Source organism: Brassica napus, chromosome C5, assembly GCF_020379485.1.
Source record: "Brassica napus cultivar Da-Ae chromosome C5, Da-Ae, whole genome shotgun sequence".
NCBI lineage: Eukaryota > Viridiplantae > Streptophyta > Magnoliopsida > Brassicales > Brassicaceae > Brassica > Brassica napus.
The window spans coordinates 13,467,003-13,518,834 of record NC_063448.1 but is presented as its reverse complement, the minus strand read 5'-3'; the positions used below and the strand labels follow the sequence as shown (position 1 = coordinate 13,518,834).

Sequence of the window (51,832 nt, the reverse complement as noted above, 5' to 3'; positions counted from 1 at the left end):
AGGGGAAGTCTCAAGTTTATTACTACAGAGCTTTCGTAAAACTTTAAATTTGGCTAAGTATAAAAATTAGACAAATGGCACACAGAGGATATTTGGGTTTGATTGTTTGGTTTAGGGTATGTGTTCACTACTGACTTATTCATATAATTTTTATTGATGATTATTTTTGTTTGTAAAACATAAATGCAAACCCAAATTAAAAAGAATATATTTATGTTTGATTTGGTCAAATAAATATATATTTTTTATTGTTAAGTCATTAAAAATCAAGTCAAAGGGATCAAATACCTAATGACAACATTGATTTTTGACTTAAAGGACTCCATTGTTCTCAACGTTTGGTTTTTAAAACCATAACGTAATGTCATCTCTTCTATATATATAAAGTTGGTTTTTTCCCTTCTTATGACATGTGGAAGGGTTGTGTTGTTGCCATGTGTCCTCATATTTTTTTTTGTATTTTAAATCCTTTTACTTTTAAATTATTGCAATTTGTTCCATCAATCTCTAATTATGTACTATCATATCTTCCTTCTCACACTTATTAGTCCCTAAAATTCAAGAAATAAATAAATAATATAAATATATTTTAAATATTTAATTTATTTACAATTAAAAATAGCACAACTTTCACCATTTTTATATTTTTACTAATTTTTATTATTTTATTTACAAATTATCACTACAAGAAAACATGAAATAAATCAGTCGCAAAATATTACGACTGGATTGCGACTGTTTTACGACTTATTTGAGACTAAACTAATCAGTCGCAAATCAGTCGCTAAATAACAACTGATTGGCGACTAAATACTCCATATATGATATATATTAAGTAGTCGCAAAACAGTCATTAATTACCGACTGTTTTGCGACTACATTGCCGATCAAAATATGTAGTCGTAAAACAGTTGCTAATTTAGTGACTGTTTTGCGACTACATACTCTATACCCTAAACTCTTTTCTTAACATCTATACCCTAAACCCCAAATTTAAACCTATATATAACATTATAAAATTTAATTTTTTGAATCTTATCATTCAAATTAAACTTAAACTTTAAATATTTTTTAAAAATGATATAATAAAATATAAACCTCATATATACTATATACATTAAATTTTAAACTAAACTCCAAAAAATATAAATTAATCTTAGGCTTTAAATTTTGTTTTATAATTTACTACCTTATACCCAAATCTAAACCAAACACTCTAACATCTTCAAAATGAACACCAAATCTTAAACATACATTTTACAATGTTGAATTTGATGTCTAATACTTTAAATTAGACCATTATAAACAAACTATATATAAATAGAAAAGAAATTTTATTATTTTCAACTATAATATTCCAAACTTTAAGTTTAACCCTCAAACCCTATATCATAACTTTTAATCTAAACTCCAAACATAAAATCACAAACTTAAAAAAAAAAACTAACCAAAACTTCAAACTTAACATCAAACCCTACACAAATTAATCATATTTCTTCTCTATATAAATTAGGATAAAAATAAAAATAAAACTAAATATAATCTATAATCTCTTCTCTTAATAAACAGCTTCTTTTTTTGTATATATTGGTCAATACTCTAGCTAAAGGATACTATCTCAATCGCTGATTATCTTAAATTGGCTTAAATCTAATGGTCTAGATTCATTTTCTTTTGTGTGTGTTTCTTCTCTTCGGAAACAAAGAGCAATCCATCCTTTTATTTTCTATTGGTTGAGTACCAATTGGCGAGGATAACCAATCTTTTAATCTCCGCCTTTGATTATTCTTAATCCAAAGGTTTACATCTCTCTCATATCTCTCTTCCTTTCCACGAGTAATCAATCTTCTTCCTCTTTCATCTTCAACTTAGAAATCATTGTTCTATCTCTTTCGTCTTCTCTTCTCTGTCTCTCCATCTCAGCTCTATCTCTCCTGTTCTTTCTTTCTGCACTGAAACGGTGTTCGTCTTCAAGCTCAAGCTCTTCATTTCCACCTCACTTATGCTCAATCCTTCTCGTCACTTCTGCTCAAGCTATTAATAGACGACGACGGAAGGTACATAGAGACAATGAAATCTACACAGAGACAACGGAAGCTACACAGATGCAGTGGAGGCGGAAGCTACATAAAGACGACGACCACCACCATTGTGTCTACGGTAAAGCTCTTCCCGCCTCTCCTCACCTCTTCACAAGCTCACCGTCTGTCTTCTCGTATCGGGCTCAGGCTCATCACCGTTCAAGATTGCCTCCTCTGTTCAAGCTCCGAAGACCCGCCGTCAATGGCTGTGAAAAAGCCCCACCGTAAATGGCGTGAAGAACCCTAGATCTAGTTTTTTTAGTTAGATATAATTATTTTACTGCTATGTTTATATTAAACCGATTTCAATTGTAAATCATTTCAATTGTAAATCAATTCAATTACAAACGATATTTTGTGTTTTAATTGATTAATCAAAAAAACTTAATTGATTAAATAATAAAAAAAAATTAATTAATTAAAAATTTATAATTCTTTTAAAAAATATTTTAATTAATTTTACGACTGAAAAACGACTACAACATCAACCATATAACAACTTAAGAGCAGTCGTAGAATAGTACGCTGTTTTGCTACTAATAACAGTAATCACAAATCAGTCGCTAATCAGTCGTAAAATTGCGACTGATTAGCGACCAATTATTTTAGCGACACAAAATAGTCGTAAACACATGTTTTGCGACTGATTAGCGACTGTTTTTGCAGTCGGTAATAACATGTTTTCTTGTAATGTATATATTTATTTCACTATCAATATCATAAAATAATCAAACTAATAATAAAAAACTAGAGCACCAACGCAATAACCAAGAAAACGGGTCAGAAGGAGAATAATAATCGAAAAGCCAAAGCCACCAAGAAGCAGGAACATATATATATGCCTAAAGCACCAGAATCACAATCAGTAGCTAAAAGGTAAGAAACACCTCACTAACTAAACAAGAATATACAACACGGTCATGCAAGTGAAAAACCACAAAGCTTTGGATAGAAGGGACCAAAGCTCCAAGAGATTAATTCCGCACACCTATACCAAAGGAAACATGGAAAGAAAAGAAACAACTTGAGGGAGGGAGAATGGAAGACAATCACCACGAAATTAGAGACTAAACTTGAGACCAAAAATAACCTTCCAAGCCCATATAACATACACGAACGAAAACATTATCCAAACCTCGAGTGGCAAACATGGTGAAATGAAGAGCCACTAGAGATGCGATGAAAGCTGTAAAGAGATGCGAGAATAGAGAGGGAAAGGGAGACGAAACGAAATTAGAAAACTATGAAGCCGTCCTCGAGCTATGAAAGAGAGCATAGAAGTCAGAACACCAAAAATTAGATCTTGAAAATCAAGACGAGCAGTGACTATTGACGGTAAGCCAACGTTGAGGAATACAACATCAAAAACGACTAAACTCTGACCCAACCAAGAAGATGCAGTTCCTAACATCAGCTGAAATCTAAGAAAAAGATGAGCAGTCAATAACCTACAATGCCGTGAGAATCAACCGAAAAACTGAAAACTCATAAATCCGATCTACAACAAATACCATATAATCTCACAGGTGAAGAAGACAAGGAAGAACAAGAGAAAGATGTAAGTATTTTTCCGGTGATGGTGAGAAGCACCGCACACCAGAAAGGTAAGAAAATACATAGACGGTGATGGCTCAAGGTCAAAATATAGGGAGAGGGCAAAAAACATCTTAAAAGTTATAATTTTTAAAAATATGAAAAAAATATAATACAATTTTGACACTGAAACCGTTAATCTTAGAATCAACAAAGTTATTGAAATTCAATATTATTTTACGTTAGATGCTCATTTCACTACTAACAAGTACTATACACAAAACAACACATTATTCGAAAAAAACAAACACAAATATATTAACCTATCATCTATTACTACATAACACACTAAAAACACCAAATAATGATCTTAACAAATAAAAACGACAACATAATTACATTATCCAAAAAATCATGTTCTAGCAATAATAAAAACAATATTCCGCGCGTAGCGCGGACACCCCGTAGTTTCATATAAATAAGGCTTGTTAGCCATAAGGAAAGTGACTAACATGAACATGAAACAACAAAAGATTCTCCCATCATGAAATAGTTATTTTATTTTTATTTTTTCTGAGAATACATCACAAAATTAGGTTCGATAGATTCTGTTTTTGGGTGAGGGTAAACAGAAACAATGCTGCAGTTGTATCCTGGAATCTGAGCGCTATGAAACCGTCACACTACGTGACGTTTAAAGATTTAAGAAAAGATATTAACCATCTCGACTCTGCAATTCGTCTTTATTCTTATATTTCGGTATTGTAATTTTAATTTATGTTCTTATTATTTTTTACAAATATCAGTAAAATAAGGTTCTTACACTCTTAAATTTTTTAATACTGTTTATTCTTTTGCACTAACAATACTGATATTTGCTAAAAGTTTTGTTTTTAAGAAGAGGTTAATCGACAGTCTCGAAACAAAATCTGGATGTGTGCTTTCGCCAGCCAGTTTTGATATTGTGTAAAGCTTGTGTTCTTGCGCTAACATTTTTTTTTGCAGGATCGATTGAATTATTTAAAATAATTCTCCTGCACTTACGTGTTTCATTTGTGATTTGCATGATTTATTGGTTATTAGCTTTATCCGTGTCAGTCAATAGTAGTGATCGATCTTGTTTTCAGCACTAAGAGCATCTTTATCGCATATACGTTTCTTATTATTTTTTTCTGATTTAAAAAAAAAAAATTAAAATCAAATCAATCGCGGGCCGCCACGTGTAAGTGGAGCCCGCGAACAGTTCAACAGACGTCTCCTATTCGCGATTTCTGGAGACATTTTCTCTGGTTTCAGTGGGCCCACACTCACTTTTTCCTAAAAACCCACCATAGAAACGTAGGATAAATGTGCTCTTATACTAACATTAGTTTAAGTTTTATGAAACTAGTCAACAGGTGCTGATCGTGGGTCCTAGCAATCTAACGGGAAAAGAAATTGCAGGTTGTGTTGTTTGATTATTGATTATATTAAACCAATACAAGATTGGTAGAAAAATATTGATTTAATTTATTATTCATTTCAATTTTATCAGAAAATTTAAATATCCATAAATTTTTGGATCAACTCAAATATTAAAAATTAATATTTACGAAAAATAAATTAAATCACAAATACTAAAATATTGAAATAGACATATCCGCTCCGCTCTTATTGGATACAAATAAACATTTATCTACAACTAAATATAGAGTTTTAAATGTATAATTATATATAATTATTATTTTATCATATTGTTTTAGTAATTGTACTTATAAAATTACTTATAAAAATATTAAATTTAAAATAAATATAAAATCTTTGTAAAAACTACAATTTCCTGATAATTTGGAATTTTTAAGAATTAATTAATATAAAAATTTATGAAACATATAATTTTACTAATTCTTACCTTTTATTTTATATTATATAAAAGATACATTTTATAACAAACTCATATAGTTTTTTTTAGATATGCTAGTATTAAATAAATGGATAATGTATTCGTAAACATCCATAATTTTTTTGTATATCCGTAAATTACGAATCAAATCACAAATACTAAAAATTTTAGTATTATTCTCTCCGTACCTAACCCTATATACGGTGCACAGAAATGAATACAAAAGTCCAGTAAATATAATATTTTTTCTGTAACTGAAAATCAAAATGTTCCAACAATTCTGGTAACTAAATTTTATTTTGATTGTGCATCTATACAGATAAGACAAATATTTGTGACTAAAGTGTACAGATGCTGCAAAAATGAGAATCACACACGTTACTCATTGTAATGAATACATTTGTATGAAGTAATATAAGAAAAATCTTATATGAAATTCACAAAGCGAACACATCTCACGTCACTACGTCTAAAGTGACTGTGAAGGACCGTTTCATTTTAAAAACGCAAATCTCCTAGGAACGACCGAACCAGTGGTCTTGGCGGATCGCGAGATCGAAACGATCAAGGCCACGGTAAAGAGTTTCTTGTATACAGAATTTCAGTCCTGCCTTATAAAGACTACGAGTTCTCTAAAAACTCTGATGGGGATCCATGGCAGGGACGTCGATCCAAGAGAACGCTCCATCTTCCGAGTTTGAGTTAGATATGCTGATTTTCCGTAAGAAAATATTAGAAGTGATCGGGGAAGATTTTGACTCAATTCTTGCCGAACTGAAATCTGACTGCATGCTCTCTCCCTTTTATTGTCGATTTTGACGTACATATCTCGGAAGAAGATGCTTCAGGATGTTACTGAGGGCAGCAGGACCTGCAAGTCACCTAGCACGACACTGGAATGGATGAATCTGTATTTATGTCTTCATAAGAAGATTTTCACCGTAATTTCTTTTAAAGGTTTTAGATCTTTATCTTGATGTTTGTGTTTGCTCCGGTCAAGAAATGGCCAGTAGCCATGAGTGTTGGAACTCGTTTTTGACGAAATGGTTTTAGACCATTTTCCGGTAAGTTTCCGGCCGAAGACGTTCGTCGGAATAACCTAATGTTTGAAAAACACTATGAAGTAGTATAACCTCTGGTCAAAACCGAAGTTGTTGTGAATGAAAAATGGAAATCTGAAGTTAGTGACTTACAGAGCTTGTAAATCTTTAAAATTTGGCTAAGTATAAAATTTAGCAAATGTCACACATTGGATATTTGGGTTTGGATTTGAATTTGTTAGATGGATATTGTGTTCACTACTTATTCATATAATTTTTATTGATGATTATCTTTATGTTTGTAAAACATAAAATGCAAACCCAAATTAAAAAGAATATTATTTATGTTTGATTTGGTCAAATAAATAATATATTTTTTATTGTTAAGTCATTAAAAATCAGGTCAAAGGGAATCAAATACCATAATGACAACATTGATTTTTGACTTGACTCCATTGTTCTCAACGTTTGGTTTTAAAAACCATAACGTAATGTCATCTCATCTATAGATATAAAGTTGGCTTTTTCCTTTTCTTATGACATGTGGAATGGTGGTTTGTTGACATGTGTCCTCATATTTTTTTTTTGTATTTTAAATCCTTTTACTTTTAAATTATTGCAATTTGTTCCATCAATCTCTAATTATGTACTATCTAATCCTTCTCGCACTTATTAGTCCCTAAAATTCAAGAAATAAATAAAATAATATAAATATATTTTAAATATTTAAATTATTTACAATTAAAATAGCATAAACTTTTACCATTTTATTATTTTTACTAATTTTTATTATTTCATTTATAAATTATATATATGTTTATTTCACTATCAATATCATAAGATAATCAAACTAATAATAAGAAACTAGAGCACAAACGCAAATAACCAAGAAAGCGGGTTAGAAGGAGAATAATAATCGAAAGGCCAAAGCCACCTAGAAGCAGGAACATATATATATATGCCTAAAGCACCAGAATCACAATCAGTAGCTAAAAGGTAAGAAACACCTCACTAACTAAACAAGAATATACAACACGGTCATGCAAGTGAAAAACCACAAAGCTTTGGATAGAAGGAACCAAAGCTCCAAGAGACTAATTCCGCACACCTATACCAAAGGAAACATGGAAAGAAAAGAAACAACTTGAGGGAGGGAGAATGGAAGACAATCACCACAAAATTAGAGACTAAACTTGAGACCAAAAATAACCTTCCAAGCCCATATAACATGCACGAACGAAAACATTATCCAAACCTAAAGTGGCAAACATGGTGAAATGGAGAGCCACTAGAGATGCGATGAAAGCTGCAAAGAGATGCAAGAATATAGAGGGAAAGGGAGACGAAACAAAATTAGAAAACTATGAAGCCGTCCTCGAGCTATGAAAGAGAGAATAGAAGTCAGAACACCAAAAATTAGATCTTGAAAATCAAGACGAGCAGTGACTATTGACGGTAAGCCAACGTTGAGGAATACAACATCAAAAACGACTAAACTCTGACCCAACCAAAAGATGCAGTTTCTAACATCAGCTGAAATGTAAGAAAAAAGAGGAGCAGTCAATAACCTACAATGCCGTGAGAATCAACCGAAAAACTGAAAACTCATAAACCCGATCTACAACAAATACCATATAATCTCACAGGTGAAGAAGACAAGGAAGAACAAGAGAAAGATTTAAGTCTTTTTCCGGTGATGGTGAGAAGCACCGCACACCAGAAAGGTAAGGAAATACATAGACGGTGATGGCTCAAGGTCAAAATATAGGGAGAGGGCAAAAAACATCTTAAAAGTTATAATTTTTAAAAATATGAAAAAAATATAATACAATTTTGACACTGAAACCGTTAATCTTAGAATCAACAAAGTTATTGAAATTCAATATTATTTTACATTAGATGCTCATTTCACTACTAACAAGTACTATACACACAACAACACATTATTCGAAAAAAACAAACACAAAATATATTAACCTATCATCTATTACTACATAACACACTAAAAACACCAAATAATGATCTTAACAAATAAAAACGGCAACATAAATTACATTATCCAAAAAATCATGTTCTAGCAATAATAAAAACAATATTCTGCGCGTAACGCGGACACCCCGTAGTTTCATATAAATAAGGCTTGTTAGCCATAAGGAAAGTGACTAACATGAACGTGAAACAACAAAAGATTCTCCCATCATGAAATAGTTATTTTATTTTTATTTTTTCTGAGAATACATCACAAAATTAGGTTCGATAGATTCTGTTTTCGGGTGATGGTAAACAGAAACAATGCTGCAATTGTATCCTGGAATCTGAGCGCTATGAAACCGTCACACTACGGGACGTTTAAAGATTTAAGAAAAGATATTAACCATCTCGACTCTGCAATTCGTCTTTATTCTTATATTTCGGTATTGTAATTTTAATTTATGTTCTTATTATTTTTTACAAATATCAGTAAAATAAGGTTCTTACACTCTTAAATTTTTTTAATATTGTTTATGCTTTTGCACTAACAATACTGATATTTGCTAAAAGTTTTGTTTTTAAGAAGAGGTTAATCGACAGTCTCGAAACAAAATCTGGATGTGTGCTTTCTCCGGCCAGTTTTGATATTGTGTAAAGCTTGTGTTCTTGCGCTAACATTTTTTTTTTGCAGGATCGGTTGAATTATTTAAAATAATTCTCCTGCACTTACGTGTTTCATTTGTGATTTGCATGATTTATTGGTTATTAGCTTTATTCGTGTCAGTCAATAGTAGTGATCGATCTTGTTTTCAGCACTAAGAGCATCTTTATCGCATATACGTTTCTTATTATTATTTTTTTTTCTGATTTAAAAAAAGAAAAAAAAATTAAAATCAAACCAATCGCGGACAGTCACGTGTAAGTGGGGCCCGCGAATAGTTCAACAGACGTCTCCTATTCGCGATTTCTGGAGACGTTTTCTCTTGTTTCAGTGGGACCCACATCTAGTTTTTCCTAAAAACCCACCATAGAAACGTGGGATAAAGGTGCTCTTATACTAACATTAGTTTAAGTTTTATGAAACTAGTCAACAGGTGCTGATCGTGGGTCCTAGCAATCGAACGGGAAAAGAAATTGCAGGTTGTGTTGTTTGATTATTGATTATATTAAACCAATACATGATTGGTAGAAAAATATGGATGGACAATAAGATAAAACCCAAAATAAGAAATTCACTCATATAAAATTTTAGCATCAAAATGTACGGTTGGTCAATACGATAAAATCAACTTCACTCACCATATAATAATTATATCTAAAAACAAAACTAAATCCTAATTAAAATTTTCAGATCCAAAACCATAAATATATTATTTAAAAATATTATGAAAATTAGACTACTAGAAATTAATTTTATTGATCAAAATTTAAGATAAATAATTTTATAATCCACATTATTTTATAGTATTTAGATTTCATATGAAATTTTTAGTGGATACTAGAAATATAAATTTATATACTATCTCATACTCACTCTCTATTTTGCATGTTTACTTTAATTCAATCGATACAAATAAAACTATCAAATTGTGTATAATCTTATATATTAAAACAGAAGTCACAACCTCTATTCATGTGTGATTTTTTAAAAAATGGACCTAATGGACATATTCTAGAAAATCATGTTACATTTAATCTCTAATCTTATCATTTAAATTTTGGGTCTACCAGAAATTTTTATTAGATTATCAATAATTGGATTTAAACAATAGATGATCCATTGGATTTATAGATAATATAAATTAAATAGATATAATTAAAATTTTGTAATACTATACTTCCATATGTTAATTATTTAAATATTTGTCGATGTTAACTTTTAAAATTATAAATATTTTTTTTAAAATAACAAAAATTATATTATCTAACAATGATTAATCTTTACTACCTTAAACCAATGAAAAGAAATTTTAAACTATATAGTTTATTTTAAAAAATTAAACAAAAACTAAATGTTTAATTATTTACTCGATAATATAAATATGTGAAGCGAAAAGTTTATTTTTAAAAAATATTTCTAAATTTGTGAAATGTTACAATATCTTTGAATATGACAATAAAACAATATTTTACTAATCTTTATATATATAATTATGATTTTAATAATGGAATAATAATCCAAAAATATATATATAGAAGAAGATACAAATACATGTGAAAATTTGAAACAATCTATTCAATGAAAAAAACATGCCGTAAACTTATTATGTTTTAAAAATTGATAGACACATATATATTATAATATATACCAATTTAGAATTGAAAACAAAATGTTTATATAAAAATAAATGAAAACAAAAATTCGCGCAGTTGCGCGGGTCGAGATCTAGTATTTCTTAAAACGCAAATCTGAGGAAATTGTAAGAAATATTATCTTTAGAGTACTACATTTTAAATAAAGGTAAAACCAAATAGTCCTTCTATAATTGAAAGATTGATGTTTTTGCTATTTCACAAATATTAAACATGATAATTACTTAATTTTACTAAACAATTTATTAGAAAAACTCTTTGACAAATAAGTATGCCCTTACATATAATATGGTATACATTGCAACATTACATTCTTTTTATTGGTACGATAGTTTATGATTCGTTATCAATATAACAATACACTTTGGCACAAACATTCTACGTTAGATATCTTTGAGCCATCGTAATTATCAACATATTTATTCCAATAACAGTGCAACATTATTCTCATACGCAAGTCTTCACAACCAATAGTCCAATAATTAAATTAAAGTATATATGAATATCTAACCAGATAAACTTACAATCGATCTAAGCCGGTTTTGATTATATATAACAAGACTATAGTTAGCCACACATAATGGATACTAATTTGATAACAATTAAGAATCTGTAACTAAAAGCGATGCCTAAATAACCAATGGCTGTACATATGCACTCCTCTATTGCCTTTCGTGTCAGCTTGTGTCAGCCTAATTAGGCTATATAAGCAAGTAATCTCTTCTAGCATAATCGTACAGTCATAACTAAGTACACTATTAATACATCAAATACAATAAAAAAAAAAAGAGAAACACAGAGAGAGAAAGAGAGATAAATGGAGAGTGAGAAAATGTGGGGAAGCTTAATGAACAGAGTGAAACCATACTTAGCAATGATATCTATGCAATTTGGTTATGCCGGTATGTACATAATCACCATGGTGTCTCTTAAGCATGGCATGAACCATTACATTCTAGCTGTTTATCGCCATGCAATCGCCACCGTTGTCATCGCTCCGTTGCTCTTTTTCATGAAAGGTATGGTTATTTGATCTCTATATATAAGTTTGTTTCTTATTTTGTGTGTAAACGTGTCATAGATTTTCAACATAAAACTCACCAGAAATAAGGTTAATGAGTGGCCGTATCTAGGTTATACATACAAGTTTAAGTTAATACATAACTTAACTTACGCAAGTATGCAATTTGTGCTATTGTTATGATTATGCAGGAAAATAAGGCCGAAGATGACGTTCCGAATATTCCTACAAATCGCGCTTCTCGGATTTATTGAGTAAGTACTCGTCTAGTAGTCTCATACTTCATTCACACAAAAACTATAAGAATAATCTCCGTAAAATTTTCTTTTTGTTTTGATGTTCTTATATATGGCTAAGAAAATTAAACAAACGTTAAATAAATGTGTTAAAAATGACAGGCCGGTGCTGGATCAGAATCTCTACTACGTCGGGATGACTTACACATCAGCAACTTTCGCCTCTGCTACCGCTAATGTCCTACCCGCCATCACCTTTGTCTTGGCCATCATTTTCAGGTTTACATTTATTTTATTTACTATTGTAAATAAATTAATTAAGCATTTCATGATTAGATTCATATTGATTCCATCATAAAATTAATTTTTTTCTTATCAGCATACTAATGCAATTTTTTTGAACTTTGATTATGTTTTTATTCTGAGAATTAATTAACCTTTTTGACTTTTAATTCCCATGCCGTGGGAACACGATTACCGAATCATACGAAAACACAGTTAGTATGTTCGTGGAACACGATACCACTTGAATAATTAATTAATAAGCACCGAAAGAAATATAATGGGATCACTTCTACTTACGTAAGATGTCATTATTAATTTATAAGTCTATAGGGGCAATATATATATATATATATATATGTATGTATTTTTTTTTGTCAGATTATATTAAACACAAAAACAACATTTCTTACTAACCAGAGCCAGCAAGGAATACATTCCTTCCAGAGCCATAAGCCGGCGAGGTAACATGTACCACCCGGAGCCAAAAGATGGATACAACACAAACCCATAAAAAACTAACAAAGACACGAAGAAAAAAAATGTCGAGAGGCAGGAGAGTAAAACAGAACTTCAGGAGAGGAGTGCTCCACCTTGCGCTCAAAGACGAGCTTACCGAAATAGAACTCATCAACAATTAACACAAAATGAGAGGAGCAGCGAGATAGACTAGACGCACACGAACATCACCAAACATATAAACTGAATCGAGAGAGGTTAGAATCTTTAACTGTCGCTGTAAACACCCTTCAATCCCAACTAAGTCTCTCCATTGGACCTTGAGTGTGCTCTCCCCGTGCCTCATACGCACCATCACCCCACGGCGAAGCCTATAAAGGTTTCCCGGAAACGTCTTATTCACACAGCCGGTAACTGGATAATAACCACTCCAAATCCATGACAATCACGATCAAGACGGCGACAATCGACCTACAATGAAGCAATCGCTCCGATATACATCTATCTCCTTCCGAGCCAAACACGCACCTCCTCTGAGAACCAGAAGAGGTTTCTACCTCCACCGAAGACTTGAGCCACCACTGGTCTACGACAACCAGCAAACTCCACCGCATACCAGAAAACAGATAGGAGCCGATACTAGCCACCAAACCAAACAGAGGACAACAAAAGAATCACAGGCCAAGACCAGAAACAACATCTGAAACTCCCTACTAGTTAAGCATAAGGCTAAGAAACGAACAAGCAAGGCTGACAGAGACCAATAAGAACGCTGACCCTTGGAGAGGACGGAGGAATCAAAATTAAGATCAATCACAACAGGACTCCAAACCCAAGATTTTAGAGCTCACTAAAGCAACAAGACCCGCAAACCCTAGATATTCAACCCTCCCCAGATCTGCGAAAACAGAGAGACTCAGAGACAAACCGAGGCTTGTCATCCCCAACCCACCACTGAGAACAGAAAGAAGAGCTGGGAAAAGATCACATCTTGTCGAGCACAAACTTCAATCGCATCTTCTCACAGGACCCAAAGCCTATCAGAAAAAACACAAGCCAACAAAAACACAAGCTAAAGAAGAAGACAGAGAACATGAAAACATAAAGCTCGATCGATCATTAAATAGATTTGTTTATATAAATTTCAGATTAGAGAGCGTTAACTTTAAGAAGGTACGAAGCATAGCCAAAGTTGTCGGAACAGTCATTACAGTCTCCGGAGCACTTCTCATGACTCTCTACAAAGGTCCAATCATTGATTTTATAAAATTCGGCAGTGGCGGAGGCGGAGATGACGGTGCAGGAGGAGGATCCCACGGTGGTGCAGCATCGGCGGATTTAGACAAACACTGGATCCCGGGAACACTTATGTTGTTGGGAAGAACTTTTGGTTGGGCCGGTTTCTTCATTCTACAAGTAAGTACCAACTAGTTACAACTTCCGGTATATTCATGAACCGTAGAGAAAACATCTAACGATGGTCTTGTCACGTTTTAAAAACGCAGTCGTTTACGCTGAAGAAGTACCCAGCTGAACTGTCATTAACGGCGTTAATATGTTTAATGGGAACATTAGAAGGAACCGCCGTCTCATTGGTAACGGTACGTGATCTGAGCGCTTGGAAAATCGGCTTCGACTCCAATCTCTTCGCCGCCGCTTACTCCGTAAGTATATAGTATAAATTAACTTTAATTTTGTAAGCATATATACTGACATTTTATGTTAATTAATCAACAAGATTAAATGGTGATTAGGGGGTGATATGTTCGGGAGTGGCGTATTACGTGCAAGGAGTAGTGATGAGAGAAAGAGGACCAGTTTTCGTTGCGACATTTAATCCTCTTTGTGTCGTTATAACTGCAGCTCTTGGTGTTGTTGTCTTGTCTGAAAGTATTCATCTCGGAAGGTGCTTTTCTCATTTATTTTTCTCTCTATAATATCAACAACAATATTCATAAATTTTCAAACGCAATTAATAATTTGTTATCTACTAAAAACTTTCAGTGTGATTGGGACGATATTTATAATCGCGGGCCTATACACTGTTGTCTGGGGTAAAGGCAAAGACAAGAGAATGACTGATGATGACAAAATTAGCAAAAGGCTTCCGGTTAAGAGTCCGGTTAAACCGGTGGTAGCTGGTAAGGGATTAGCTGGAGAACCGGAGATGAAAACAAAGCAAGGCCAGGAGACCAATAAGGCTACTGAACTTGAAATTTGAAGACACTTGCAAAGAGACATAATCTGTGCGTTTTTTCTCAATAATATATAGTTTTATGTTTTGTTTCCTTTTCTTTTTAATTTGCATTCCGCTGATTACAAAAAGATTGTGGGAGATAAGATGTAACTGATGAGATGAACTAAATCATCATATAGGTTTTAACTTGAACGTTTTTGTGAGATACTCAACTTCAAAATAATCAATAGTCTTTCGGTTTAGCTCATCCAGAGTTTTTAAATGCGCGGAAAAATAAAACAAAATGTTGTTGAATGAATCAATCAAGAAGAGAAAACAAAGGAGAATGAAGAAATGGAGATGAGAAATGTGACAAAGAAGTGGCTAACGGAGGAGGCAGTGGCCATTGAGATGCTTCCAGCTGGACCATTAGCGGGGTTACCTGGGAAGGAACCACCCCCTGGAGGAATTATAGATGATCGTGGCGACGATGCTATGGATCCTGGTCCATCAAAATCCGGTGAAGGCGCTGGTGCATACATTATATCCTTAGGAAGAGTATCCGGTGGAGCTAGAAGCGGTGCAAATTGTTGTGGTCCTGCGTTACATTGCAGTTACATTAGACCAGTGCCAACTAGCAGCTGGTTCTTCTATGAAAGAGATAAGAGTTTAGTGAGAACTTACCGGGACATCGTGGTTGAAGAGACTTAGTTAGCCTGTAAACGAAAGAGAACACAAATGATAATAAGTGTGTAGTCAAGTTGATGAGGGAGAAGCCAATGTGAATGTAAATTTACTTACGTGGTCAAGATAGTGCCGTTAGCGAAACCATTATAATCACAGCTTGTAACATTACAGCCAGCGCTACTCTGCTGCACCGTGATGTTACCGAGCATGAGGTTGCTGCCCCTACACTGCATAGTCGAGCAAGAGACTGCTAACGAAGCAGGCTCACAATACAAACTGCATCACATCACACACACAATTCAATAAACAAACTGATTAGTCACATCAAAAATAACACATCTTAAGAGAAAAGGAGCGAATCTTTGATAATATTATTACCTGCGGCTCCCTAGAGCACAGCTACATTGCACGCAATGACCTGCAGCTAGAGCGTAGGTACCATTTGGAACAATCAATCCAAAATCCGAAGCATACTTGGGAAAGTTTGAAGCACAAGCTGAGAGGCAAAGACCCAGAATCCCAATTAGGAAACTGGTAAAACTAATAATAGAAACCCCTCAAATATCAGTAAAGGTGAGCCTCACCTGACAAAGGAACAGCGAGGATATCACCGGAGCTAACATCAGGAGCTCCCATAGCATTCACGTTCATCAAATCCGTAACCGTAGTCGAGTACCTCCTCGCGATTCCCGCCAAAGTATCAACATCCCTCACGACGTACGACAGATAAACCGCCGGGAGAGAGTTATCAGTCCCGTTGAAGCAAGCGCAGTGGAGAGGGACAACAAGACTCGTCCCGACATCGAGCACCGATGGGTCGTTAACCGAGTTAGCCTCCTGGATCTGCTCTGCGGAGACGAGACCGCCGTAGACAGAGTCTGCGATGGACCCCAGCGTGTCGGAAGGTCGGGTTTTGTAACGGGTGGAGACAGATTTTCTGATGCCGTCGACGCAAGAGCAGGTGAGTGGGATCTTGAGGAAGAGCTTTGATGGGAGGATGTGGTTCTCGACGTCGGGGTAAGAGATGTCGATGGTGTTGGCGAGGAGGATTGAGATTGGGTCTACTTGGAAGAGGGAGGCGACTTCCGAGACTTTGAGGTCGGTGTAGAGAGTGTAGCCGAGTAAGGAGTTGCAGGTGTCGTTGCTTGAGCATGGCTCGATGGTTGATTTGGCTGTTGCTGTGAAGAAGAGTGAGCTCGAAGCCAGTATCAGAAACAATAAGAAGATGGGTTTTTCTGGGTTTCTCATACTTTCTTCTAGGGTTTTAGACTCTCTCTCTCTCTCTCTCTCTCTCTCTCTCTCTCTCTCTCTCTCTCTCTCTCTCTCTCTCTCTCTCTCTTTTACTGGAAACTCCTCACTGTACAAATGGACAAGGTTCAGACAATCTGAAGACTGGTCTGGAGATTTCAGGTTTGATAGAGGAAGAATCTCTCTTTTATCACTGGCTTTCTTCTTCTTCAGGAGAGAGTGAGAGAAGAATTTTAAAATAGTGGAGAGAGAGTGAGAGAGGGAGAAACAGACAAATGTGTTGTACAGAGCGAACACAGAACGGTAGCTTCGCGATGTCCGAGACAGACATTTGTTTATATTTGTGACTGATTTGCCCTTTCTTCATAAACTCGTTTGACCGGTTTAATACAACCGCTGGGCGTGGCATTTGTGAAGTTCGCGATGTCCGGAAGAAGGGTATGGCGGTAAATTTACTTGACATGAACTGAGGCCCACTCAGAAAGGCCCATTTTACTTTTTAGAGACGCTAAAGCAAAGAATTTTTTTAATAGCCTGTTACTTTAATTGCTAAAAGAGCCGCGTTGAATATTCTTTCCCTCAAACAGAGTTTTTAAGCTTTTCGTGTCCACCGTATTTATCATATGATCCTTTCTTGTTATAAACCATATTTATGGATCTCGATAACCGGCTTGTCCATAACCAGCCCAAGCGCTAGAGAGAGACGGTAGAGAGAGAGAGTCGGCCGCTTTTCTTTTCTTCATAGGCGACTACTTTCTTATTTACATTAGACTTATGATTTGTAGTATTTCTTTTTCTAGTTTTTCCATTATTTTATGACGGTTTATCTATCTTGTAATTTCCTATATATAAAGGGCTCCTTATGTTTATGATTAATTAGAATAAGAAACTATTCTCCTAAGTTTCACAACACGTTATCAGCACAAATACTCTAAAACCCTGAGCTAAAAGTCCCGAGCTCAAACCCTAAACCCTAACGGCGATAACCCTAGCCGGCGTGATCCTCCATCCCGGCTTGAACCTAATCCGATCGAGAACCTTTCATCCTATATCCAAGGCGTTCCCGATCCCAGCTAGTTCGCGACCCATCTCAGCTTGCGATAGACGATCCCGATACCGTTCGCGACCCGTCTCAGCTCGTTCCAGCTCGCGACGATCAGCAAGCAATTCGTTCGCGACTCGATCTCAAAATTCAGTTCGCAGCTCTTCTCTAGTTGGTGGTCCATTCAACCCGACTTGAGGTTAAGGTTGATAGTAATGAACACCATGATGCTTGCTTGATTGTTTGATTGCGGTTACATGTTTCCATTCGTATGAACACTTAGAAACAGTTTGCTAGGATTGCACCATACATGTATAACCGAATGGATTGTTTGCATCATTACCATATAAACTGATTGCATAATATAACATATAGAAACCGAATGCTAAGCTTGAACATATCTTGTTTAGCCATGAGGCTTGTTTGAACATTACATATCTGATTGTTTTGCTTACATCATCTAAGTATAATCACATGAACATTATAAGTTTTAAAGATCTAAAGAATGAAATATATGATTTCAGATGTCGAAAATCAACAACTTGGATTTTGCTGCCCTAAATCTCTCGGGAGATAATTACTTACAATGGGCATTGGATGCTAAGATCATCCTGAAATCAAAGGGACTCGGTGAATGTATCACAGAGGACAATAATGCTAGAATATAGATATAGAGCTATCTTGATTATTCGCCATCATCTAACTGTGAGTCTCAAAGATCAGTATTTGACTATTGAGAATCCTTTAGACCTTTGGACAGAATTGAAAGCAAGGTATGATCACCAAAGAACGGTGATATTACCAAAGGCTATATATGATTGGAGGAATCTCAGAATCCAGAACTATAAGTCCGTGGATGAGTATAACTCAGCCCTATTTAAGATAGTTTCTAAATTGAAACTGTGTGGTGAGGATACAACGGATAAGGATATGTTACAGAAAACCTTTTCCACCTTCCACACAAGCAATGTGTTGTTACAACAACAGTACCGTGAGAAGGGCTTCACGACTTATGCTAATCTGATCTCTTGTCTATTGCTCGCTGAGCAAAACAATGAATTGTTGATGAGAAACCGTGAATTAAGACCTCCTGGATAAACCCCATTACCTGAAGCACATACGGCCACAGAGGCAAAGGAAGAATCTAACCACGTCCAGAGCAATGGCCAACACGGCCGTGGCTGTGGAAGATGGCAAGGACGTGGTCGTGGCCGAAACTCTTTTGGTCGTGGTCGTGGCCACTATAACTCTTATGGCCGTGGCCAAGGAAACTCGTTTGGCCGTGGTCATGGCCAAGGCCGTGGTATCTCCTTTAAACCACACAACTCGACCAAATCAGTGTGCCATAGGTATGGAATGGGTAACCATTGGGCTAAGACGTGTAGGACTCCCAAACATCTTGTTGACCTCTATCAAGAGAGTCTGAAAGGGAAGAATCCTGAAGTCCATATGATCTATCAAGATGGTGAAGATGATTTTAATCATGAACGAGATGATCTTATGGATTATGAAACTTCAGATTGTCTAAAAGAATCAAGTTGATTTCGGCCATCTAAACTTTTGTGTTTTGTTTTTGTGCTTTCTATGTTTTTGTTATTTCTTTGAACTTGTTTTTATAAAACTTAATGAACAAATAATTTTGATATGAAGTCTCTAAAGTGTCATTCTATAAATCTTGTTTTGAAGAATGAAAGATAACATGGATATATTCGTGGTGGACAGTGGGTCAAGCCACACGATCTTAAGAGATAAAAGGTACTTCATTAATCTAACACTTAAAAAAGCCAATATAAGTACCATTGCGGGTATAGCCGGCCTAATAGAAGGCTACGACCAGGCCAACATCTTGTTGCCTAAGGATACGCATCTAGAGATATCCGATGCATTATATTCACCCAGCTCAAAGAGAAGCCTATTGAGTTTTAAAGATATCCGAATGAATGGCTTCCATATTGAGACTAAGGGCGAAGGGAACAAAGAGTTCCTTCAGATCATTGAAATCACCCAAGGCCATAAGAAGGTCTTAGAGACTATACATGCACTCTCTACTGGTCTTTACTATGCCAAGGTCAGTATGATAGAGCTAATGCCACAGTAAACAAAGTGTTCACCGAGAACTTCACTCTTTGGCACGACCGGCTTGGCCATCCCGGTTCGAACATGATGCGAAAATTGATCTTGAATACTAATGGGCACACATTGAAAGAAAGAAAAGTTATCCCTAAGAACCTAACGTGTGTAGCATGTTCACAAGGGAAACTCATCGTTAGGCCATCACCAGTTAAAGTGACTAAGGAAACAATAAACTTTATGGAAAGAATACAAGGAGACATCTGTGGACCAATACACCCACCTTGTGGGACGTTTAGATATTTCATGGTCCTCATTGATGCATCCACAAGATGGTCGCATGTATGTCTTCTGTCGACCCGCAACTTGGCGTTTGCGAGGTTGCTTGCTCAGATAATTCGATTACGAGCTCATTTTCCAGATTTTCCTTTAAAGACTATACGTCTTGATAATTCTGGTGAATTCACGTTCCAAGCGTTTAATGATTACTGTATGTCCATGGGGGTAAGTGTGGAACACTCCGTGGCACATGTACATACACAGAATGGCTTGGCCGAATCATTTATAAAACGAATACAACTAATAGTTAGACCATTGCTTATGAGGTCAAAACTTCCGGTCTCAGCTTGGGGACATGCGGTTCTACATGCGGCCGAACTGATTCGCATCAGGCCATCTAGCGAACATAGATATTCCCCATCACAATTGCTCACGGGTCACGAGCCAGACATATCTCATCTTAAAACATTTGGATGTGTCGTATATGTACCAATTGCACCACCACAGAGAACAATGATGGAACCTCAAAGGAGGATGGTGATATATGTTGGATATGACTCTCCCACGATCATCAAGTACCTTGAGCCAACTACGGGTGATTTATTTAAGGCCAGGTATGCGGATTGTCACTTTGATGAATCCGACCATCCAACATTAGGGGGAGACAATAATAAGCTGGTAAAAGAAATTACATGGAATCAAACATCCATATCTTGGCATGATCCTCAGACTCAGGAATGTGATTTAGAAGTCCAAAAGATAATACATTTGCAAAAGCTAGCTAATCAATTGCCAGATTCCTTTGCTGACCCAAAGAGAGTAACAAAGTCATATATACCAGCTGCTTATGCACCAATTCGTATTGATGTTCAAGAAAGACACAATCAAGTTGCTATAGAGTCTATAACACGTCTAAAATGTGGTAGACCAATAGGTTCCAAAGATAAGAACCCTCGGAAAAACAAAGAAAGGTGCTGAGAATGAATCCGAGGTTGATAAAACCCTAGACACGGCCGCGGCCGATCCTAAAACCCGAGACATGGTCGTGGCCGAACCAAAGGCCCTAGACATGGCCGATGAACCTAATGTGCCAAACAATGGGGCTTGGGACGCCAAGCTTCAAGGTACTGAAGTCCTGATAATAATGAGATCTCAATCAATTATGTCTTGTCTGGGATACAATGGAACATAAAGAATGTCGACATTGATGATATATTTGCATACAAAGTAGCACTTGAAATCATGGATATAAACGAGGATCATGAACCCACGTCTATCTTAGAGTGCACTCAACGATCAGATTGGATTAAATGGAAAGAAGCTATAAACGTGGAGTTAAACTCTTGTAAGAAAAGAGATGTCTTTGGTCCAATAATCTGGACACCTTATGATATCAAACCAGTTGGATACAAATGGGTCTTTGTGAGGAAAAGAAATGAACATGGTGAAATCGTGAGATATAAAGCACGGCTTGTTGCACAAGGATTCTCACAGAGACCAGGAATAGACTATGAGGAGACATTCTCCCCTGTGGTGGATGCTACTACTTTTAGATTCCTAATAAGTCTGGCTATAAGAGAGAAATTAGACTTGCGGTTAATGGATGTAGTAACTGCATACTTATATGGTCCGCTGGATAATGAGATATACATGAAGTTACCAGAGGGTATTGAATTGAAAAACAAATCGAGTTCTCGAGAACAACATTGTATAAAGTTGAACAAATCACTTTATGGATTGAAACAATCAGGTCGAATGTGGTATAATAGACTAAGTGAGTACCTAGTGAAAGAAGGATATAAGAATGATCTGATCAATCCATGTATATTTATAAAGAAATTCGACAAAGGCTTTGTGATCATAGTGTTGATGATCTGAATATCCTAGGAACCTCTGGAGAAATCTCCCAAACAGTTGAATATCTTAAGAAAGAATTCGAGATGAAAGATTTAGGAAAAACAAAATTCTGTTTGGGATTACAACTTGAGTACATTAAAGATGGAATCCTTGTGCATCAAATGGCATATAAAGAAAAAAGTACTCAAAAGATTTAATATGGCCGAGTCTCACCCATTGTCTAGCCCCATGGTCGTGAGATCTCTTGGTTTGGACACTGGTCCATTTGGCCCTAAGAAGGACGATGAAGAAGTCCTTGGTCCCGAAGTGCCATATCTCAGTGCCATAGGAGCTTTAATTTATCTGGCCAGCCACACACGGCCAGACATATGTTTTACCGTGAACCTACTGTCTAGGTTTAGCTCTTGTCCGACCCAAAGGTACTGGAACGGGATTAAACATATTCTTCGTTACCTACAAGGAATGAGAGACTTGGGTTTATTTTATACTAACCAACACAAAGAAGGATTAGTTATCTTTGCTGATGCAGGTTATCTCTCGGATCCACACAATGCTCGATCACAGACAGGCTATGTCTTTACACACGGTGGTACGGCCATATCATGGCGTTCCATGAAGCAGACAATCGCGGCCACATCATCCAACCATTCGGAGATCTTGGCTATTCACGAGGCCAGCCGCGAGTGTGTATGGTTACGGTCCATGACCAACCATGTCCGAGTTGATTGTGGGATGACCGAAGGTAAAGTCGCTCCAACGATCATGTTTGAGGACAATGCAGCATGCATTGCTCAGCTTAAGGACGGCTACATCAAAGGAGACAGGACGAAACACATCCTGCTTAAGTTCTTCTTCACGCACGAGTTACAGAAAGCCGGCGAGGTCCAAGTGGTACAAGTGCGTTCAAGTGACTACTCAGCCGATCTGTTCACCAAATCACTTCCGACTTGCACGTTCAGGAAGCTCACGCATCAGATTGGGATGCGTAGACTGAAAGACCTTCAGTGATGTTCAGAACAAGGGGAGTAATACGTGTTGTGCTCTTTTTCCTTTACCATGGTTTTGTCCCATTGGGTTTTTCTGGTAAGGTTTTAATGAGGCAACATCCAAAGCGTATTACAATCTCTATATGGTTATGACATCCAAGGGGGAGTGTTATAAACCATATTTGTGGATGTCCATAACCGGCCCAAGCGCTAGAGAGAGAGACACGGTGGAGAGAGAGAGTCGGCCGCTTTCCTTTTCCTCATAGGCGGCTACTTTCCTATTTACGTTAGACTTATGATTTGTATTATTTCCTTTTCTAGTCTTTCCATTATTCTATGATGGTTTATCTATCTTTTAATTCCCTATATATAAAGGGCTCGTTATGTTTATGATTAATAAAAATAAGAAACTATTCTCCTAAGTTTCACAACATTTCTTATATTATTCCCTATATATTAATTAATGATCATTAAAAAAGTTATAACCTTAAGTTCGTATTAATTAAAAAATATCATACGTAGGTATCATTTAATTAGGATGTCAATTTAGCTTACATGACAGCTTAAGAATCAATGGAAAAAATATTGGTCCAAAATTTAATTACTAAAAAATATTATATTAACCCAAAATATAAGAAGTGTGTATTCATTCATCAAATAAAAGTTACGGAATTACGTAATATGATTAACATATATATATGACAATTAATGATTATGAATAAAAAAGATTTGATAACAATTTTTGTATCATTCTTCATTTTTGTTTAATTTTATATTATTAAAGTAAATTAAACAATCACATTAACCATATAATAAAAATTAGATTTTTTCTTATATGTTACATTTTGAATTTTTTTAAATGATTTAAAATTAAAAAAAAATTGTTAAAAATCCCTTTGAAAATTTTGTGATCAACGGCTTAATTGTTTTGTTATAACAAGATACAAATGATCATACAATCGTCTTAATATAAATTTTTTATTTAATAAATACTCATATTAAATAATATATGTATACATATATATATATTTAATATAAATTAAACTATGTACCATTTAAAAATATATAAATATGTTAATTTTGAAATTTGTATTGAAAGAGTATTGAGACCTTAATATTTTAATACTGAAAGTTGCCTAGAACCGATATGAACCATCATCATTTTCTTAAATAGGCATAGAACATTTTTTAATGATTAACTAAATGGGTTATGTACATAGTAAAATGTGTTTTAGTTTAAAAATTGTTTCATACCCATAGTCAATATGAACCATCATCATTTTTGATAAAATTTTGTCACAATAAAAATATAGGGTTGGGAAAAAAATCTGAATCCATAAAAACCGAACCAAGACCGATCCAAAGAATAGTACTGAATTTTAACCAAAATTGGTTAGATATCTGAATGGGTTCAAAATTTTGGTATCTAGAGAACCGGAACCGAACCCGATCCAAACCGTAATATTTTAGGTATCCGAATATATCCGAACAAGATTTATATACTTAAATATATTAATTATTTTTAAATTTAATTTCTAAAAGAATATACAAAATATATAAGACATTTTTAAGTTGTCCAAAATACTTGGAAATACATAAAAATAGTTATAAATACATGTTTAAAATAGCTAAGCAATACTTAAAATACCTAAAATACTTTAAAAAAAACTATTGATTTCCTATCCAAATGTTTAATCTAAACCAATTTTTATGTTAAGTTTAAGTATTTTGGCATACATTATTCAAATTTATATGTTATATATTATTTTTATTTTTAGATTTTGAAAATTTAAAGTATATATGAACTTTTATTTTTGAAAAAATTTAAATAGGTTATCTGACCCCAAACCCGAACCCAAACCCGCAAAGATCCAAACTCTCAAGGATCCAAACCGAACCAAATAGTACTCGAATGTCCACCTCTAATCAAATGTAAAAAAATGTTATTGATGACAAAATGTATATTATTTATAATATCTAAGTATATTATACTTTTTTTAAAACTCACCCCGCACAGGGCGCAGGTTATCATCTAGTTAACGTAGTATACTTTGATCTTTCAACGGTTCCCAAATTTTCTGTATCATATGGTAAAAATAGGGTGAAGGAGAATATCTGTCAGAAATTGGTTTGAGTCGAGTTTTTGAGTAGGCTGGTTCATACTTCTTCATAGATTTGTCATGTGTTACGCCTAATGTTAGATAGGAATAAGGTGAAATCACTACCATATTTGAATACAAATGGACCTGCTATGAGTTGGCTTAATGAGGATCATTTAATAGGTTTTTTTTAATTGAATGTTAAATTTAATTTAAAAAAATATCTTTTTACAGCTAATGTACCTTTTTTTTTTTTTTTTTTTTTTGAATTATACACAGTTTCCCCAAAGGCTTCCCAGGCCCAATGGACTAATCTGTGTCGCTGCGGCCCGAATGTTAAATTTCGCAGTGGTCGGGAATCGAACCCAGGTGGCGGTACTCACAGCTGTGAGCCCTTTACCACCAGAGATAGATGCCCCGGTTACCTTTTTTAAAAGAAAAAAAGGATCTATTCATTCCTAATGATTCTTAGAAATTTTCAAATCTATGATCAATCTAACAGATACCAAACCAAAACTCCATCCCATTCGCATCCTTGTCTCCTTTTTTTCTTAATCACAGTAAATCTAATGCATACCAAAATCTATGATTATTTAATAGGTTTCTATAGGTTATCACTGTTTTGATCTAAACAATTATTTTCTCTGTATTGAAATTTTAAAATAGTAAATGAGAACAAATTCGTTTGCGATCATCTAGTAGATGTGTTGAGATGAAAATCTTCCAAGAGTTTTAGAGTCTTCAACTAATCATTTAGTGTGATTATACCATGATTGAAACTATAAAAAAATATTGTTTGGGAAAAAGAATAAACACATATATGAGATATTAATCGATATATAATGATATAAAATGTAAATATATGACATATACATAGAAAATATACAATTATATACTTTCCTATTAATTGTCACAGAACCAGGTAAATGTCCTGCAGAATACTTTTATTGGATCACGACCACCACCTCGTGGAATGATGTAACTCTTAATACCCGTTGCAGTACATATTGTCTTGCATGGATTGTCACATGTTGCTGGAGTCGCCTTCTTTGATGCTTTCATGCATTGATTAACAATACAGTTTTTTATACACTCTACATCTATCGTTTTAGAATGAGAGACTTGTGCTGAAAAAGTTATTGTAAATAAGATTACAACAATCAACACACTAGCAATTTTCTTTGATGTTTGAATTGCCATATTGTAAGTATTGTGATTTTTACACCTTTCTAATGGTATATGCTTGTTTATTGTGATTTTGAAATAAGATGATTTGGTAAGAATGTTGAGTTGATGTATTTATATATGTTAGTGATATTAGTATTAATTAGTTGTTTTTAAGAAGTTACTAGGATGTTAATTTGCTTTCTATTCCTTTTTTGGGTAAATATGTTGAGGTATCTTATATTGTTTGGTCATCTTAACAACTATTTTCTATGAATAAATCATAACTAATTGTTAACACTGATAATATCAATCTACACGAGGTATTTCTAACTGGCAAATACTTGTCCTTAATTTGTAACCAAGTATTCGAGAACTGGAAAGATATTTTCCAGAGATGGAATCTTGACTGTTGCTCTTTCTTTGTTGTTGGATAAGTTATATTCATGAACCTCAAATGCTAATATTTCCATTCACAATATCCATACATTACGCAAATATTTAGCATTTAAGCCAAAAATTAGTTTTTAAGGAAAACAAAAGTTCCTTGTATCTTCTAGATTTTGATGGATGCCCATTATGCTAAGCTACTAACTGTCTGGAATTGGTATAACTATCAAAGTTGAGTTCTGCCAGTAGAAAAGCCTACAATCCAAACAAAACACTCACGTTGCACTATTCAGGTTAGATCCATCTAAATGTTTAGATATTGATCACAAAGTTGGTAGCTCCTCGCGATTCCAGCCAAAATATCAACATCACTCACAACATACGAAAAATAAACCGCCAGCAGATAATTATCGGTACCATTGAAGCAAGCGCAAGGTAGAGGGTTATCAAGACTTGTTGCTACATCAAGCTTTTCATGATGACCACCGTATCAAGGCGGGAAAAAAAGAAAATCATTTCTTATATTACTAACTAACTTTGTGTACTTTGGTCTTTCAAAGATTTCCAAATTTGATGTATCATATGATAGGGTGAAGGAGACAAGCCAGTGCCGGTAGTCGAGGGAATATCTGCCAGAAATTTGATTGAATTAATTTTTTGAGAAGGCTGATTATTTTAATTTTTGATAGATTTGTCATGTGTTACACCTAATGTTAGATAGAACATGAACCAAGGTGAAATAACTACCATAAATTTAATATAAATAGACATGCTATGAGTTAGCTAAATGAGAATATATAATTTAATAGGTTTCTATAGGTTGCAATATATAGCAACGTATTGATCTAAACAACTATTTGATGAGTTTATTTTTGACAGATTGATGGATAACCTATTTATTACAATCTTCTAGATGTGTTGTTGGCATGAACAACTTCTAAGAGCTTAGAGTCTTCAACTAATCGTTTAGTGTGATTATACCATGATTCAAATTATTAGTTTTAATTTCTGATAGATTTGTCATGTGTTACACCTAATGTTAGATAGAACATGAACCAAAGTGAAATCACTACCATAAATTAAATATAAATAGGCATGCTATGAATTAGCTTAATGAGGATATATAATTTAATAGGTTTCTATAGGTTGCAATTTATGGCAACGTATTGATCTAAACAACTATTTGATGAGTTTATTTTTGAAATATTGATGGATAACCTATTCATTACAATCTGCTAGATGTGTTGTTGGCATGAACAACTTCTAAGAGCATAGAGTCTTCAACTAATCGTTTAGTGTGATTATACCATGATTCAAATTATTAGTTTTTTTTTTGTTTCCGAAGAAAAATAAACACATACATGAGATATTAATCGATATATGATATGAAAATGTAAATATATAACATATACATAGAAATTATACAATTATGTACTTCTCTGTTAATTTTTACAGAACCATTTAAATGTTATGCAAAATGCTTTCACTGGATCACGACCACCACCTCGTGGAATGATGTAACTCTTAATACCCGTTGCAGTACATATTGTCTTGCATGGATTGTCACATGTTGCTGGAGTCGCCTTCTTTGATGCTTTCATGCATTGATTCACAATACAATTTTTTACACACCCTACATCTATCGTTTTAGAATGAGAAACTTGTGCTGAAAAAGTTATTGTAAATAAGATTACAACAATCAACACACTAGCAATTTTTTTTGATGTTTGAATTGCCATATTGTAAGTATTGTGATTTTTACACCTTTCTAATTGTATATGTTTGTTTATTGTGATTTTGAAATAAGATGATTTGGTAAGAATGTTGAGTTGATGTATTTATATATGTTAGTGATATTAGTATCAATTAGTTGTTTTAAAGAAGTTACTAGGATGTTAATTTGCTTTCTATTCCTTTTTTGGGTAAATATGTTGAGGTATCTTATATTGTTTGGTCATCTTAACAACTATTTTCTATGAATAAATCATAACTAATTCTTAACACTGATAATATCAATCTACGCGAGGTATTTCTAACTGGAAAATGCTTGTCTTTAATTTGTAACCACGTATTCGAGAACTGGAAAGATATTTTCCAGAGGTGGCATCTTGATTGTTGCTCTTTCTTTGTTGTTGGGTAAGTTATATTCATGAACCTCAAATGCTAATATTTGCGTTCACAATATCCATACATTAAGCAAATATTTAGCATTTAAGCTAAGAATTAGTTTTTAAGGAAAACAAAAGTTCCTTGTATCTTCTAGATTTTGATGGATGCCCATTATGCTAAGCTACTAACTGTCTGGAATTGGTATAACTATAAAAGTTGAGTTCTGCCAGTAGAAAAGCCTACAATCCAAACGAAACACTCACGTTGCACTGTTCAGGTTAGATCCATCTAAATGTTTAGATATTGATCACACAGTTGGTAGCTCCTCGCGATTCCAGCCAAAGTATCAACATCACTCACAACATACGAAAAATAAACCGCCAGCAGAGAATTATCGGTACCATTGAAGCAAGCGCAAGGCAGAGGGTTATCAAGACTTGTTGCTACATCAAGCTTTTCGTGACCACTGTATCAAGGCGGGAAAAAAAGAAAATCATTCTTATATTACTAACTAAATTTGTGTACTTTGGTCTTTCAAAGATTTTCAAATTTGCTATATCATATGATAGGGTGAAGGAGACAAGCCATTGCCGGTAGTCGAAGGAATAGCTGCCAGAAATTTGATTGAATTAAGTTTTTGAGAAGGCTGATTATTTTAATTCCTGATAGATTTGTCATGTGTTACACCTAATGTTAGATAGAACATGAGCCAAGGTGAAATCACTACCATAAATTAAATATAAATCGGCATGCTATGAGTTAGCTTAATGAGGATATATAATTTAATAGGTTTCTATAGGTTGCAATTTATGGCAACGTATTAATCTAAACAACTATTTGATGAGTTTGAAATATTGATGGATAACCTATTCATTACAATCTGCTAGATGTGTTGTTGGCATGAACAACTTCTAAGAGCCTAGAGTTGTTGGACCCAATTTCAACCAATTAGGCAATTGGGCCTAAATGATTTGGGCCACACGACCAACAAAGAGGCCCGGCTGCGGCGAGTAGGAAGTGATCGATTCGAGGAGCCAGAGATCGCGGAACGGTTGCGAAGATTCCGGACTCAATCCACTACAAAAGGAGATCGAGGCACATGAAGAAGCACACGTTGAAAACCCTAGAGAGAGCTACACCCACACTTCGACCTTGTTTTCATCTAGCTTTAGCTTTTTATCTTATCGATCTCACTTGTAACATTCGATCTCAATTCATTCATTGTATTCACCCTTATTCATCAATAAAGTCCATTTTTGCCTTCTGGAAATTGATTACATCATTGTGTTATAAATATATCGTTGCCTACATCATTTTATCTTCCCTAGATTAAACTCCCGATCACTATCAAATACATAGTGTAGATTTTAGGATCTACGAGAGTCTTCAACTAATCGTTCAGTGTGATTATACCATGATTCAAATTATTAGTTTTTCTTTTTCAGAAGAAAAATAAACACATACATGAGATATTAATCGATATATGATATGAAAATGTAAATATATATCATATACATAGAAATTATACAATTATGTACTTCTCTATTAATTTTTGCAGAACCATTTAAATGTTATGCAAAATGCTTTCACTGGATCACGACCACCACCTCGTGGAATGATGTAACTCTTAATACCCGTTGCAGTACATATTGTCTTGCAAGGATTGGCACATGTTGCTGGAGTCGCCTTCTTTGATGCTTTCATGCATTGATTCACAATACAGTTTTTTACACACCCCACATCTATCGTTTTAGAATGAGAGACTTGTGCTGAAAAAGTTATTGTAAATAAAATTACAATAATCAAAACACTTGCAACTTTCTTTGACATTTGAATTGCCATATTCTAAGTATTCTGATTTTTGCACTTTTCTAATGGTGTATGTTTGTTTATTGTAATTTCGAAATAAGATGATTTGGTGAGAATGTTGAGTTGATGTAGATGTATTTATATATGTATATAGTATAAATAGTATTAGCTGATTTTAGGAGTTATTAGGATGTAAATTTGTTGAATGTTCCTTTTTTGGGTAAATATTTTGAGGTATGTTATACTGTTTGGTTTTCTTAAGTCTTAACAACTATTTTCTATGAATAAATCATAACTAACTGTTCATGTTAAAAATATCAATCAACACCATGCATATCTAAGTGGCAAATGGCTGTCTTTAATTTGTAACCAATAGCTAGAAATATATTTTCCAGAGCTGGCATCTTGACTGTTACTCTTTCTTTTCGTTTTGGTTTATATAAGCTCTTTTATTCCTAAACCTCGAATGTTCCATATTTGCGTTCACAATTTTTTTCTTAAAAAAAATCCATAATACATTAAGAAAATAATTAGTATTCTCTAACCAAAAATAGTTTTTAAGGAACCCATAAGTTCCTTGCATCTACTAGATTTTGATGGATGCCCATTATACTAAATTACTAACTATTAGACACAAAGTGTCTCACATCGATAGCTGGAAGGGATCCTAAATAATATATAAGATAGATGTGCCGCTCCACTTATCACCAATTGGTTTTAGGTTAGACGTCCATCTAGCTTAACATGGTATCAGGGCCCGATCCACGTAGTCCGATCCGATCCACATTGATCTAGTCCAAAGTTGGTCCATCGATCCTTGTCCGAACATTCCGAGATTGACACTCAAAGAGCCATCATCTCGAGGGGGCGTATTAGACAGAAAGTATCTCATATTGGTAGTTGGAAAGGATCCTAAATAATATATAAGATAGATGAGCCACTGATAGACCATGGATTTTACCCGCTTTTAGCCATGGTTAATAAGTGTTTTAATAACTAATTACTACTATATAGAGTACTTTTAAAGTATTTATAGGTTCAGGTACGTTGTGGAGAAATGTGGTGATTTTGGAGCCTTTTGAGGTGTAGAACTGCACAGACGCGTCAGATGTTTAGCTATGGATGGAGACCTTCCTACGGTTAGTTTAAGCCCATCTTTTGATACAAGATATAACTTTGAGTTAGCTTTCCAATTCTGCCAGTTTGAGGTCAATCATCATCCAGTAGCAGAGGTTATGCCCGTTTTACAGAAGAGTGGTCAGTCTGCCTCGCGAGAGGAAGCTGTCGAGGAGATGAAGGACTGTCGATTGATGAAACAGCATTGGTGTCGATCGACGGTGATGCCAGAATATGAGCTGAACATATTTTATGACCGACTGAAGCCCAGAAGCAACCAAAAATTACCAGAATACTCTTGGACGACCAGAGACCCTATTTATGTTATTTATAAGCCACTGTTGACGGCTACGCTATCAAATCTTTCTTTAATTCATAGTTCTTAGTTAGGAGAGAAAGGAGGAACTCCTTCAGATTCCTCCTGAAACTCCATTGGTTTTTTATATCTATTACAATTTCTTATCTATTCATCTATGATTTTCTGTGACAACTTCATGTCTGAATAGATCCACCTATTAAGTTTAGGGTTCAGATAGGTTATGAGAGATTAGCCCCAACTATAGATTGCTACGTTGTGATATTCATCTTTAGGATTATCATTAATGTATGATTCTAGATTAGCTACCTAGAACTTGCCCTAGGATTGTTAGATATAAGCGATAGCTTTCATCTCATCCTGAAACCATTCTAATTGAGCTAAGACTTGCTAGAGCAAGGCGAGAGCTGATCTAGTGAGCTTAGTGAGCACATTCAACCCGCGCATTAACGTTTGACCAATAACGTCGATCGATATTCAAATAGAATAATCAGTCGACGTTTCAAATAGTGTATCGATCGATAATCAAATAGAATCATCGATCGACACTGGTCAGTAGACGAACCTAGAAAGTGGGAGCCTAGTGGTTCGTTTATAAGTGTTGAGCTCTACAATATCATGCATGCAACTTGTTAGGCATTTGTAGGATTATAATCCTGATTACCTGAATAGAAACCCTAGATCTAGCAACCATCCTTCCATCAAACTCCAATCAATCAATCGAGCAATTAACTTAATCACAAACATGTCTTTTACATTTAATAATAATCAACCTAGCTTAATCAACTTAATTAGATTTAATTGGTTCTCTAGCTCCCCGTGGATTCGATCCCTAAGTACTACAACTCGATCTCTTATTTGAGAGAGTATAAATCACTCCTTAGGATAATTTGAGTGATATCAACCACTCCACTTATCACCAACAGGTTTTAGATTAGAAACCCATCTAGCTTAACACTAACTGTGTATTTGTGGACTTGGTATAAACAACTATCAAAAGTTCTGCCAGTAGAAAAGTCTACAATCCAAACGATGCAGTCTCACACTGCACTTTTCAGGTGAGATCCCTCTAAATCTTTGGATATTGATCACACAGAACTGGCCATAATAGTTCAGCCTAAGTTTGTGTAAAATGTTGATCGTTGGATGAATATGTGCATGTGTATCCTAGATCTTTGATTGCGATATACATATCACGGAACAACGTATGAATGTGGAACCTGAGATCAGATTTATCTACATGCGTGTTAACACTTGATCCCGAAGAACTCTCTTATCTGCGGCAGGGCCAGCGGCCGCAACACTACGGTAGTGTTGTGAGTGTTTAACATTTGTCATCTTATAAATATGTATTCTAGCATCTAAATAAAACTAATCTGGTCCTTATATTTATTTACGGCCCCCGAGGAGCCGTATGAGGCGAAGACCTCATGTACGATTTTGTCAAAACTTTCTCCCTCAGTGAGTAAAATGCAAAACATAAATGAAAAAAAAAAAACAATCTCCAAATTTCGATATATAATTTTATAATGTAAGTCTACAAATATAATCATAATTTGTGCTTAGAGCACTATGAGACTGTAAGGAGGACATCTGATGTTACATTATATGATCATCAAGAGCAAAACAGTCTAGAAAACAAGTAACCATTGCAATTTTGCACAACATCTAGCAAAGGAGATATCTGACACGCTTCACTAGCTTAACGATCCATCCATTTCTCTAAAAACTTGTTTCAGCGACAATGGCAATGCGATGATGCATCACTGAAGCACCCATCGGTGTTCAATCTCGTAGCAGTGGAGACAACATCTCTCAGCGTGATGAATAGGTAAGCCCTCTGATAAGTCTCGGGATCTATGCCGAGCATGCCACATATAAAAGTCCGAATATCGGTGCATGATGGAAATGTAAGCAGTGGCGGACGTAGGTGGAGACATACGGGGGCACGTGCCCCCAACTCTTTTTTATTTTCCTTTCATAAACTATACGAATGCATGCAATGTTCCTCTAGTCTTACAACTATATATGATGAAATAAAGTTATGTGCCCCCGTCTAAATAGACTCCTAGGTCCGCCACTGAATGTAAGTTCTTGGAGCCCAAAGAGGCGTCTCTGAATTTATTTTCAGATTTGGGATCTCAGTGAAAACTGAAGCAGCTATGTGAAATTGTCTTTGAAGAGACTTGGCTGGTTTAGGTAGCGTGAAGCAACTGATCGAGTTTGTGCCATGTTTCGACGAGAAGATGCTACAACTATTATTTTTAACTCAATTTTAAAATACCAATTTGTTTCTAACTGAACCGATGGGATTGCGTTTGAACCGAGCCCAGCTTGAAGAGTGAAAATATAAAATACATCAATCAATTTGTTCACGGGATCGTAATTTTCTTACTTGTGTTGTGTGTCAAACAAAAAGATAAAATAATATATTTTATTTCACAAGAAAAAAATAGACACATACATTCATAATATATTGATTAACATAGTAAAATCAAATGTGACCAACAAACATACTTTTTTCATAAAAACTCAGAAATTGTAAAGATATGTGGTTTTCATAATTTGAATCAATGGCAACCGTCAGGTGCCATATAATCGCATATTATCCCGGTAAAAAAACCACCACCATCTTTTCGTGGAGGAACAATGTATTCTTCATGATCGCCTAATTGTTTGGCACAAAACTTTTTGCAAACTTCTTCACACAAAGCTAGATCAGGCTTCTTAGCCACTTTCATGCATTGATTTGGAATACAATGCTTTACACACATTTCTATATTAGTTGAATGAGAAGTTTGTGCCAGAAACACCATAGCGATGATCATGAAAACAATGAATGTTGTTTTCATTCACTACAAGAAAACATAATCTTAACGAGGACGGTTTTTCTCGTTATTTCGTCGTAAAAGAGGTTTTACGACGAATTAGCGAGGAAGCGCATTTGCTCGTTACTCGTCTGTCATAACACATATTTCCTCGCTAATTCGTCGTAACTTAGCGAGGAATATATTTCGTCGTAAAGACGAAGTAGAGCTATTCGTCGTAAAGACCACGTCAATATTCCACGTAAGGACGTCGCTATATTTCCTCGTAAATACCTCGAAAAGAGTTCCTCGTAATCTACACGTAAATACCTTGAAAGAGTTTCCTCGCAAAATACACGTAAAAACCACGAAAGGATTTCCTCGTAAAATACTCGTAAATCTTTCCTCGTTATTTCCTCGTAAATGGTTCCTCGTAAAATACTCGTTTAGTATTTCTCGTCATTTCCTCGTAAGGTTTCCACGTAAAGAGGTCGTACATTAGCTACGAATTTACTTCGTTTTTATTATTTTACAGAATTTAAAAATATAATTAAAAAATAATTAAAATTATTTAATTTAATAATACATTAAAATTTAAAATAAAAATAAATCAATATGAAAATATTTTATATATAAATAAGTTTTGAATTTATATAATACAACAACCGGAAAAAAAAACTAAGGGTCGTTCATCGCCCGGTAGAATTCATCACTCCTCCTCGTAACATCCGCCTCGTTATGTACGTCGAATGACTCGCCTTGAATGGGATGTTGTTGTCGCATGTTCCTCAACATGGACTCCCATTCCGGATTTGTGGCCGCAATAACGTCCAAGAAACCCTCGACTCCACCCATACGAGATGTTGTCGCGGTCAACTCGTTACGCAGCTGAGCGGACTCTCTACGCAGCTCAGTGATTTCATCATCCCGTCGCTGACCATAAGACGATGTCGCTCTCGGAACATCGTTGACGGAACCAATACCCAACGTCCGTCCCTTTTTTTTAGGGACAACCTTAAAAACAAAAAATAATATTGTAAGTAAAAATTTAAAGTTAAATTAAATGAATAATAAAAATTAATTTTTTTGAAAATTTACCTCCTCGTAAATCTTATCCACTTCAAGTGTGGATAAGGTGACGGGTAATCCGTCGGTAGACTGCTGGGTCAGCTGAGTCTGACGGTCTTCAACCTGAGCAACTACGTCGTTGTAGATTTGCTCGGACTTGCCATCTACAAATACGCCCGCCTTGTTCTTGTGGGTCCTCTCGTAAAGTTCCATAAGGGACGGGAGATGTCCTGTCTCTTTGGCCTAAAAAACATTTAAGAAAGTTAGAATAAATTAATATATATATTAAAAAAATTATTTAATAAAATATTTAATTACCATTTCCAAACGGACACCGGCGTGGGGTTTTTGGCCCGTAGTGTGAAGCATCGGCCCGTTTCCGTGCTCATCGACCGTGTTACGGGAGTTAGAGCAACCCTGGGCGATTCTAATGGAATCAGGAAGGCGCCAATAACGGATGAGGCCATCCCACACATCCGTGGTGTGCTCAGTGGGTTTGCCACGCTCATACCCCTTCACGATCCAGTCACCCTTCCAGTTGGAGACCGTGTCCAACAAGCGAGTTTTCGTTAAACTTCTTCCTCACCCTCTCAGTGATCCCCAAGGCCCAATTATATTTTTGCTGTTGGAAAAAATAAATTAACAATTAGTTTTTTAGAAAGTATATATATAAATCATGAAAAAATTAAAGTATATATAATTAATTAATAGAAACTTACAGCGTAAATTTTGAACCACGTCTTTCTGACGTAGTGAGGCGTCTTACTCCAGTTTGGATGTGGCATGGAGAAGTAACCCTTGATCGTGTTGGTTACGTCCGATGCAAGACATCTGTCAACCCCCCACCTGGAAAATACAAATTTAAAATATAAATAATTTTTTAATGTTATAAAAGAAATTTAAACGAATTAAAAAAAAATTAATGCAACATACCACAAAGTTCCGTCCGGTCGGTCTGGGTCGATGACTGGTAAACCTTCTCTGCCTGGCAGACTGAGAAAGTCCTCTACAGTGTACTGCGAGTAAGGAGCACTAGGAGGCACCATCAAATCAGGATGAATATCGGCGGCCATCGGAGGTGCCATCGGAGGAGGCACATGAGGAGGCATCGGAGGAGGCACATGAGGAGCCGATGGTGCACTAGAAGAAGTAGACCCAGAGACACTCTGAGTGTACTGAGTCTCGGGGACAGTCTCCTGACCCGAAGAACCGGGAGCGGAAGAAGAGGCCGGGTCTAAACGACTACCCGGCTCATCGAAGATCTCTCTGTAATGGGCAGTAAGTCTTCCTTTTCGAACCTGGGAAAAAAATGAAATTTTTAAAATTAACATCAACAATATATTTCCCAACATTATCCACCTAATCAACACTAAATAACATAAAATCCGCAAACCTATCTAAATTCCCTATACTAACCACCTAATCTATCCTAAACTAACCAAATTATAGAGGAATCAGAGAGGCTTACCATTGCTACGAAATGGAGAGGAAGTAGAGAGGAAGTAGAGAGGAAAGAAAGAGTGAGCGCTCGGGTGTATATATAAGATTACATATCGTCGCAAATTCCTCGTAAGTTTACGACGAAATAGCGAGCAGTTACAAAGGCCCGTGTTTTTTTTTACGAGGAAATTGCGAGGAATCACAAAGGCCCGTGTTTTTTATACGAGGTATTAACGACGATTTAGCTTACGAGGAATTAACGAGGCTTGCTTTCCTATAAATATACCCACAACTCTCATTCTCAAACTACACACAAACTCCCAAATCATACCTTATCTCAAATCACATTCCTCAGCAAAATCCTATTCAAATTATAAATATTTGAAAAAAATAGGAAAAGGAGAAGATATTAGAATTCATGTGAGCGAGACTTACGTATTATAATTGCTGTAAGTCTTGCCACATGTTAATCTGGTATTTCTCTCCTTTTCCTTTTTTTCTAGTTTTTACACTACGAGATATTTACGACGATTTGTACTTACGTGGAATTAACGGGTTTTATGTTTAAATCCTTTTACGTGGTCTTTACGACGATTTCTGCTTACGTGGAATTAACGAGTGTTTTGTTTAAATCCTTTTACGTGGTATTTACGACGATTTCATCCTACATGGTATTTACGACGATTTCATCCTACGAGGACTTTACGACGATTTGTGCTTACGTGGAATTAACGAGTGTTATGTTTAAATCCCTAGAATCCGAAACCCGAAACCCGAAACCCCAAACCCAAAACCCGAAACCCAAAACCCGAAACCCGAAACCCCAAACCCGAAACCCCAAACCCCAACCCCCAAACCCGAAACCCGAAACCCAAAACCCCAAACCCGAAACCCGAAACCCAAACCCCCATCTTTAATTTTCTACTTCATATATTCCAAACCCCATCTTTAATTTTAAGTTTCGTCGTTATTTTTAACGAGTGTTATGGTTAAATCCCTAGAACCCGAAACCCGAAACCCGAAACCCCAAACCCGAAACCTCAAACCCGAAACCCGAAACCCCAAACCCCAAACCCCAAACCCCATATTCCTTATTTTCTACTTCATATATTCCAAACCCCATCTTTATTTTTAGGATTCGTCGTTATTTCCTCGTTGTCTTACGTTTTATTTACGACGATTTCATCCTACGTGGTTTTTACGACGATTACATCCTACGTGGTATTTACGACGATTACATCCTACGTGGTATTTACGACGATTTCATCCTACGTGGAATTAACGAGTCCCGCGTTCTTTATTTTTATATTTCGTCGTTATTTCCTCGTTGAACTACGAGGACTTTACGACGATTTGTGCTTACGTGGAATTAACGAGTGATATGTTTAAATCCCTAGAATCTGAAACCCGAAACCCGAAACCCCAAACCCGAAACCCCAAAACCGAAACCCGAAACCTCAAACCCCAAACCCGAAACCCGAAACCCCAACCCCCAAACCCGAAACCCGAAACCCGAAACCCGAAACCCGAAACCCGAAACCCGAAACCCAAACTCCCATCTTTAATTTTCTACTTCATATATTCCAAACCCCATCTTTAATTTTAAGTTTCGTCGTTATTTTTAACGAGTGTTATGGTTAAATCCCTAGAACCCCAAACCCGAAACACGAAACCCGAAATCCAAAACCCGAAACCCCAAACTCCAACCCCCAAACCCGAAACCCCAAACCCGAAACCCCAAACCCGAAACCCGAAACCCCAAACCCCAAACCCCAAACCCCAAACCCCATATTCCTTATTTTCTACTTCATATATTCCAAACCCCATCTTTATTTTTAGGATTCGTCGTTATTTCCTCGTTGTCTTACGTTTTATTTACGATGATTTCATCCTACGTGGTTTTTACGACGATTACATCCTACGTGGTATTTACGACGATTTCATCCTACGTGAAATTAACGAGTCCCGCGTTCTTTATTTTTATATTTCGTCGTTATTTCCTCGTTGAACTACGAGGACTTTACGACGATTTGTGCTTACGTGGAATTAACGAGTGTTATGTTTAAATCCCTAGAATCCGAAACCCGAAACCCGAAACCCCAAACCCGAAACCCCAAACCCGAAACCCGAAACCCAAACCCCCATCTTTAATTAATTTTCTACTTCATATATTCCAAACCACAATTCCCACATTTGCTTATTCATAAAACAAACTTCCGGCATTACCTTATTCATAAAATAAACCCCCTCATCTTATTCATAAAACAAATACATCAATCGGATACATCGACATTCTCGTCATCACTAGAAACATCATCATTTTCATTAAACTCGTCTTCAACAGCTTCGTCTGTGGCATCATCGGTAAGATCTTCGTACTCGTGATTATGCGGATCAATGAGAAGGATGTCATCAATTTCTTGTTCAGGTTCATCGACTTCATTTATCTGTTCTTCTTGCAATGGTGGTTCTTCTCCACTGATGATTCGTCCTCGAGGTGTAACTTTGATCACTGCTAACCAATTTATACCTAAATCTCTCATCCGAGGGTATGGAAGGAAGCTAACTTGGTCTGCTTGTGAAGCTAAGATGAAAGGCTCGAATTTGTTGTACCTTCGTCCACCGTTGACATCAACTACACCGAATTTGTTAGACCGAACACCTCTGTTGACGACGGGGTCGAACCATTCACATTTGAAGAGGACGCATTTCAGCTTCAGTATCCCTGGAAATTCGACTTCAATAATCTCCGTCAAGATCCCGTAGAAATATGTTTCCCCTTTCACACATATTCCATAGTTACTGGTCGCCCGCTGTCTACCATAGTCATATGTATGAAAAGTATAACCTCGTGTGAAATACATCTGTGATGTGGTGACCTTTACAAGTGGAGATTGAATTACTTCGTGTAACCACTTAGGATAATCTGCATCGTCGTCGTCATAATCAACCTGCAAAAATAAAGAGAATGTTAATGAAATACAGATCATGTATGAAAAAAAAGTTTGAGTTAATACCTGATTCCGCAACCACTTAATGAAGTGTTGATCTTTCCTTTTGTCTACGTCACTTGTGGATATACCAGGAAATGTTTCTTCGACTTGAGAAACAAATAGGCTGTAAAATCACATTTTATAGGAATGAATCTCTCGCAATTATACAATTAATTATACTTATATGTGTTTCGAAGTGTCAATATATGTTACCTTTCAAAATAACGCATCAATGGATCTTCGCAATTGAGTAGAATATAGGTGTGTGCACTATGAGCGTCTTGTTCACTCGACCACCAAACCTCTTTAGACTTCCCACCGAGTCGCCCAATCTGGCTAAAGATGTCTGGAACACCAGCAACTGCATATGTTGGCGCAACACCACCATTATCATATCTTCTTGGAGCTCTTCTCCGGGTACGTACTTTTGACGCAAAGTAGTACGATGTGAAGTGAGAAACTTCTTCCGTCAAACTTCCAGCAATTATAGAGCCTTCAACTTTGGCGAGGTTCTTTGCTTTTCCCGTCAAATATTTCATGGCTCGCTCATACTGATACATCCATCCGTAATGTACAGGTCCACGAAGCAATGCCTCATATGGGAGGTGGACAGCTAGATGCTCCATGATGTCAAAAAATCCGGGAGGAAATATCTTCTCCAAGTTTCATAATAAGATGGGAATGTTCTCCTGAAGCTGTTCCACAACTTCTTCTTTAAGAGTGTGTGTGCTCAGATCCCTGAAAAATGCTCCAATGCCTTTTATATTCAAAAAAAAAATTAAACACATTGTTAGTCATATATTATTTTGTAAATTATTATGATATAATACACTACGTACCTACAAGTGCTTCATGTACGTTTGTTGGAAGTAGCTCCGCAAATGCAAAGGGCAGTAGTCGTTGCATAAATACATGACAATCATGACTCTTCATCCCGGAGAACTTTTGACCCTTTTCAACACATCTAGAGAGATTCGAAACATACCCATCGGGGAACTTCACTTCTGATGCCACCCAGTTGAACAACACCGACTTTTTTTCTGAAGATAATCTGAATATCGGAACGGGAACTTGTCCATTGCTTTTAATATGTAACTCGCTTCTTGAGCAAATATCCGGCAAGTCCAACCTCGATTTTATGTTGTCTTTTTTCTTCCCTGGGACATTCAATATTGTATTCATGATGTTCTCAAAGAAATTCTTCTCTATATGCATCACATCGAGGTTGTGGCGCAGAAGAAGATCCTTCCAATATGGCAACTCCCAAAATATACTCTTCTTGTGCCAGTTGTGATGAACACCGTAAGAATCTGGCATATTACGAGGGACATGCCAATTACCACCCCAACGAACTGTTTCGTTAGCTCCGTAGTAGTCGATTTGCGCTTCAATTTGTTCTCCAGTTAGATATGGAGGAGGAGTGTCTCTCACAACCCTTTTGTGCCTAAACAAATTCTTGTTTCTTCGGTAAGGATGGCCAATGGGAAGAAATCGACGGTGACAATCAAACCAACTTGTCTTCCTACCATTCTTCAGTTGAAACGCATCTGTCGTTCCATTACAATATGGACAAGCTAATCTCCCATGTGTAGTCCATCCAGACAACATCCCATAGGCAGGAAAATCACTTATGGTCCACAAAAGCATCGCTCGCATCGTAAAATTCGTCTTCGTTGAACAGTCATACGTCCTCACCCCTGTTGACCACAAATCCTTCAACTCTTTTATCAGTGGTTGTAGGAAAACATCCAGGGACCTTTTTGGATGGTTCGGACCAGGTATTAATATGGTCAAGAATAGTAACTCCCGTTGCATGCACATCTCCGGTGGCAGGTTGTATGGAGTAAGAAAGACTGGCCACAATGAATATTGTCTCCCTGACATTCCGAACGGACTAAATCCATCTGTGCATAATCCGAGATACACATTCCGAATATTGCTAGCGAAATCTGGATGTACTTTGTTGAAATGTTTCCAGGCTCTTGCATCTGATGGATGAGTCATCTCACCATCCGTCTGAGTATGCTCGGCATGCCATCTCATCTTTCCAGCAGTCTGCTCTGATTGGTACAATCTTTTCAATCTGTCTGTAATTGGTAGGTACCACATCCTTTGGTACGGTACCCTATTACGTCCCCGTCCTTGCGGCTTGAATCGTGGCTTCTTGCAGAATCGACATTCTTCTAGCTTCTCATCATCTCCCCAATAGATCATGCAGTTGTCGATGCAAACATCTATCATCTCCGAAGGCAACCCAAGACTATAAACCAGTTTCTGAATCTCATAATAAGAATCAGCAGACACATTGTCTTCCGGCAAATACACCTTAAACAAGTCCGCCCATTCGTTCATGCAACTTTCAGGTAGATTGTGATCAGTTTTAATATTCATCATTCTAGCAGCTAACGACAATTTAGAGAGACCTTCTCTACAACCACAGTAAAGTGGTTGATTCGCCGCGTTTAACATTTCGTAAAACTTTTTTGCATCTATATTAGGTTCTTCATCTTCATCATGAGCTACGAATGCATCAGCTACCATATCATGAACCCTATCATAATCTACCATCTCCTCCTGATGGTAACTATGTTCATTATGCAAATGATGATCAACCGGTTCTTTTTCCTGAAAATTGCTATTACTACTACTAGCTTCGTTCTGATCATAATTAAAATCTTCTCCATGTTGAAACCAGATATAGTAATTTGACGTGAAACCTCTATTTATTAAATGCTTCCAAACATTTTCACGGTTTGCCAGTTTCGAATTGTTGCATTTCCGACAAGGACAGAACATCTTACCACTTTCTTGGGCGAGCGGTGTTGAATATGCTTGATGCATAAATGTCTCCAGACCCGCAAGGTATTCTTTTGTCACTCTCCCGTTAGCATCTCTATGCATATACATCCACTTCCGCAACTCGTAAATAGTCCCGGAGCCAGCCATTTTTTTTCTTTCACGTTTTTTGTTGTTGGTGTGTTTAAAATGATATTCAAACATCCATATTTATAGGAAAATTCGAATCTGGTAGTTGTAATTTTCCTATGAATTTACGACGAAAATTAATTAGGTGGGCAAAAAAAACGTGTAACACCTATAAAGTTGGTGGATTCAAAAATTTCCTCGCTAAATACACGTAAACTATTTCCTCGTAAATACCATGCAAATTTTACGTCGTATTTACGAGGAAATAGTTTTTCCTCGTAAAATACTCGTAAAATTACATCCACTTTACGACGAAACACTTTTGTCGTTACGTTACGAGGAAATAACGATGACTTTAGTTTTTCACGTAAATTCCTCGTAAACTCGACGTAAATTTACGAGGATTGTTTTTCCTCGTTAAATTTCGTCGTTAAGCATGTATTTTCTTGTAGTGATTGTTTGAATTCCCATAACGAATGTGTTTGGTTACCGCAAAATTTAAATGAGTATTACAGAGAGTTGGAATAGTGAAAAGGATAATTTGGTGAGTAATATTGGGTTAATGTAGGTAACTTATATAATAGAAATGAGGATAACTATTTTTAGTAGTTGTTTCTATCAGTTTTTTTTTTTGCTTTTTGTTTTTGTTTCTTAGATATATAGATCCAATTAGTTTTGTAAAGATGTGCTTTACCTTTTTTAACCCTTCAAACAATATAATGCTATGAGAATCGATGATTAATCTCCGTATTGCAAATCCTAGCTTGCACATATAACCATATGGCATTTTGGTTTATTTTGTAACCATATATTGTTATGAATATTTTTTTTTGTTATGAATATATATTTGTAACAAGTAACAACATATACATTATCTAAAAAGATTCGAATAGTTCAATAATAGATGTGAATTGAATAATAACTCTTAACGGATCCTGATGAAATCAGGTAAGATTAGTCATCGACTCACAACATCTCTGGAGATCGAAAAAGACATAATCGTAGGATCTCGATCGCTAGTGTCGTTTTATTCTGTTGTTTTCTTGCTTGTTCCCATGTGATGCTAAAAGCTTTTTTAAAACAATTAACAAAATGGGATTAGAAACAAAAAAAAATCAAATATGAAAACAGAAAAGAGATCCTGTTTATAGACCCACACTATAAGAACTCCATAACAGGAACATGACTCGAATCCTATCCAAAGTTTCTCCATGCCTCCCATGTGCTCACTCTTTTTAGTTTTTGTTTTACTTTGCCGTGTTGTTCAAAAAAAAAGTTTTACTTTGCGTTTTTATATTTAAAATTTCCTTTGTGTGTGCTCTCTGGATAAACCTCGTTGGACTTACTTTTATTTCCTTCAAAATTGACCCAATATCCATGTCAATTTATAGATATATAATAGAGTCTAAAAATGAGGATAACCATGACAAATCTACGAGGTAGACGATCTATTTCTCCGCGATAACTATCATATATCATATAGCATCAGATCTCCATCAAACTATGATCTCGTTCTAGATCCATGAATCGAAAATTGTAAACTTATTTCTCTCTGAATCAATAGTTATAAACTTAATTCTCCATAGACGATGGTTTTAATTGGTTTACTGTTAACCAAACATTTTAAACCAACTTAACCAAACAAGAACCCAATTTTGTAAAAGAAAAAAAGATTGATCTTCTTCTTCACGATCTTCTCCCATGTTCTTTTACTAAACCTCTCATGATTTTAAGTCAAGCATTTTGAATATCAAACTCCTTGTCCTCATGACTACTCGTCTCTGTTTCAATTTTCTCATGTTAGCAAAAGCCGTAAAAGGCATAGACTTTTTTTTTTTGAATTGTCAAATTTTTTTCAATCCAAAAAACTTTTTTACAAAGAATGTGTTCTTTCTTAGCAATCTGAGATTGCCAATTTACATTTAAATTCAAACCCGATCTATTCAGCTTCCATGTATGATTTTAGAAGCCAACCAGACTTTTATGGCATCTCTTATTATGTGTGTTTAGCTTATCTCTTATTATGCATAAAAATCAGCATAAATAGTTGAAGCCAGCATATCGGTTGGAGAAGCACTGATAATGAAGTCATATGCAGATGTATATATACATTTTCTTATATTTTTTTTTTTTGTGCACCATCGAAATTTTTTCATTAAAACTACACCAAGACCGGTTCAATGGTCTGGGTCAGAACAAAGTTTGATAGAGAGTTTTTTGCAGCAGAGTCCTCAAAACAGAGTGTCTCTCGGCGACAAAAACTAAACGATACAAAATCAAAGGAAATTAAAAGGAGATAGATATCAGAGAGGATGTCGTGAAGATCAGAGAAGCTTGATCCATCTGCAATTGCCGTCACCAATTGCAGAGAGTCAGATTCAAAGACCACCCGTCTCATCTGAAGGGCGACGGCTTGTTCCATTGCTGCGCGCAGTGCTAGTCCTTCTGCCATGAGGGACGAATTCACAAACGCTACTGGTTGATCGTGGGAGCTAAAGCGCTCCTTTTGGTTACGGTAGAAACTCCAAGCAAGACCCGCGGCCTGTAGATCTTTCCTCCACGCTGCATCTGATTTACAGGTAATCTCAGTTGTCGATCTGTTGGGTTGGATCTTCCTCCTCTGCTCACAAATCTTGACTGGTACTTGGGCTGTCGCCCACTCTTTAGCATCACAGATTGCTTTGGTTACTGTTTCTTGAGCAGAGAAAGTTTTGTTTTGAAATAATTTTTGGTTTCTTGCTTTCCATATGGCCCAGATGATCCAGGGAGCTAGAATGGCATTTCCGAGACCAATAGGAGGGAGGACTACTGTTCGGAGTAGCCTTTTCCATTCCAGGTCAAAATCGTTCAGAGGCATTGGATTGAACCCGCCAGAGAAAGGTACCAATTCCCATACTTTTAACGCATAGGGACATTGGAAAAATAGATGAGAAATAGATTCATGGCTTTCACAGTGAATGCATTTGGTACCTGATAGGACTTGTCTAGCTTCGAGCCTATCTCCGACTGGTAGTGCTCTATGTTTGATCTTCCAAATGAACAATTTGAGCTTAGGAGAAGTAGTTAGTTTCCATATCTCTGGTAGCCAGTCGCTCGAATTCCTAGGGTTCTGTTCAGGGGTGATTTGTTTCCTCTCGACCGCTGTATAGTAACCAGTCTTTGTAGTATAGGATCCTGACTTGTGTCGCAGCCAGATTTGCTTGTCTTCTCCCCCCCCCATTTGCTGGTCTTTATACTTAGGATCTTATCTCGGAGCAGGGGAAAGTGATTTTCGATCATCTGTCCATTCCACTCTTTGGTTTCCGTGGAGATTAGCTCTGCGACTTTCAGGGAACTCTGATGCTCGGGAGTTGGTCCCATTGGTCGTACTGGTTCTATTATAGATAGCCATGCATCATCCCAAGCCAAGACTTTTTCACCATTGCCAATAGCCCATCCTAGTTGCTCTTTTAGGAGGTCTCTCCCTATCAGTATTCCTCTCCACCCATGTGAGCAGGAGCTAGGGGCTGATACTTGCATGAAGTCTTGATCGTGACAATATTTGCCTTTAAGTACCCGGGCAAGCAAACATGAAGGGGATTCTAGCATGCGCCAACTGAGCTTTGCTAGTAGAGCATCGTTGAAACATTGGATATCCCTGAAACCCAACCCTCCCTCTTGTTTTGATTTGATCATAGTATCCCATGCGATCCAATCCATCTTTTTCTCTCCTGTATTAGAGTCCCACCAAAATCGAGTCAAAACAGATTGGATCCTCTTGCACAAGGATAGTGGGAGTTTAAAGCTTTGCATTGCGTGGTTAGGCATAGGAGATAGCACACTCTTCAACAGAGTCATCTTCCCCGCTGAGGATAAAAATCTGTTAGTCCACCCTTTTGCTCGTTGTCTGATCTTATCAACTATTGAGGTGAAGAGATCCTTTTTCTTGCGTCCAAAGTGCTCAGGTAGGCCTAAATATTTTCCAGAGCCCCCCTCATTCACGATCTGAAGTTCCGCTTGCACTCTATCTCGGATTGTCTGCGGGGTCTTATGTGAGAAGGTAATACCCGACTTCAACTGGTTGATCTTCTGTCCCGAGGCCCGTTCGTACCTGGCCAGAATTCTTTGGAGAGTTGCTACACTCCGTTTGTTGGTTCTACAGAAGAAGAGTGTGTCATCAGCAAACAACAGGTGGTTCACTCTTGGACTGTTTGTGGCCACTTTGATGCCTTGGAGCTTTTTATCCTCCTGTGCTTTCCTGCATAAACCCGAGAGCACTTCGCTGCACAGAATGAAAATATAGGGAGACAGCGGATCTCCTTGCCTAATGCCCCTCTCTGGTTTGACCCATCCTTGCTCAGATTCATTGATTAAAAAAGAGTAGGAGACGGTTTTGACACATTGCATGATCCACTCAATCCAGATTACGTGGAAGCCAAGGTGGATCATAACTTCTTCAATGAAATCCCATTCTAAGCGATCGTACGCCTTACTCATATCAGTTTTCACTGCCATGGAGCACCGTTTAGAAGCTGTTGACGTTTTTAGGAAATGAAGGACCTCGTGGGAGATGAGGATGTTGTCAGTTATAGCTCTTCCTTGGACAAAAGCAGATTGGTTTTCAGAAACCAAGTCAGGAAGTAGCGTTTTGAACCTGTTGGCCAATAGTTTAGAGATTATTTTGTAATAGACATTGCATAGCGCAATTGGTCTATAATCTCCAACTGATTTGGCCTCAGTATTCTTGGGTATTAATCTGACTAGGGTGTGATTAAGTGATCTCGGCATTACACCGGAAGAGAAAAACTCTTGGATTTCAGCTACAATGTATGGCCCAACGATACTCCAGTTTGCTTGGAAGAAACTTGCTGAGAACCCATCCGGACCAGGAGCTTTGTCCGGATGAATAGCAAGTAACGCCAAGTGTATTTCAGAAGCTGGTGGGATGGTAATGAGTTTTTGATTGATCTCAGGGGGTACTTTATTGGTGAGCGCCTCTCTCACTATCTGTCTTCTTTGGCCCGGTATGGAGATGAACAGATTCTTGAAGTAGTCAACTATCGTTTCTGTGATCTCCTTCTCTGTAAATACCGGGTTCCCTTCTGCATTTTCCATGACTGAGAGGTTGTTAATTGCTCTGCGCCCCTTAGTTACCGCATGAAAATATCCTGAGTTTCTATCCCCTAGGCTCAGCCACAAATTTCTGCTTCTCTGCTTCCAGAAAGCTTCCTCAGCAAGGTAAGCCGCTTTAAGATCAGAGTTTATCCTATTTAACAGAGAATCATCATTTGAGGTACTTGTCATCGCTTTCTCAAGCTCCTCTTTCCACTTGTTAATGAGTAGCTTGCTGTTCCTTTGTTGTTCCTTGTTCCACTGAACCAGCGCTGATCTCACCATGCCAATTTTTGTTTGAACTGACCTTTTTCCTGCTTTCTTCCATATTTGTTGTACTAAGGCTTTGACTTCAGGGTTTTCTCTGAGTCTTCGATCAAATCTAAACAGCCCTTTTCTTTTTTTCCTAGTTAGATCGAAGCAGGTTAAGATCGGCCTATGGTCAGAACCCTCATAATTTAGATACTCAACACTTCCAGAATGAAAGATATCAAACCAATGGCTGTTTGCAACTGCCCTGTCCAGACGACAGCGCACAACTCCTTCTGTCCATACCCCTCTCCAGGAGAGAAAATCTCCTGTGTGTGGTAGATCATAGAGATCACACTCTGACATGAAGGTCCTAAAGTCCACAAAAGACCCCTCTGCTATAACTCGGCCCCCTTCTTTTTCTTGGTTGGTAAGTATATCGTTGAAATCCCCAGTAATGAACCAGGGGGAGTCACGAGAAAGAGTGAGAGCTGTAAGTTCCTCCCACATTTGTCTTCTCACAATATAATCTGTATCCGCGTGAATAAAGGTTGCGAAAAAACTCTTATTCTCATACATTATTTCGGTATCAATGTAGTGTTTACAGGAGAATAAGATAGTAACACTGATTCCCTGTTTCCAGAGCAGGGCTAAGCCTCCAGCTTCGTTCCCTGTAGGAGGTACCAGATGGGAGTTTGGATAAGCCAACGATGCACATTTACGGAGAACAAAGTCGTTGGAGTTCTTTGTCTCTGTGAGGAATGTAATGTCAGGAGAGAATTTCTTGTGGATCTCTCCAAGTCTCTGGACTGTCTGGGGATTCCCCAACCCCCGACAGTTCCAGCTCACAATCTTTAAGGAATTGGAGCGGGCGGATTCTGAAAATCCACCTTCCTCTTTGCAATGCCCGGAATAATCTGTACTGTCGGCTGAGAATTGTTTGCACTGCCCCCTCTCCTGGTACTGGTAGGTCTACTGGAAACAGGACCTCTAGTAGATGAAGTTGGAACACTTCTTCTTTTTGGAGATATCTTGACTTGGGCGACTTTTCTCTTCTTGGAGCTAACACCGGTATTCACTCCTAAGGGCTTAGGTTGGTTCCTACTCAGGGGGGGTCTGCCTAGACGTTTTTTAACTGTTATTCTTGGTGTATCAGCCTCAGGAGTGATAATCGTCTCTTGAGTAGCTCCCAACCTAGATAACACAGAGATTCTTTCCGCAGAGGTCTGTACATCAGACATTCTTCTATCACCCTCTGGTTCAGTCGCATCCACTGTATCTTGATCATGCAGTGACCCCAGCCTAGATAGCGCGGGAATTCTTTCTACGATGGTCTGGGTCTCCGCGGTTCTCCGAGCTCCTTCAGCAGAAACAGTAGCCTCAATAGCCATATTCGTGATCACTTGTTCTGTTTCTCCATTTTCCTCAGCATATCTCATTCTTTCTCTTCGAGCAGCGCTCTCTGAAAGATCAGCTCCATTAACATATTGGATCATTACTTCGCGAAGTTCCTCCCTAGCTTCTCTAATTGCTTCTTCAGGGACCGGAACTCTAGATGTGTTTTGATAGTCAGATTGAGTGCTACGCTGAGGGGATACCGGTCTCTCCTGCCTTTGCGCAGAGGAAAGGTGTTCTGAATTTGCGTCGCGGGAGCAATCCAGTCTCTTTTGACTCTGGCTAAGGGCGTTTGTCTCAGGAGGGTGAGATGTGCCTGAGTAGTGTGCTCGTCTGCCAGTTTCTACCCACCGAGATCCAATTTTTCTATAGTTTGAGACTTGACAGAGTTGGAGTGTCGGGGGTAGTAGTTTAGAGATCTTGAATAAGATTCATTAGTATGTGCTCTCTTACTTGCCACGTAACGAGTCTTATTTTCATTATCACGGTAGGAATGTGAGCGAGTTCCATAGTCAGCTCTTCTAGCATCCCTCATGAACCCAGATGCTTGGCGAGAGATTCCCCTTTGGTTGGGGTGTTGTGCATGCTGATTGGATCCATTTTTACGGTAATCTGCTATTTCTTCCGCCTTAGTTTTAAGATCGTTTTGATGTTCTGTCTCCTGTGGGTTTTGACCTGGATTTTGTGGACAGTCATTGTACTCATGATCAAGTTTCTTGCATGTTGTGCAGAATTTTTCCAACTTTTCATAGACCAGAACCACGGTGACTTCATCACCGTTTTTGAAATCTAGAGTAGTCTTGAAAACGAGGGGTTGGAGGCCGTTGATGTGTACTCTGAACCTTGCCTTGGAGGCAGTAATTTCCCAACTTTCAAAGGTTCCAATATCACCTGCAATGCTTCTAAGGATGGCCTCGTTCCAAAGATGCAGAGGTAAGTCTTGAACTTGGACCCAAAAAGGTATCTGAGAAGGGAATCTTGGTGAGACTGAAGGTTCCCATTGTTGTAGGATGAGCATCCATTTGGCGAAATGATATGGCCTATTGTCAAGGACATTTTGTAGATCTTCCGCTGAGGCAAATTGAAACTGGAATCTTCCTTGTCCCAGATCAGAACCAAAAGGTCTTGAGTTGCATTTCCACAGGTCTGAGAGGAAAGGAATAAGGGACCACATTCGCTGATGCTTGGGGTTGGTAACTCTTCCTATAAGAGTGAGCTCATGCTTCTTTATCAGCTCTGAGTTATCAAAATCAGGTACACTAACCCTACCTCTCCTTGGTGGTGATGCATTATTTGCTAAGCCTTTTCCTTTTTCTGCTGAGGTTAGTCTTCTAGCCATGGTGGTAGCTGTAGATTTGATCTTGCTTGAAAGAGATAAGGGTTCTCCGCAAAGCGGGAAAGTTCTTAGAAACTAGAGTTCTAGAAAGTTGTTTGTTTAAACATGTAACCTGTACATATAGCCACAGGAAAGTTCCATGATAAGAGAGGAGGTCTTACCGGAGGGAGCGGCGGACCCGTCGACCGGAGTCGAGGGCTAGAACCCGGTGGGCAATAGATCAGAAGAGTGGATTATCCTTTGGATATTACTGAAAGCGGTAAACAATTTGAATAACCAGAGGAGGTTGCAAGTTTTTGTTACACAGAAAAGGAAAAAGTATGTAGGGTGGAGGGTAGGTAGAACTAAATAACCAAGGGATA

General features: G+C 36.7%; 3 protein-coding genes and 1 pseudogene across 3 annotated transcripts; 1 reads left to right on the top strand and 3 right to left on the bottom strand.

The window, feature by feature from the left end:
• The first annotated feature begins 10,941 nt into the window (after nt 1–10,941).
• LOC106399554 lies at nt 10,942–15,163 on the top strand (annotated as a pseudogene).
• Nucleotides 15,164–15,228: 65 nt separating this feature from the next.
• Nucleotides 15,229–17,240, bottom strand: LOC106397288 (lysM domain-containing GPI-anchored protein 1). Its single transcript, XM_048756800.1, has 6 exons — nt 17,021–17,240; nt 16,266–16,966; nt 16,060–16,177; nt 15,796–15,957; nt 15,679–15,710; nt 15,229–15,592 (listed from the first exon to the last, which is right to left on the bottom strand). The coding sequence occupies exons 2-6, from the start codon at nt 16,927–16,929 to the stop codon at nt 15,318–15,320; spliced, it is 1,251 nt and encodes a 416-aa protein (XP_048612757.1). The 5' UTR covers nt 16,930–16,966; nt 17,021–17,240; the 3' UTR covers nt 15,229–15,317.
• A 7,034-nt stretch (nt 17,241–24,274) lies between these two features.
• Nucleotides 24,275–26,987, bottom strand: LOC106398674. The gene has a single exon (XM_048756799.1). It carries the CDS (start codon nt 26,460–26,462, stop codon nt 26,166–26,168), a length of 297 nt encoding a protein of 98 aa, XP_048612756.1. The 5' UTR covers nt 26,463–26,987; the 3' UTR covers nt 24,275–26,165.
• A 342-nt stretch (nt 26,988–27,329) lies between these two features.
• Nucleotides 27,330–28,639, bottom strand: LOC125586917. The gene has a single exon (XM_048756798.1). The coding sequence runs from the start codon at nt 28,553–28,555 to the stop codon at nt 28,259–28,261; it is 297 nt and encodes a 98-aa protein (XP_048612755.1). The 5' UTR covers nt 28,556–28,639; the 3' UTR covers nt 27,330–28,258.
• Between the last annotated feature and the right edge of the window lie 23,193 nt (nt 28,640–51,832).

Coding starts and splice junctions, on each gene's coding strand:
- LOC106397288 (XM_048756800.1), bottom strand. CDS start 16,929: ATGAGAAACCCAGAAAAACCCATCTTCTTATTGTTTCTGATACTGGCT. Junction 15,958..16,059: donor TGTGCTCTAGGGAGCCGCAG/GTAATAATATTA, acceptor GATGTGATGCAG/TTTGTATTGTGAGCCTGCTT. Junction 15,711..15,795: donor AACGGCACTATCTTGACCAC/GTAAGTAAATTT, acceptor TTTCGTTTACAG/GCTAACTAAGTCTCTTCAAC.
- LOC106398674 (XM_048756799.1), bottom strand. CDS start 26,462: ATGGCAATTCAAACATCAAAGAAAATTGCTAGTGTGTTGATTGTTGTA.
- LOC125586917 (XM_048756798.1), bottom strand. CDS start 28,555: ATGGCAATTCAAACATCAAAAAAAATTGCTAGTGTGTTGATTGTTGTA.